The sequence below is a fragment of the Spinacia oleracea genome, chromosome 1 (genome assembly GCF_020520425.1).
Source record: "Spinacia oleracea cultivar Varoflay chromosome 1, BTI_SOV_V1, whole genome shotgun sequence".
NCBI lineage: Eukaryota > Viridiplantae > Streptophyta > Magnoliopsida > Caryophyllales > Amaranthaceae > Spinacia > Spinacia oleracea.
The window spans coordinates 102,417,272-102,471,324 of record NC_079487.1 but is presented as its reverse complement, the minus strand read 5'-3'; the positions used below and the strand labels follow the sequence as shown (position 1 = coordinate 102,471,324).

At 37.0% G+C, this 54,053-nt stretch overlaps 4 protein-coding genes across 4 annotated transcripts; 1 reads left to right on the top strand and 3 right to left on the bottom strand.

The window, feature by feature from the left end:
• Positions 1-18,772: 18,772 nt before the first annotated feature.
• LOC130468122 (serine/threonine-protein phosphatase 7 long form homolog) lies at positions 18,773-24,310 on the bottom strand. The gene is made up of 3 exons (XM_056837882.1): positions 23,957-24,310; positions 19,086-19,517; positions 18,773-18,994 (listed from the first exon to the last, which is right to left on the bottom strand). The coding sequence occupies exons 2-3, from the start codon at positions 19,515-19,517 to the stop codon at positions 18,806-18,808; spliced, it is 621 nt and encodes a 206-aa protein (XP_056693860.1). The 5' UTR covers positions 23,957-24,310; the 3' UTR covers positions 18,773-18,805.
• Positions 20,144-20,839, bottom strand: LOC110794285 (protein MAIN-LIKE 2-like). Its single transcript, XM_056834384.1, has 2 exons — positions 20,454-20,839; positions 20,144-20,342 (listed from the first exon to the last, which is right to left on the bottom strand). The coding sequence occupies exons 1-2, from the start codon at positions 20,837-20,839 to the stop codon at positions 20,144-20,146; spliced, it is 585 nt and encodes a 194-aa protein (XP_056690362.1).
• On the bottom strand, positions 20,951-23,516 carry LOC110794284 (uncharacterized). The gene is made up of 2 exons (XM_056834383.1): positions 22,905-23,516; positions 20,951-22,819 (listed from the first exon to the last, which is right to left on the bottom strand). Exons 1-2 carry the CDS (start codon positions 23,514-23,516, stop codon positions 20,951-20,953), a joined length of 2,481 nt encoding a protein of 826 aa, XP_056690361.1.
• Positions 24,311-25,477: 1,167 nt separating the features above from the next.
• On the top strand, positions 25,478-40,308 carry LOC110794297 (nicastrin). Its single transcript, XM_021999243.2, has 16 exons — positions 25,478-25,764; positions 26,697-26,810; positions 27,070-27,184; positions 28,297-28,376; positions 28,469-28,545; positions 29,510-29,587; positions 30,708-30,779; positions 30,954-31,027; positions 32,396-32,528; positions 32,640-32,711; positions 33,220-33,339; positions 35,208-35,279; positions 36,535-36,675; positions 38,448-38,532; positions 38,632-39,073; positions 39,790-40,308. The coding sequence occupies exons 1-16, from the start codon at positions 25,698-25,700 to the stop codon at positions 40,058-40,060; spliced, it is 2,013 nt and encodes a 670-aa protein (XP_021854935.1). The 5' UTR covers positions 25,478-25,697; the 3' UTR covers positions 40,061-40,308.
• The last annotated feature ends 13,745 nt before the right edge of the window (positions 40,309-54,053 follow it).

Below are 54,053 nucleotides of genomic sequence, written 5' to 3'. Positions count from 1 at the left end.
TGTACAATATTTTTAGAGAGAGAAACGTCTGTTTTTTATTTTTTATTATTTGGTGTGTGGGGGGTTATTTAAATTATTGTCGTTACTTGCTTTTAATCCTAGCCGTTGATTTTCATCTAATCCTACAGATTAGATTCATTCTCATATATACTAGTATACTCACATAGGGACCTATTTACATATATATATATATATAGAGGAAGGCTCTCGTGAGAACACTTACTTACGGTGAGAACACTTCTTTACAGTGAGAACACTTTTTAATAATGGCAATTTCGTAATTATTATGAACAAATATCCCAATATAATTATTTTTTAACCATTTTTTTTTATTATTTCCAGCCCTATTTCTCTCTCTTCGATTCCCCTTTCTCTCTCTCCTTTCGAACGCTTCTCTCACTGCTCAGTTCGCTGCTTGCCGCCGCCGATCGCTGCCGCTGCTCGCCGGTCACTGCTCGTCGTTCGCCGGACGCCGATCGCCGCTCGCCTGTCACCGCTCGTATCTCGCGGTTGTAGCTGCGGTTGTTCTCTCTCTTCTATTCCTCTCTCTCTTCTCTTTTCGAACACCACCACATTCGGCCACCGCTCGTAGCCACCATCAACATCCGGCTCTCCGATCTCCGCTCGCCGCCACTCGCTGCTTGCTGCAAATATAATCGCCGGTGGCAGCGGTGTTTCTGGTGGCCGCGAAATCGAACCAGAACACCACCACCATCAGCCGCTGCTCACCTTCCGCAGCTGCAGTAATTTAAATCGCCGGTGGTTATGGTCGTGGTTCATGAATCATGAATCGTTTCAATCGCTGGTGTTCGAAATCGAAATCGATTTCAATGAGCGATTTCGGTAAGTTTGTTCAATCCTCCTCCTTTCTCCTCCAATTCGAAATCAATTTCAATCAGCACTTCTCAATTCGAAATCAATTGCAATCGGAAATATTCAATCGAATCGCTGCTCGCGGTGGAAATTTTAATCGATTGTTCGAAATCGATTTTTCGTCGGCATTCTCAATTGATTGTTCGAATTTTTTGTGATTTTGTGGCTGAACTAGTCTGAGGTTACGAGATTCAGTTTTCGTGGCTAAATGGAAGGACTAGGTTTGCTGGTTGTTTGCGGTTAAGAGACATTTCCGGAAAATGTATTCGGATCTTGAAAAATGTAAATATTCGAACATGCTTGGATATATTTAGAACATGCTTGAATAAATTTAGAACATGCTTGAATAAATTTAGAACATGAGCTTACAATTTTAGAACATGATTGAATAATTTTAGAACATGAGCTTACAAATTTAGAACATGGTTGAACAAATTTAGAACATGGTTGAACAAATTTAGAACATCGTTAAATAAATTTAGAACATGCTTGAATAAATTTAGAACATGCTTGAATAAATTTAGAACATGAGCTTACAAATTTAGAACATGGTTGAACAAATTTAGAACATGGCATGAACAAATTTAGAACATCGTTGAATAAATTTAGAACATGCTTGAATAAATTTAGAACATGAGCTTACAAATTTAGAACATGGTTGAATAATTTTAGAACATGCTTGAATTAATCTGGAACATGAGGTTAAAAATTTAGAACATGAGTTTGAAAATTTAGAACATGGTTGAATAAATTTAGAACATGGTTAAATAAGTTTAGAACATGGTTGAATAAGTTTAGAACATGGTTGAATAAATTTAGAACATGCTTGAATAAATTTAGAACATGAGCTTACAAATTTAGAACATGGTTGAATAATTTTAAAACATGCTTGAATTAATCTAGAACATGAGGTTAAAAATTTAGAACATGGTTGAATAATTTTAGAACATGCTTGAATTAATCTAGAACATCGTTGAATAAATTTAGAACATGAGTTTGAAAATTTAGAACATTGTTGAATAAATATAGAACATAGAGAGTGTAAAAGTGTTCTCACCATAAGAAGTGTTCTTACATAAGGAGGTGTTCTCACCGGATCCCTCCCCTATATATATATATATATATATATATATATATATATATATATATATATATATATATAATGTATATTTAATTTTATTTAAATATATTCTAAGCATTTTAATTATTTATGCAAATCAAATACTACCCCCGTTCCTAAATGATCTTTACGGTTACTATTTGCACGGTAATTAAGGAATTTTTGTGAACATGTGATGGTGGGGTAACAAATGGAAAATGAGTGGCTATAAATTGTCCAACAATGTGAGTGTGTGGAAACTAATATTAAAGTATTGTGAGTGGGTAAGTTATGGTGGGCCAAATAAGAGTAAAAATGGAATAAAGTAGGAGCGTAAAGAACTTTCAGGAACGGACTAAAATGGAAAGCGTAAAGAACTTTTAGGAACGGAGGTAGTAATTATTAGAATCATGCTTTGAAAAGAATTTGGAAAAAAAATAGAAATACTTTTGGAAAATACTCTCAAATTGGAAAAGAAATTCTAATCCTAGCCCAATTATATTTCCTAAGCCCATAAAATACATAAGCCCCAATAAAATCCTTAAACCCCAAAACTTACCCACACAATTATTTCTCTCTCCTCCCTCACTCAAAATCACGTCTCTTATTTTCCTTCCTCTCTTTCTCTTTCACGTACTTTCCTCCCTCCTCCTTTCTTTTCTTCTCATGCAAGTCAACGCCGACGACCGCCAGCACCACCGCCACCGACCACTGCAGCTTCCTCCGCCGCCGCGCGCACCTGCTACCTCCGCCGGCTCCCTCTTCTCTCCCCTTTTGGTTATTTCTTCAACCTTAAACTATTTGATTTTTTAATTATGTTTTAGTAATTAATATATGTTTTATTGAATTAAATTTATAGTTTTTATGTTTTAAATATAGAATTCAGAATATATATATTTACATGATAAAGTTATTAATTTTCATATTCTATAATGTCGTTCAAATAAGGGTTTTAAATTATTAAAGCATGAATTTTTAGGCTTTTAATAGTTATAAAATCATAGTAGGATGATTATAAATTATAAAAGTTGTTATTTTTATGATTTTATGCATGTTAGATATGTTTTGAAAAAGTTTTAGATTATTTTATATTGCTAGAAGTTTTAAAAGGGAAGTTTTATTAGAGTTTATGATGATTTATGACTATTAGTGTAGTAAGTATTATGTTAGGAAGTTTAGTAATTAAGTTTTAATATTGGAGAATGTTTTAAATATGTTTAAAATGGGTTTGAAGTACTCTAATGTTGCTGTAAATTCATGAAGGTTTGATATGAATTTATATTGGTTGTTTTTAGGTGGAGAATTATCTGTAGGCGACTTTGGAGATTGTTAATGTGGTCTCTCAATTTGTTTACACAAGGTACGTACATACCTGTGTGTGATGGATGTGGTACGATGAATAGAAACCATGTTGAATTTATTTATGAGTTTGATTATGTTGGAATTTGCATGTTTGACGCCGTTGTATAAACATGTTGAGCATAGAATTATATAATGAGATTTATATCATTTTGGCATGAATAATTGATGCGAGCATGTTGATTGGGAACTTTATATTATGTATATTGGCATGGATCATGATTGACAATTGTTCATTTTTAGTATTTCACTACTTTACGAGGACTGTTGGCCTTGTTAGTAAGTTGATATTTTACACCTATGAAAGGTAGTTGATCATTGGTTAAGGAAAGATTAAATTAAAGTTTGAATTAATTCTAGATTGAAAGTTGTGTGATCATTTAGTTAATTCCAAGATAAAAAGAAGTCGTGATTATTTGTTGATTTATACTATTTATGTTGTTGGTGAGTCATAAATATAATAATTGGTAAATCATGTAAAGTGAAATCGGATAGCAATAGCTTTAGACTGGTGCACGTTGAAGTGTTGGACAATTAGGAGTTGGAGTTCATGGTGATAGCCCATGGCTTTTTCTGGGACCGGATTGATCACCGTGTTCTATTTTAATTAAAAGGTTCCTCGATATCGTAGGTCATAGGAATACGGAATCGCGCCTGTATTCTGTATTCCTTTTAGCTATTTCAATTAGACAACTCAGTCAATTGACTAATCCATTTAAATGAACTGTTATTTAAAAAAGTTAGTCTAGTAAAAAGTTGTATGTGAATTATTATATTGTTACTTATTATTTGTTCACTAATTAGTATCATGTTAGGATTGTTCATTTATTAGTATCGTGTTAGCATTGTTTATTTATTTAATATGTAGTACTCAGTTTTGTTGGTTACGTGCTTTTGTTTGTGTATGTTGATCATGGATATACCTTATTGATCCTGTGATGACCCATTTTGATGAGCAATATCTAAGGATCAATAGCGCATTGTCCATCTACAGGTTTGAAGATGATGCGTCATTGAGTTCGGGATTGGAGAGCTTGTGTAGTTACTTATAATATTCTAAGTTGACTTTGTTTTGTTTTAAGTGGACTTTGACTTAGATAGTTTAGTTATGTTGACCTTGTTTTCGTTAGTTGGTTTTGGAGTTAATTTGTAGTTGACTATTTTCAAACTTTAAGTTATTTATTATGTTTTCCACTGCAAAATTCTGAATAATCCAATACGTTTTCACACGGGCGGTAATGCCTTGATAATTCTTTATGTTTTATATTAAAAAGGTAACTTAGAAAAGAGAGAATTTTTGGGGTGTTACACTTGGTGAATGGATGATGTACGTGGCATAAACAGGAGAGTTTTACGTGGCATAAAAACGTTGTTCGCAACGCCTTTGAATATGTACTAGTACTTTATGCACGCGATGCGTGCGTGGATTTTAGAATGCATGTAAACCAAAATTAATAAATCAATATTTATTTTCGTAAAATGACTACTCGGTGCCTCTTTAATTATTTTTCTTCAGAAAGTATTTTAACAAATGGTTTAATACTATTAAAATTTCATCACAAATTCATGGTCGAAAAGTTTTTAAAAAAATGTTAAAAATACCTATACAATCTAATGTGTACGTGTTTTTTTGTTGTCAAATAAAAGTTATACATGTTATTCATCACGATTTTGATTTAATAAATAAATAAATAATGTTTTTTGAAAAGCGTAATTTCTTTGGTCATATACTTTTTCTGGTTTTATAGACGATAGATTGTCACAATCAACGAAAAAAATGACAGATCATCAATATATATCCTTTTAAAGGTGTTTTTTGTAGTAATAAGTCATAAACAATTTAATACTATGAAGTACATGATTTTTTTAACAATTTCATGCATTATGATGGATGAGAATGATAGAATCTCCGTTGCATCAGTGCTTTAACAATAACATATGATTAAAAAATATGTAGTAGAAATGTCGATTATAATGTGAAAAATGTTATACAGACCAGAGAAGCAAATGACATATGAACATCATTTTCATCTATTCTTTAGTCTCTACAAAAAATTTGTGACAAAAAAATAAAGAACTTGATCAGTTATTACGGGAGTAATAAACAATTTGAAAATATTAAGTAATAGGGTTAGGTTGAAAATTTTAAAATGAAATGATAGATTGAGATCCACCGAGTGTGTGATAAATGTAAGATTGTAACTATAAAAGAAAGTGATATTGTATTTGTATAATTAGTAGCTAGTCAACTAGAACCAATAATAATGCTCTAACATAGTCATATATTAGAGATCACATAAAGGGAGAGCGAAACATATATTGTGTTTTGAGTGATTAGGATGGGGAGGGGGTTACTTTTATATGGTAAACAAATGCTACTTATTTTTTGTTCTTGAGAGGTGATTGACATGAATTATGGGTTAATTGTTGTTATCCCCAAATCTAGCTTAATCATAAATTATAATTGCAATAATCATAAAGATGATTGAATTTATTTAATTTATTTCCAACTAGGCAATTATGATATAACTATTCTTGATTTAATTTAAGGCAAGATTGTTATTAATTCATTTGTGAGCGAGAATATAATAGACTACTCTATAGGGGATACCAAAAGTGCAATTACTAAATTGACATCTGTAGTTTCCTTATAGAATAGAGATAGATGGTAGTATACCATTTAATGGTCAAATGGTACTAAAAGTAAACCAATGAAATAGTGAAATGAGCCAATGGTATCAAATATGCTCTCCACTGTCTCAAATATATTGTTAATGATATTCGCTTGTTTTTTTTATATTTTCCTAATGTCCAATGGTACTAAGACGTACTCCCTCTGTCTTTTATTAAATGACACAATTTCTTAAAGCGGTTGTATTTTATTAAATGATACACTTTTCATTTTTGGATGCTTTTATATTTTAATAATATATATCTCTCCTCTCATGGTACTTATTCTCACTTATTATTTTTTATTACAATTGTTCATTTTCCACTTATCCCACTAGTATACTATTTTAATAGAATCAACCCACTCTTCTTAAACTTTATACTGGTCAAAATGCACCATTTAATAAAATATATGGAGAGAGTAAGGCAATAGTATCATGAAATGAGTAAATGGTACTCCGTATTGAATGTATGCAAATGGTATAAAATACTTTGTATATGTTGCTAATGGTATTCGATTTTTTTACCACGCTTTATTTTCTTTCTATCGCTCACACCGCTTTATATTTTTCTCTGTCTTCCTTACATTACGTTCGCCCGTTCTCTCTTTTTCAAATTCTCTTTCTTATGCAACTTTTCCATTAATTTTTCCGCCACGGAACCTATGCACCCATTTTACAATTTTTTTTTAATTACGGAGCCGCCTTGACGAGCTTAACCAAATGCTCCCTAAAACACAACAATCGTGAGAAACAAAAATCAGAAAAGTAACACGATTGAACATACCCTAATTTCCTTTTAAAAAAAAAATAAGTCTAAATATAATTCAACTATTCAGATTATTTGTTTGTTGCAAAAGAAGCCTCTTGAAAGTCCAAAAAATATTACCAACCGAGAAGCTGAGGATGAAGAGGCAGCAAACCGTTAAGGAAAATAATTTCCATAACATCGCGTGGGTCCCACAATACAGAAGAAACAGGAAGAAAAAAGGGGCAAAACCAACAAGAGAGGGGGGGGGGAAACAGAAGCAGAAGATTAAAGAGTAGAGAGAGAATGAGAAAACCGAGAGAGAGAGATACTCCGTATAAAAGAAGGAGAGAGAGATAGAAGGAGAAAACGACAAAAAGCACCATTGACCAAAAAAGTCAAATATGTTTGAAAAATGATACGGAGTACTATTGTTTCATTTGTTGGTAGTTTGGTACCAGTGGCGGACCCAGGAATCACGGGATGGTAGGGAACTACTGACCCGTGTGGCCATATACTAAGAAAACATACTTGTACGTACAAACAATAAAAATCATTAATATTAACTTGAAATATCCCTATATGGTACAAACTCATTTCTATTAACACCATCAACACTAGTTACCAAACAGACCGATGGTACTATTTTAAAACTTTCCTTTTATAGAATTATTGATTTGTATGCAAAGTAGTTTTTAAAAAATATCAAATGTAACAACCATCAAGGAAATAACGACGATAGTTGGTTATTTATTTATTCACTATTGTTTTGGTTGGGTAACGGTAACAATGAAATATGGTGGTAAAATTAAGTGAAGTAAATGCATGCATTCGTTTTGACAGAAAAACAGAGTACTTAAGTGTGAGTTAGTAAGACAAAAACAGAGGAGAGATAAAGAACTTTTTGACAAAGGAGGGAGAAAAACTTTTTGACAAAATCAATGACTTTGTTTCGGATTTTTATGATGGAAAGTGACAAGCAGTCTGGCAATAGTGGCAACTGGCAAGTCATCAATGGACAATGGTAGGGCATGCTTCATTTGATCTAATTAAACTTGTTTTTTTAATGAACTATTCAATTTTTTTTAAAAAAAAATGGTGGGGCACGTACCCCCACCATGCCCTACACTGGGTCCGCCTATGTTTGGTATCATTGTTTCATTTTAGGTCATCATGCCTCATTCTTTATAGCATTGACTTGTTTTTTGTACCATTTAAATATATCAAAAAACCATCAACCTTCTGTATAATTTAATTACTCAATGGTATCCAAAAAATCGTGTAAAAAATAATCATATTTTTTAAAAAAAAAAAACATTTAAAAGTTCTAAGGTGTTTACAAAATTAACATGTTATACGGAGTACTCACTTGTATTTTTTTTCTTCAGGGGTTACTATTTATGGCCGTGTTTGGATTTATAAGAAAGTTTACGTGACTCATTGCGTTCTTTTATGGATATTTCGCTCCATGTAATTTTCATATACATTAAACAAAAAAAATATCAAACATGATTTGCGTAAAGTTTGAATTTCCCGACCTTAAATTTTAACAATAAGTATTTACCACTAATCTATGGAACAATTTCCCTAGAAATAGCTAAATCGAAAACTAATTCCCAATTTTCATTGGTTCAAAAACTAATTCCCATGGTACCGTCCACGTAGGATCGGGTAAGAGCTTCGTATATTTTTATAAAAAAATTCAACATAAAACCGCTAACGGTATTAGCGGTTTATATATTAGAACCGCTAACGGTATTAGCGGTTCTTTATGTTAAGCCCCTAGTCCTGTTAGCGGTTCATATTATTATGTCTGGACATTAGGCGCCAGTAGTTCAAACTCTTCTGAACTTTCTGTTGATGTAAGTAACTGTTATCAACTATGCTCCAGCTCCTGTGATGGGCCTAGTTGTGGATGATACACTATCATCAACCTCGATCCAGCTAAGGCTAGCTGATGGGACTCGCATGGTCTCACGTTTCAACTATCATCACACAGTACGAGATATCCATGCCTTCATTGATGCATCAAGGCCGGCTAGGACAGGAGCTTATACACTACAGATGATGGGTTTTCCTCCCAGGAAACTAAATGATGTTGACCAGACAATAGAACAGCCTGGTCTTGCCAACTCCGTTGTGATCCAGAAATTCTAGCTGAGTGTTTCTTTGATACTGGATTTGTTGTCTTCACTTCGTCATTTGCTGCTACATTGGCGACAAGGCCTGAATTCTACTTGTTTAGCAATATTTAGCAAATGGTTGCCATAAAGTTTGGTGGTTGAATTTTTCATGCAGCACATTGCAGCACAATACTTAGGATTTTAAGCAAGTGAGTACGTTTACATCATTTTACAACACTAGAGGCAAAATTATGTTGAATTGCGTGAATAACTTTTGTGGTTTAATCATGTAGTTTTTGCTTTCTTACAGGTTTACACCTAAACAGTAAACTTGGGTTGTGTATAATAGTATGCGTTGGAAAGACATAATAATCTGAACCGCTAACAGTGGTAGCGGTTGAACATAAAGAACCGCTTAGCGGTTATAATATATGAACCGCTAATACCGTTAACGGTTTTATGTTGAACTTTTTTTTTAAAAAAAATATACGAAGCTCTTACCCGATCATACGTGGACGGTACCGTGGGAATTAGTTTTTAAAACAATGCAAATTGGGAATTAGTTTCCGATTTAGCTATTTCTAGGGAAATTGTTCCTAATCTATAGATGATTTTACAATAGCTACAATAAAATTGTAGCCACGTTAATAGATTGAATCTAAACCGTAAAATATATAAGACTAATCTTGTACATCCATTTTATTGACTTTAAACATATCAAACGATAGTTAATAACTAAAAAAAAAATAAGGTTTAAAATAAAATTAATTAATAAAAAATCATGCACTTCAATCGCACGATATGTAGATGTCTGGCACTCCATATTTCTATCTTTCTCACCCCTAAAGGCTTAAACTCCATTCTTTATCTCTAATGTTAAATATCTAATTTGGAAAACAATTTAGTGTTCTTTGAATTAGGAGTGTTAAGGTTGGGTTCTTCAAATTACAAAACTGTGAACTAGAATATACTCAACAATTACAATTCAAAAGGATCATCAACTCCAGAACAATTAATTCTGTTCAAATACTATAGTATATATAGTTTTGGCTCCTACTTCTATTTTCATGTATAAATATCCATTACGGAGTATTGTTTAAGTTGATTCCGTTTAAATCTTAAAACTCCCTTGTAATTTGTTAATACATGTATTCAATAACTCTATTCAATATAATAAAGTAAATGAGAGAGAAAAAGAAAAAAAAGATTCCTAAGAATTCTAGAGAGAGAAAAAACCTAAACACTAGCTCATGCCTTGTTTCCTCCGCCTCCCTTCGTCTTCCTAGTCTACTGATATGTCTACCATGGCCTCCTAAGCTTAGAACTACTTTTTCTAGACTTTTATTATTGCCTATTACCTATGGTAATCATGGATTGAAAGCCCTTTGCAACTCGCCACTTTCCAAGAAGAAGTTCTGGGGTTTGGTTGAGATTCCCTCTCAACTTCTTCTGCCTCGTTTTTTCTTCTCTAAAGGAGATCTCCTTTCTCTCATCGAAAGCATAAAAGGTAATTATGTTAATTTTTCTTCTAATGTCACTTTAATTATCTGTGAGGATCTTTTGCTCCTATTGCTAACCAATCGATTTTTTGAGAATGCTTTGGAAATTGGTGTTAATTACTGCGATTTTGGGGTCTCTACAAACCCGTCGGATTTAATCACAGGGAAGTGCCTAATCTTTTTTCTGATTGGGTATTGTATTGGTTTAATTGCTTTACTTACTCATTCTTGGGTTGCATGCTTACCTTTACTTGCTGTGTTGATTGATCTTCCTTATCGTGATGAATACGCTTCTATTTCTGCAATTAGGGATAGTGTTTGCATTTTTCTTCTGGTGTTTTCCAACTTATATTTTGCCTACTCTGTCGATTTTACCCCCCAATGTTCGTACTATAAAAGGAGCCTTTACTGTTCTGATTTTCTTCACAACTCCTTCACTCCTCTTCCCTTTAGTACTAGTACTACCTTCTCTGTCAAAATCCTCAATCGTTCACTAACTCTGTTCTTCATGTCTGATATCCCCCCAAAACAAAACTATGCCTCAGTTCTTAAGTCGAACCCTTCTCCGTTTCCCCCTAAGCCTTCATCTCCCAATTTATGTGATTCTCCAACTACAACCATGCAACAATGTAACTCTAACCCACCAGTGGGAAGCCACAATTGTTTTATTGCTCCCACTTCCCCACTTGAGAGCTCTGCACACTGTCCTACTACAGAGGTTCCTAGTTCTAATTCCGCCACTATAACTGTGGATGCTCCTGGGTTGGTTGATGCTGAGGTGAAGGCTATGGAGGAGTGTTGTCTCCATGGCAAGGCTTGGGGGGAGCAGGTGCCTCAGGCTGCGATTCTTGCTAGGTTAAAGAAAGACTGGCAGCACATTAAGGGTGAGGTGTCTTTCAGGTATTTGGGTTCTGGTTGGTTTTTAATTCAATTCTCTAATCTTGTTGATAAGCTGGAAATCTGGAACAATAGACCTTGGTTTGTCCAGGGTCTGAATTTTGTTCTCCTACCTTGGCAAACTAATTTTAGAGCCCAGTTGCATCAAATTACCCATGTTGACCAATGGATCAAAATTCCATTTCTTCCTACTGAGTACTGGTCTTGGAGGTATCTAACTCATATTGTAAGTGGGGTAGGCAATCCTATTAGGTTGGATAGGTACACTACGGAAAACGCTGAGAAAGGCTTGTTTGCTCGAGTTTGTGTGAACCTCAATATTTCTAAACCTGTTCCTCGCTCTATTGCTCTCAATTTTGGTCATGACATCCAAATTTACCACATCTCCTATGAAGGTGTGTGGGAGGTATGCCCGGTGTGTGGGGATGCTTCTCATACCATGACCATGTGCCCCAAAAAACCTGATCCCTGTCTTGAGCTAGTGGTGGCTAAGTTGGATGCAGCTTCTCTAACTGCTCCCACCTCCAGTGATACTTCCCCTGCAGCTGATTGGTGCACAGTTCTCCCTAAAAGGAGAACCAAACCTTGCATTATTGTTAAAGGTAATCGATCTAGACTCCACCCTCATTCCCTTGCCAAGGCTACTGTTGCCCCTAGCCCCCCAACCAATGTCAAACCTCTGGTTGTTGCTGGTTCGTCTGTCAATTCAGTCCCAATTGCTAATCCTTTTCAAGCATTGGCTGAATTCAGAGTCTCTACTGGTGGGAGTGTTTCTCTCCAAACTCCTAATTATAACACTGATTATGATGACATTCTTCCGGATTTTGACCCGGCTGATCTTAATCCTGCTCTGCTTGATGATCTTACTGAAAGACATGACCCTCAATTTAGTGAATTTGGGGATGAAATGGATGATATTGAGGCGAACTCTGACATTTTTCCAGCTGCTCCTACTTTTGAAGTCCCTAAGCGTAGGAAGAGAGAGGATGATAGCCTCTTCTTCCCTACCTCCCCTGCTAACTGATGTTTTTTAAGTCCATGGTGTGCTCCTTTTGTAGGTCTGCTGGCCTAAAGTTGTTTCTGGTTGTTTTTATTTCTCTCTTTTGGATGGATGCCTTCGGATTGGGTAGTGTTTCTGTTTTCTTTTCCTGGTTATGGATTAGAATCATATTATTAAGGCATCTTTTTGTTTTTGTAGCTTTTGATCATGGGTCTCCTATGCCTAGACACAATATCGTTTACTTTTGTATTATGAGGTCTCATGCTTTCAGTTCCATTAATGATAATTGGTGCGCTTTAATTTATGTGACTCGTGTCCCTTCGTATTTTTCTATGATTATTACTATTGAGAGCTCCATTCAATCTTCTGCACTTCCTTGTCAATCTTCTGCACATATTGCTACTTATTGGCCCAATTATAAGTATATTAATGCGAACTTGCTGGTTGTCCGTGTGTGTTGGTACCTATATGGATCAGTTCTTCAAATTTTGCTCCCTTGCTCTTTTAGGAACCCTCTACAAGGGAAGCTAAGAGTAAGGTTGCAGCGAAATGTTGTTAGACAGTCCATTATAGTGCCCCCCCCCCCTATGATGAACGCAATTGGAGATCTACTCTATTGCCTGAGGGGTTGTTTTTGTTTTTGTTCTTGCCCCACCTCCACTCTTTTGTCGAAGACTTTACTTCGTGCCTAAGTTATCTCAACCCCAGTTGTATATCTCTTATGCCTTCATCTAACTTGTCAAATCATGTACAGATTTACCAAAGATCAATTATGATACAATGCTATGGTCTGGGCCTGAAGACAGAGGCTCATTGGTTACCTTATGCCTACTACGAATTTTTACATATAATGTCTTTCCATTTTAACCGCAATGTAATAAACCTAGTTTTATTTGAATTGCCTAAGGATAACTATCCTTATCGGAATCGGGTTTATAAGCCCGCTAAGACCATTGAGTTAATTAAGAAAGATAGTGGATTGGTGTTTTTTGCTCTTTTTCCATTATTATGCATCATACCTTTGTATCCCAACACCGTTCCAAGAAATGGTAGGTCATCTGCATCCTCATTTCATAACAAGATTTATGTCAAACTTACGAAACTAAAGGTAGCACTTTGGCTCCAATTATCAACACTATATTAATATATGAAAGTTATCTCATGGAATATTCAGGGCGGTAAAAGACAACAAGCAATTGCGGAACTTATTCACATGAAAAATAAGTTTCAACCGGACATTCTCTTTGTCTTGGAAACAATGACTAATATCAATAACAGTACCAACATCACGAAAGCATTGCGTTTCTAAAAAAAACTCATTATCAACCCATCCAACCACTCAGGTGGTCTTTGGATCTGTTGGAATGAGGAAAAAATAAAGGTAATCGATCATCACCTTACAACCCGTTGTGCCCATCTTACGGTACTTCATCTAAGTAGTAATACTACCTTCTTAGTCACTGGGGCTTACTTTCCTGCACAAGAAGCCCAGAAAGACATATTCTGGGACGACATTATCACTTATTATCAAGAAGTTAATATTCCGTGGCTTTTAATTGGAGATTTCAATGAACTTTTACAACCGTCTGATAAACTAGGTGGGAATCCAATTTCGAACTCCCAATGTCAACGGCTCCCAAATTTGTTATCCTCTCTAAATGCTATAGATATTCCTTGTCTCCAACAAGGATTTTCCTGGAAATCAAATACTAATGACCTAATTCTCCAGAGACTAGATAGAGTGATAGCAAGTCAGGACTTCTTAACCCTGTTCCCCAACTCCGTCACAAGTTACGGAACTTTCACAGTTTCAGATCACGCCTTAGTACTTCTACACACGAAATCACACCGGAAACGAAAAACCGGATTTTCAGATTTCAAAATACCTGGACTTTAGATGATCAATCCCATTCCATTGTTAAAAAAGAATGGATGGCCAGAATTTTTGGCTCTAGATTTTTTCGAATACGCACAAAGCTTAGTAATATCAAAAAGGCTATAAAACCATGGGCTTCTACTAAATATGGCCACTTAAGAAATAGACTCATTAAGAACCTAGAAACTATTGAAGATCTACAGAGAAAAATCATTGCACAACCTCTCAATCCAATCTACCAGAAACACTTGTTCAGAATGCAAAAACAACGAGAGAAATTATTACTTTTTGGCCAACACTCCTGGAAAAGTTTCTACAAGAAACAATGGTTAACACAAGGTGATAGAAATTCTAGTTTTTTTCACCATCGGCTAAAACACCAAATTTCAAGGAACCATATTTACAGACTGAAAAACGATCTCAACATGTGGGAGGACTCGCCAGAGAGCATTAAAGATATTCTTATTAATTCCTTTAAGAAGAGATTTGCCTCTTCTCATAATGCATACCGTCAGTTGGACCTTTCGTTCCTTCCAAAAATAATTAGTGAAAATCAAATTCAAGATTTATTAGTCCCTTATTCCGACGAAGAGATCAAATGCGCTTTTTTTGAATTAAATCCCCTAAAATCCCCTGGGTCCGATGGCTTTGGTGCAAAGTTCTTCCAAGCCTATTGGCCAATTGTTGGCACAGAATTAACAACAGCGGTTAAAAGCTTTTTTGATCATGGTCAAATCCCGCCGACCCTTAATCATACTATCATAGCCCTGATCCCGAAAATCGAGGCATCTGAAAATCCAAATCATTTTCGACTGATTAGTCTTTGCAACACCATTTATAAGGCCATCTCCAAATTATTAGTTAATCGACTACGACCAATTCTTCAAAAAGTCATCAGCCCCTTTTAAAATGCCTTCACTCCGGAAAGATCTATTCATGACAACCTACTTATAGTTCAAGAAATCTTAAATACGTTCCAAAAATCAAAATCTAAAACTGGCTGGTGCGCTCTGAAACTAGATATGGAAAAAGCCTATGATAGAATTGAATGGGATTTTTTATGGCAGACCCTCATAGCCTTTGGATTTCCTTCAAATTGGGTAGCATGGGTAAGATCATGTGTTACGACAGTTTCTTATTCCCTAAAGATAAACGGAGCCACAACGGAGCATTTCTCTCCTACCAGAGGTATTAGACAAGGCGACCCTCTTTCACCGTATCTTTTCCTACTTTGTATGGAGGTTTTCATTTTAATGCTCTCGATTAAGGGTAACGACAAAAAACTAGGCCTTGGCTTCTCCTTAGCACCACGCACAAAAAAAATCCCGTGTCTCATGTTCGCAGACGATAGTTTATTATTCTGTAGAGGTACTAACTTTGCTTGTACTGCCCTGAAAACAATCATCAATGAGTTCTGCTCTCTCTCAGGTCAACTGGTGAACTTTCACAAATCCTCTATAGTGTTCTCTAAAATTATCAACAACACCAGACGTGGAAACCTATCTGGAGTTTTTAACATGAGTTCTTCTATTTCTCTAGGAAGATACCTTGGTGCCAGATTTTCGACTTTTAAACTCACTAAAAATGACTATCAATTCATTATGGAAAAAAATGTAAACATAATTAATAACTGGCATATGAACTACCTTTCCAAAGCAGGGCGTTTTACGCTAATTCAAAGTAATCTGGAGGCCCTTCCGGCTTATGTCTGTTCGTCCTTTCTCCTACCTCAAAAGACTTGTAACAACCTCGATTCAATCCATAGAAATTTCTTCTGGAAACAAACAGCTACTCAAGCGACTACCCCTCTCATTGCGTGGAAAACAATCTGCCAACCCAAATCAATGGGTGGCCTAGGTTTACGCCGAACCCGACCTCTTAACAACGCTTTCATAGCAAAACTAGGTTGGAAGATTCTTACAGATCATCAAAATCTTTGGGTCAATCTAATTAAATAGAAGTATCTAAAGGACAACTCGTAAAGGCATTCGATGGAAAATAGGAAACGGAAAACTAATAAATTTCTGGCATGACAATTGGCTTACTCAAAATAGCCTAATTAACATTCTAAACAAAGATCCTAACTCTGTAATCCAGACACTTACAATAGCACAATTTATTCTTCCCACTAAGCAATGGGATACTCAGCTTCTTGGAGCAACCCTTCCACAAGAAATCGTCGCTAAAATAAAAGGAATCCCAATTCCTGTCTTAGAAATGGAGGATCAGCCCATCTGGGGGTTGACGACTTCGGGAGTTTTCTCGGTCAAGTCAGCAACATGGCTGGCTCATAACCTTCCAAATAATCAGCCAAAATGGCCATACCGTTGGATTTGGAAGCTAGACGTCCCTCCAAAAATAAAGATTTTTCTATGGCAAGCCTGTCATAATAGTATGCCTGTTCGAGATACGCTGCACCAACGTCATATTTTACCTTTTAATAATTGCCCCCTATGTGACTCATTTGCGGAAAATATTGATCATTTATTCATACATTGCTCTGTCACTAAAACCCTCTGGGATCTACCCGCGACCCACACTTGGTTAGACTATTTCTATCCCTCTACCAAGTTAACAGACCTGCTGTCCTATCTTCGAAAATTCCCTACTTCCCATGAGAAAACTGTTTTTCTCTGCTGGGAATTATGGAAAGAAAGGAATAATTGCGTCTTCAACAATGCCCTTTTCAACCCCTATGCTGTCTACAAGAGAGCTCTCGCCCATCATTCAGAGTGGCAATTGCGTAACCTCGTAGACTCACATCTCACATCGGGCACCCCTCTTAATAATCCCATCCCCTCCCCCTCTCCCCAGCCACCTCCCAACCCCATTCTAGTCAACTGGTCCCCTCCACCTCCGGGAAAAGTCAAACTAAATTTTGATGGATCTTCTAAATCAACAACAGCAGCAGCCGAGATCATTCTTCGAGACTCTAACGATACTTTGATGTCGGCATGCACTTTCCACCTAGGGAATACTCAATCTTTCATGGCAGAAGCCTTAAGCCTTCGAAAAGGAATCCAAGAAGCTATCAGACTTAATGTCCAGAACATCCTGATCGAAGGTGACAACCTACTTGTCATCAACTGTATCAAGAAGAAGTGGATCACACCCTGGAAGCTCCACAATATCGTCAATGATATTCTTTCTCTGCTGTCCAACTTTGAAACATGGAAAATCAAGCACATATACAGACAAGCGAATAGAGCCGCAGACTGGATCGCTAATGTAGGACATTTAGTTAATGAATATATGTATATTGATCCCTGTAATAGTCCTCAATTAACTTCCATCCTTCATAGTGACATCTTAGGAGTTCCCCTAAGATTATTTTTCTTACCTTTAAAAAAAAAAAAAAAAAAAAATTGTTAATACATGTATATCCAACATCCATTTTTTTTTATATATTGCCAATGTCCAAAAGATCGTGAAGGAAGTGGGTAAATTCATTATGTTTTATTGTAATTTTTTTATTTAACTGATTTCTTATATATTCATAGTCAACGAAATGAATGAATGAGATTAGTCAACTATAATAAAGGGCTGAGATTTAATAAGTTATAGTGGCTACCATTTTGTTGTAGCCATTGAAAAATCTTTCCTAATCTATTACAGAGTACATGTTTTATGTTACGGCCTTAAGGGGTATCAATTTATCATTGCAAAATAAAATAAAAAATAGAAGTAAATGTGGAAATTATTGAGCGATTTCCGTCAATATTGCACAAAGATAAGTTAATTCCCAAAACACGTTACTTTTCTTGTTAATTCCCACCATACCGTCCACGTCAGCAAGGGAGAGAGAAAACTAATTTATTTTTCCGGTTCAACACTAAACCGCTATCTGAGATAGCGGTTTGATTTAGAACTAAACCGCTATCTCAGAATGAGGTTTATACTACTTAACCGCATTCTGAGATAGCGGTTTAGTTCAAAACCAAACCGCTATCTCAGATAGCGGTTCATAATGCCCCCTGCATCCAAGCTTGCAGTTTCCAGTGTTCAGCCAGAAAATGGGCTGAGATCTTCCTGCCAAATAGTCCAACTACAACAACCTGTAAACAAATCCAAGATCTCCAACAACGTCTATAATCCAACTCCAACGTCTATAATCCAACTCCAACAACCTCCACAAATCATACCAACCAACCAAACCATAACACTTATGCAACAAAATAGAAGAGTGCAAACAAAAATTTTCCAAAAGTTCAATCGTTCCAATAATGACACATGAGTTTCTAAAAGTTCTAAAAGTTCCAATACTAGCAAAAAGAACAAAAGATTACACAAAATTTCTAATGTAGCTCAAATCTAAGTTCTACGTTGTTTCTTTGAATGCTCGGACGATGAAAATGAGGACTCATCCTCCTCGGCAATTGGCTCGGGACGTTGACTAGGAGAGCAACCCTTTTGTCGCTGGTAAGTGAGAAGCTGCAAAGGAGGAGATGAAATAACTTGTGATGCTGGCGGAGATGCAGGAGGAGTAAGAGGTGGAGGGCGTGGAGAAGGTGGTGGTGGAGGGCGTGGAGAAGGTGGTGGTGGAGGGCGTGGAGAAGTAAGTGCCGGAGGGCGTAGAGGAGGAGTAAGTGGTGGAGGGCGTGCACGTGGTGGTCGAAAACCACGCCCTCGAGAAACATGTGAGGTGGAGGTGTCGGGTGTACACTAAGACGAGGCTAAATCATATTGTTGGAGGATATGTTCTTGCCCCACTCTTGATAAGGTCTCAATGCAAGAGGAACTCAAATTGCGTAACGTATCAAGAGTGAGAGGAAGGGCCAAACTGGGAGGTAACTCTAACGCAGAATCCACAGCTCGAGTGCATCTTGAGGCAAGATCAGCCAATGCATGTGACTACAAAAAAGAATGTGAAACAATAATTAGAATTCAACATTAGTTATGAATATAAACATTATACATGAAAATGGAACAAGGATTAATTTACCAAAATAATATCAGAGGAAGACGGCTGATAATGAGTGGTGGGGGGTGATCGTGTAACAGGAGTAATGAGGAGTCTCGTGATGCTACAATACCAATCCATATACTCCTTCATCCTCTCACTATGACCGGCAAAAGGAGTGCCTTGAACAATCCGACTCTCACGATCACGCCACTCCTCCACATATTTGCGATGCATCTCTTCAAACTTCTTGGTTTTATGCCGTCGATCCACATTATGAAGATCAACACTCGTGTCACACGCAACGGGAACTGACTGTTCCAATCCAAACTGACGCATCACTCGATTTGGGTAGTGGTACTCAACAATGTCAAAGCAAATCAATGGTACAACTGAGCGCCATATATCTCTATCACATCTACAAATCTCGGGTAGTAAACCAAGTACCGTCTCTGAATATGGCTGCCAAGTCATCTACAATAAGTAAAAAGTGAGTATTTAGGAAATTTTAGGTGAAATTAAGCAATTTTAGGCTATTTTGGACAATTCTAGGTGAATTTAAGCCTTTTTAAACTACATTATGTGATTTTAAGCTATTTTAGGTGAACTTAAGCGTTTTTAGGCTATATTAGGTGAATTGAAACTATTATAGACTATGTTAGGTGAACTTAAGCGTGTTTAGGTGTATTTAGGCTATATTTGGTGGATTTAGGCTAATTAAGGTGAATTGAAGCTATTTTATGCGATTTTAGGCCATTATTTGCCATTTAAGGTGAATTTAAGCTATTTTAGGTGAACTTAAACGTTTTTAGGCTACATTAGGTGAATTAACTATTTAAGGCTATTTTAAGTGAATGTAGGCCATTTTAGGATATTTTAGGTGAAATTAGGCAATTTTAGGATATTTTAGGTGAATTCAAGCTATTGTAGACTATTTTAGGTGAATTTAAGCTAGTTTAGGTGTATTTAGGCTATATTTGGTGGATTTAGGCTAATTTAGGTGAATTGAAGCTATTTAAGGCGATTTTAGGTGAATTAGGCCATTATTTGCCATTTAAGGTGAATTTAAGCTATTTAAGGCTAATTAAGGTGGATTGAAGCTATTTAAGGCTAATTAAGGTCGCACTCCCCCAGTTGTATGTCCCAGCTCTACGCAAGTCGCGAATCAATGGCAAGTAGACGAGCTGCACGGCATCACCGCTCTTATCAGCAAACAAAATGGACCCCATAAGTGCAAGAATATATGCTCGGCTAAACCTCTCATAAACAATATCAGCAGCGTCATCAGGGGGGCCCTGACTGAAGTGTCGCCTCAACCAAGTCATCCTCAATGATGAACCCTGGAAAACAGGTTTTCCATCATCACCAGGCTCTGGTCGTATCCCTAACAACTCCTCGACTAAAGCTTACCACACCCCAGTACCATCCCCTGTGACAGGAGCCCCATGAACTCTGAGCCCCAACAAAACAGCGACATCCTGCAGAGTAATAGTAGCCTCACCAACAGCCAAATGAAAAGTGTGCGTCTCCTGTCTCCATCTCTCAAACAATGCTGTGATCAAAGACCTATCTAAGGCTAATCCACCACCAACCAATCTATGTACACCATAGAACCCTGCTAATCTAACAAACTCCAAGACTCGATCATGTATCACCCACTCTCCTAAACCAAGCACGTGCTCCCGACACGTCAAAAGCCTGTCCATACCCCCTCCCCAAACATCCTCACTCCTATGCTCCGCCTGCAACGTCAAAACCGAAGTATCACGTGGGCTGGGATGGACCGTCGGCTCCATGAGACCTGAAAAAGAAGTTTATTAGAAATCGTAAAATCACACGTCAAAAGAAATATATGCACAAAAATTAAACTTAGAATCACACATCAAGAGAAACATAAACTGAGTTTATTACCCCGATGATCCAACACCACCCCTAGCTGCACAAGTTTTCTTATTATGCCCTTGACGTCGACAAATGCTACATGATTTTACATTGACACTGCGTCGAGCACTCGAATCCATCTCATTAGGGTATAGAGACGACTTTGGGCGTCCCACACCACGCCGTTTACTAGCATCAGCAACTATTCTCACCCCAGTATAAGGAGGCCAATAGGGAACATCAGGAAGTGGATGAAAACTCTTCAAGTATGTTTGCCTATACTCGACAGTGGTAAAGAAAGGATCAACGAAAGCAGCATAAGATAAGCTGCGAGAACGACAAACCGCAAGCACATGGGAGCATGGCAACTTGTAGATTTTTAATTTCTCACAAGTGCAAGTTTTGGCTACAAGGTTAACAGTGTGTACGTTACCACCTTTACCTGAAGCTCTGCCTCCTCGTCTAGTTGTAACCTCAAATAGCCCCATCTCATGATCAAAGGCTTGGACCTCGTGAGCACCAGATTTTGCCATGTTCATTTCAATTGTTGTTGTGGCCTTCTCAACGAAATCGTGGCCTTCTTCAATTCTCCTTTTACCCCAACCTCGTCTTGTAACAAAGTAGGAGTTCACTCGGTAAAACGTCATCCGAACAAGGGCGGTTATCGGCAAACAACGAGCACCTTTCATCACCCCATTAAAAGCTTCGGACATGTTTGTGGTTTTCACGCCATATCTAAAACCACCATCATGGTGGATCGACCACCGATGAGAAGAAATATCCATCAAGTACTTATGAGCTTCAACATTCAATTCACCAATTCTTCCCAAGTAGTAATCAAACTTCTTTCTTTGACGAGCATCTGCGGCTTTTCCGAAAAGGTTCTTCACATAAGCATTCTTGAACTGAGTGTTGACATTAGAGGCAAGGTGACGAGTACAAAATCGATGGTGGGCACGCGGCTCCTCCCACCCACTATTGACCTCATTCATTGTTTGCAAAATCCCTGCATGTCTATCAGAAATGACACATAAACCTTCCCTCTGAGTAACTAAATGCCGAATGCATTTCATGAACCATTTCCAACTCTCACCATTTTCACTTTCAACAATAGCAAAAGCAAGAGGGAACAATTGAGAATTCGCATCTGTACCCATGGCTATGAGTAACGTGCCCTTGTACTTACCATACAAATGAGTTCCATCTATGGTGATTAGGGGTCGACAGTGCTTAAAACCATCGATGGAAGTCTTGAATGCCCAAAACACTCTCAAAAAAATGTGAACAGAAGGATCTTCATTAGAAGCCAAGGTACACCATTCCACGACGGTTCCTGGATTAGATTCTTTCAATGCTTGCATGTACCTAGGCAACTCTTCGTAAGATTGCTCCCAATCACCAAAAATGCTTGCAATAGCCTTTTGTTTCGCTGACCAAGCTCTCTTGTAAGTGATGGTATACTTAAACTTGACTTTCACCGCTTGCACAATAACACGGATTTTCAAAGAAGGATCGGCACGAATAAGATCTTTTATCTCATTGCATACAAAATCAGAGGAGAGAAGAGGATGATCGATTGAGTTTATGTCACCCAAACAATTACTTGCATGGGGGCCATTATACCTCACAATTCTGAATGAAGCAAGACAAGGATCCTTGATTGCACGTAACCTCCATGAGCATTTGCATGAACTCTTTCTTTTACACTCAACTACGTATTTTGTGGGCTCACTCTCCAACACCTTAAATGAATGATTTTTAGCTATGGAATAACCTTTGACTATGTCTTTCAATTGCGTCAAAGAATCAAACTCTTGCCCAATAGCAACTTCACCATCGAAAAGAGTGGTTGTTGGACCAAGTCCTCCAAGAATCAAGCAAAATCGGATCCAACTCTGCAACATTGTTGAAAATTTGAGATGGAGCGCTTTCTCTTATAGCTTTGTCATTAGCATCTTGTGTATCTTCATCTTCATCAACATCACTATCCACCCCAACCGCTTCATCTCCAAAAAAATCAACACATATTTGATCTAGAGAATCGAAAAGTATCATAGATGGATCACCATTTGTAGCTTCTACATGTGGTGTTTGAGTTGGAGAAGTGAGCTCTGAAATGTGTTCACTAGCATATTGTTCATCCGTAAGCATTCTTGTGAATGAACCCGTTAACCCACTTTGATTTGTCAAGGGCAAGTAGGGAAATGGACTCGCCCATGAATCCATTTCATGAAAGGATTCCAAGTGGGATTGAGTTTCGGGTTGCTTTGGAAGTTGCTCGATGAACAATTGCATTGTGGTTGATTGTGTTTGAGACATAGCAATCAACATTGCTTTTAAAGAATTGTCATCATCCAACGGAATGGCTTCATATGAACCGGACATCATTGGATACCTCATTAGTAGCTTCAACTCCACATATCTCGAGTCACATCTCATAAGATCATAAACCTTACTCAAAACCTCATCATAACTCATTTGACAATTGACAAACCCAAATTTTCGCTCTCCTCCTTTATATGTAACATCACCGCTACTTTGCAAAATTTCCCCTCCCCAATGACAATAAATAGGATAGTCTGGCAACTCCATATTCTAAACAAAAAACAATATGATTAATAATATGAATCCCTAATTTGGGCCATCATAATCTGATTTCAATTCAATTGAACTTGAAAAATTGAAGACTAAAATTCCAAATTGAAAAACTCAAGAGCTTAAAACGAATCAAAGATCAGAGTTTTAAGAGCACTTTTAAGCGATAAACAATTCAAAAAAATAAAAATCACAGCATAATCACTTTAAAATAATATAATTCATAACATCGCTATCTCAAATAGCGGTTAGATATACGTTAACAATAAAAAAAAATTACAATTAATTCAGGGTAATCATATCATAAACTCATCAATCAAACATAAGCATGATCTTCCTAATAACATCATCAAACAAACCTAAACATAGCAACGATTATTACTGAATTAATAATTAGCTTCAAATATATTAATTCAAAAAAAATAATTAGGGCTTACCTGATTTCGAACCACCGACGACCGGTGGTGGGTGAGAAAGAAGCTCGACGGCTTTGGTGGCTGATGAGGAGGCTCGACGGCTGGTGGTGGTGAGGAAGAGGTCCGACAGCCGGCAAGGGCTGAGGAACAATTTCGAAACGGAGGAACGATGGAGAAGGGTGAGAAAGAGACTCGAGAATCCGTTGTGGGTGAGGAGGCTCGACGCGACGGCCGGAGGTAGGGCGAGGAATGAGGTCGGCTAACGGCGAGCCGACCGGTGGAGAGAGAAACAGGGACGACGGCGGGTTAACCGCAGGACGACGGAGACAGAGAGAGAGACGCAGAACAAAGCGGGGTTTTTTTTGTGCTTTTGATTTTTTGAATTTGCTTCATGGAGGTAAGTGATAAGGGGTAAACCGCCATCTGAGATGGCGGTTCATTAAACAGGAACCGCTATCTCAGATAGCGGTTAACCCCCATGAACCGCTATCTCAGATAGCGGTTTTGCGCTGCTTATTTTTTTTAAAAAAAGACCGGTTCACTATGCTGACGTGGACGGTATGGTGGGAATTAACAAAAAAAGTAACGTATTTTGGGAATTAACTTATCTTTGTGCATTATTGACGGAAATCGCTCGAAATTATTAATGAAGTTTCCATAAAATAAATAAAAAAATAAAATCTATACTAATATATTAAAAGGCGTTCTTAAGCATGTATACGTGTCACGTATACCTATCCTCATTACGCCACGTCACCACTAATTAGCATCATGACATGTCATTACAACCAAAAACATGTAACAAGGATCGAACACTAGACCTCTTTGTTAAAAATGTTACACTTCCTACCATCTTAGCCAACCACAACTTATGTTACATCTTTCTACATAAACATATATATTATTTTGACGTTAAATAACACATTAAATAAAAGTGAATGAAAAAAAGGGAAAAAAAGGAAATGATTACTTAATTTATAAATGTTCCGTTATTACTTTTCTAGCTTAAGCCTCAAAAGCAAAAAAAAAAAAAACAAAAGGTCTTGCGCGCACAAGGTGTACAATAAATTTATTGTACACCATGATAACTTTAACCCTTTTTTTTGTAACTTTAACCTAGTTTTGATTAACTTTTATATTAGTAAAAAAAATTGGTAAATAAATATTTTAAAGGATTAAATGATTGATTTTATACATTATTAGTGATTTTGAAGAAATAAGTTATACTAAAATGAAAAAATTTATCACTTAAAAATAGATAACTTTTACATATATAAGCTTAACTTTTAAGCATTTTGAGTTAACTTTTACTCCGGTGTACAATATTTATTGTACAACAGTAAATAAGAATTTGTGGAAAAAAAAAAACTGTGTAATAAATCAACTAATTATGAAGAAAAGTATCCAACTTTGTTTTGATTTTCGAATGTAGGGTTTCATATTTGGGAAAGTTGTTGATCGATCACTAATCTTGTGTCACCACCATAATTCGATGTCATGATGTCGACGAAGACTCCATCTACATGTGCACATATTTACAAAATAAATAAATCCGAATAAAAGTAAGAAACCGGGGCAACGTCCGGGCCACAAACGAGTTTTTCCGATTAATCACTGATAAATCAGCAACTCTTTCTACATTCATTTTCCAAATTTGATAAGTTGACTACTTTGAGAAAGGGAAGAACAAAGAGATAAATCGTTGCAAATGAAAATGGTGTAGGGTTGAATCCAATAATCTTCGACTAGTTCAATTTCTGCAATGGCGTCCTACAACTGTTCGTTTCTGCTCATATGCTTCCTTGCACAGCTTTCCGTCTCTTTCTCAGGTCAGTCTGCTGCTGAATTTCCTTTAACAAATGCGAATATTATAATCGTAGTTTTGATGAATTGTAATTGGTCAATTCCCCACATTTTTACACATATTAGGTCAAATTTGCTTATTAGTTTGCATTATTAATAGGGTAATGCAATACTGTTTCAAATTTCAATCGGGCGTAACATGGCGGTGGAGAATGAGAAGTTTTGGGATCATGTTATGTTGCTACAGAACTTGGGTTTGTGAAGTGAAATGAACTGTACTATGGGAACTTGTTATTAGTTATGGTGGGTTTAGTTGGAAGCCATGGATTTAAAATGAAATTCATGTTGCCAAATAACTATCAAACAAGCCGCTGCCATTATTTTCTTCTTGAATCCTTTGCAATCATGGAAAACCAGTGTTGCACAAGTTGGAGAGTAAACACTGATTCCAATTACCATTTGAATATGCAAACTTAGCCACACCCATGTATTGAATAAATTCAACTTAGTGAGCTGGATGCTTATGCATCTCCCACTTTTATGATTATCATGGAGAGGGTAGGGAGGAGTAGTTCTATCTTGGCAGCTTCTATGAACTGTGAAATGCCCAATTCCTGTATGTTATGGCAACACAAGTGAGATTGTGCAGGGAAGTTGTTAGGATAAGAAGAATATCTGATTATGTGGATTACCAAAGTACAGGTCTCACTCCTACCAAATAAAATGAAATATAGGTGTTCAATGTACTTAACACTTTGAAGTGAGGATACAGAGCTGAAAACATAAAATCGGAAAGATCTAGTATATAATTTCCGGCTTGGTTTTGAAGATATTGCTGCGATTTATTCCCCTTTTCATATTGCTTACTTTGAGAATGTTGATTAATGAAATTGATTGTGAAAATTCTTTTACACTTCTACTAACATTTGGGACTTCGAATGCAATTCAACAACTTCAGGCAAGATCAACTCATTGAACTCGGTTCCTGATCTTGAGAGGTCAATGTATAAAGTGATTGATGGATTTCCTTGTGTGAGACTTCTGAATCTTTCCGGGGAGATTGGCTGTGCCAGTAAGTTTTCATTGTCCTGTATGGAAGTTTTCATCGCATTTCTCATTTGGTTTATTATCCAAACTTTTCTAAGCGATTTGCACACAAAAATCTTTTCCCACCCCAATGAAAGAGAAAAATGAAAGAAAAAGGACTGAGAAGGAAAGAATAAAAAAATAAAAAGGAAAATAAAATATTTCAAATTCCCTTCACCACATTCTACAGAAATTTAAGTTTTCATTTGTCTTAAATTGAATGGTGTTTAAACTTAATTGTCTAGATCCTGGACGGGAAAAAGTTGTTGCTCCTGTTGTGAGGTATGGTGATGCTGGCATAATAAATCAGCTGTCTACCGTTCTTCTCTCTGTGGATGAAGTTCAAAGCTTCTTCAACCGGTATATGTTTATCTTATGCAGCTTGTTCTTTGAATATGCATTTTATGCTTGGTTTTTTTAACCTCTATTAGTGTCTTACTTCCACTAAAATATCTCTATACACATTTTTTCCCAGTATAGTGCTCAATTGATAAGGAATTAAGGATAATTCATGACATCTATTATTTCTCTTTCTATGATTCTTAATTTAGAAGTAAGCATGATAGTTGGTGATTAAAGTTTGATTAGTTTGAGATTTATGTTACCACTCTGTCCGCAACCTTTTGTAGTTAAAACGTCATGCGAAGTGTAACTTTTAATTACTTTTTGTATTTCTATAGAGGCTTTTTCTTTGTTGCTGTTCTTAAAAATATAGTAATATACTGTATCCTTGATTCCCGTTCTGTATTGTATTTGTTCCCCAATTCTTCTTCTTCTTATCAACATTCTCATCAGCATGACTGCCTTAATTTTTTTTTTTTGGAATTTAACTATTTTGAACTCAATCTCGATCATAATATAAAAAATGTAAATAAGGCTTTTGGCTGGACTCCTATGATTCTCTTTAGAGATCTGTCTGTATGTCAGCGATATTTAACTATCTAGTGCCCTTCTAATCTGATCTCCCTGGACCAACATTCTTTTAAAAAACCTTGATCATTACAAACCTTTATAATTTTTTATTGACTCGTTGCAAATGTGTCTTTGGAACTTCTTCTCATGCCTGATAATGTGTTTAATGGAAGATAAAAGGCAAGTAATTTTTTTTTTCAATGCTGGCTGCATTAGAACTTCTAAAATGATTCAATAGAAAATTAAGGGACACAAAGGGAGCTAGATCCTACCAAAAGAAGGGAGCTAGTTCACAAACAATAGAATCTATAGTCATCAACTCATCAATTTAGAAATGCGGGATTCTATTCTTTTTCTAGCTTTGCATGATGCATAAAGCTTGGTATGTTCGTCTTCATTGAATGGTACACTCTGTGATACTAACAGCTTGTAGTTGATGAAAAACTCCTACTTTGTGTCTTTCTGTCTTATTAAATCTGCAGTAATTCAAAAAAAAAAAAAAAACTGGCAACTGTTAATTAGCTGACATTTGTATAACTGGATATGTTTCTTGCTCTCAGAGTAGCAACAGATGCTGATTTTGAAAGGAACATTGGCGGTGTTTTAATTGAGGCCGAAACCAATAAAGAGAAGTTGAAAGGTTTGCATTGTCATGATTTTCTGGACATTTACTATATCAGATATTATAACTTTTTTGTATAGCAAATCTCCTAGCAATTTTCTTTCTTGCAGGATTTTCTCCAGATGAAAAATTTCCTCAATCCAAATTCTCCCCATACGAGAATCTCACATATGAATGGAATCCTAATGTATGTTGTATTCTATTATCTCATGTTTTGCCTTTTCATTGCGATTCTTCAGAATTATGTGAAACACTAACAGTAACATGTGTAGAATGCGTTTTAATGTTTTATGTGCATATTAAACATAGTGGACAAAAGAATTTTAACGACAGGAAAAGAGAATGGACTGTGTAAAAGCTAGCTAGGTTTGAATATATAGAAACTCTCCGAAATAACATTAAATTGGTAGACATCAATCTGAATAAGTTTACAGTGTACTTTTTGACTGTAAAATTTCCAGCCCCCCTGTTTTTCAGTTTCCCCAGTTTTACTGTAGCCCAAAAAGATTAAATAAGGAGAGACCCCAACAGGTGAGGGGATTGAAACAAATTGTTCTTAAATCACAATTGTTACGGCTAATGTTCCCATTCTCTTTGATATTTTCATCTTGCCTTCACCGTCCTTGTAGTTATATTTTTCACACAAAGTTAAAGTTTGAAAGACACCTTGCCCCAGTTAAATGTAAAAAACTTAATAACATACAACTATACAAGATAATTCATAAGTTGTGGGATAACGAGATCCGTGTTGGGTTATCATTAAGTGTTTAAGAGACAATGCTTAATTGATTGATAAAGGGTAAGCAAACCTGAACCCAAATATCATTAGATGGTCGCTGAAAAAGATAGACATTTTTTGAATTTTTTAAAATAGCACGGGTGAATAGCTAGAGGAATATTAAATAACTTTGGTGGTATTCAACAAAATTAAGGTAAGTGGCCGGAGAACAACTTAAAAGGTGATTCCAACGCCCCCCCTTCCCCCGATATATGCAAATATAGCAGAGGGCCCATGCTTATTCTCACTATAAAACTGACACTTAACAGTGCTGCCTGTAAAGGCGTAAACTGATTCTGCATAATAAGCATTCCCTGTTTCTCATTCATCTTTTTTGTCCAAGAGTGTTACACTATACTGCTCGCTGTTTCAGGGATCAGGCATCATGTGGCACAGCTACAATTTCCCTGTATTTTTGCTGTCTGAGAACAATACGTCTGTCTTGAAGGAGGTCATTTACTTTCCTATACTTTTGCATCTATCATTGTGCTAATAGTAGGCTCTGAAACTTGTACTGATTGATTGCTAATTGGAAGTTCTACTTTGGTATCTTTGAGCAGCAAAAATGTTTATATATGCGCATGTATGTAATGAAGTTAATGTAGCATAATGGATATTTTAAATCCCATGTGAAGCGTAATATTTTGACATTATTTTCCTGGAGGTAATTATGTATGACATCTGTTCTTTTTTTGCTGGGTTACATTTAAACTATACAAGAATTTAGGAGAGTAGGAGAGAGAAGAAAGTTAGTGGGGTTTGTGTAAGAAAAGTAGGAAACAAAGTGAAACAAGTGGGGTTTGTTTAATAAAAAAAATAGGAGAGTGTCGCAAGTGGGGGTTGTATGGGGCATTAAGGGGTAAGGTTGAAATGAAAGTTTGCCAATTAGGAATAAATTAGAGCTGTAGAAGTGTAACCAATAAAGAAGTGGATGGAAATGGGAAATGTAATGAACACAATAGAACGGAGGACTTAAAGTAGCATCTTATGGCATAGGTACATGCTCACTGAGTTGGTTGCCTTTTCCACATTTTTCTGTTTCAGATACGATGCATAAAGATGATTATTGGACTTTAAGGCCTGTTCTCATCAACTTAAGCAGTTTTATGCAAATCAGTTTTGATCAGTCGAAATCAATTTTAACTAGAAAATATCATTTTTTATCAATAAATATCACTTCTGAGTTTTGATCCATAAAAGTCAGTTTTAGTCGGATCAGTTTTAGTCAACTGTATATCTGAAAATCAACCGAGAGTCATCAAATGTTACTTAACATCAGTTTAATCAGTAATTTTCAGGAAAATTTGCAAATTACTACCTAGGTCTTTAGTGACTTTGTGAATTACTACCTAAATTGTTTAAAGTTGCCAATTACTAAGTAGGTGTTTAGTTATTGTTGTCAATTGCTACCTTAGCCCATATTCTGGCCAATTAGTCAATAATCATATCATAATCAACCGTTAATCATACTTTAATTAATTTAGTGAATTAATAAAATTTAAATTAAAAAAAATAAAAAAAATTCCAAAATTGATGTTGCTGGGACTGAGGTTTCAAATTGGTATATGCAGGTTGCTAGAAAAAATGAAAAGAATAATAGGTCATACAGTCAGGATGTTGCTGAGTTTCAGCTTGTTATGCAGGTGAAATACTTTGTTCTTATTCCTTTCTTTTGTTGCATATAGCCTCTGTCACTAAATCAATCTTTAAAGAATCATAATTGGTCATTGATCAAATTAAAAATCAAAATTTGGTCATTGATAACATGCAAGTTTTATGTATCAGTAACACTTTGTCTTTCTTTTTGTTTTGTTTAGACAACAAAGTCCGATACTCGTGATTCAGATTCTTGTCTAAAAGCAAGCACATGCCTCCCCTTAGGTGGGCACAGGTGAGAGTTCTTCACCTCTTCAGTCTGCAAGCATTGTTAACTATAGTCTATCTTTTATTTATTAGAATGAGCTGGAGTTCTGATATCTCTAATTTGATGATGTATAGAGTTCAAATGACGTTCTTATCAGGATATAAGTGGTGGATGTTGCTGATGTCTTCAAATATTGCTGTGCACATTTATTGTAAAATAATTGATCTGGTCCCCCCCCCCCCCCCCCCCATTCTGAAATTCTGTCTCCCTTTTTATTCTGGCATGCCAAATTTTCTCCTCTCCCCAAAACAACTTGTTATGTATAATTTTCTGAGGCAAGGTTCTGAGTATTCCACATGGAAACAGAAGGAAACAGAATATGAATAGTTTCCCCAATCGAAATATGAAGTGTAATATAACAATTGAAGTAGAATAAGATGATGAGATTACAACGTTAAAGAACCATGAAATAACTAACTAAATTAGTGAATCACTATGAGTTACGGAATGTAACTTAAAGAACAAATGAAAATTTTAATCTAAAACTAATAAAAGACTGTTGGTTCACATAAGGGTAAGGGAAAAGCAAAGGAATAAATGAGCAGAAATAAGAGGAAGGTAGTAGTAAGAAAAGAAATTTCTTTTTTTATTTGGTGTAACATAGGAATAATAAGAAGGAACGTGGACTAATGTACTCTCTATCTTCTCACCATATGGAGCACAAACTAATATATTCTCTCTATCCTCTCAACATATGAAACACCCTTTTTCATTCCCACTATCCGTACTCCCCTTCTCTACACCGGTAGTCATCAAGAACAAAATAGTTATAATCTAAAACTATAAAAGGCTGTTTGGTTCTCAGGGAAGTTTTTTCAAATTTCTGATATTTTGTTGCTTGATTTCCTAAGAAAAGAGAACTCGACCGTTTAAGGAGGGGTGGGGAATTATAAAGAAAGGCTTTGGGATTTTGAAAACTCCAAAGCAGGGAAAAAGAATCACAAAATAGTGCAATCAAACAACCCCAACTGGAATCAAGGATGATCATTTTTTTCCCTTTATTCATTCCTGAAAATTAAACAGCCCCTAATTTTCAGTATGATGTGAACTCATGTAAATGTATCATTTCCCCCTTTATTTTCCATGATTGCAAAAATATTAGGGAAAAGGGAAAAGGCAATCTTCTGATACCTTGTTATTTCGTTTTGAATATTTTTCAGTTCTTTCTTTACTTGCTTGAGAAAATGGATGGTCTATTGTTCTCTTCCAGTCTTTCCTCTAAGCTTTGGGCTTCTTAATCTTAACCTCATGTTTGTTATTGTCCTCTTTCATTGTATTTCCTCTAATATTTTTTCTTGTTAATCTTATGTTCCTGTTTGTTGATATGAAGGGCAGTGTTTGGTCGTCTCTTCCTCCCATCATTGAGTCATCTTCAGATATAGCCAAGCCTACTATACTGGCAATGGCAACTATGGATTCCGCTTCTTTTTTCCGTGACAAAGGTCTTGGTGCAGATTCACCTTTATCTGTAAGCTCAAGCTTAATGATAGGTTTGGTGATAGTATGGAAATTCTTCAAGTGCCGCATTGTTTCTTGGCTGAGTTGATGCTTATATTATATTTCTTCTCAATATTTTTAGGGATTGATTGCTCTGCTGGCAGCTGCTGATGCTCTTTCTCATTCAGATTATTTGAAGAGCTTTAAGAAGCAGGTGACTAGATATTCTAGTAATTAGGAGCCAGATATGATTGTGATAGAATTTTTCATTTGGAGTTTATTCGCCGCTTAAAGTTCTTTTGTGGGGTTCTTTTATTTCCTAACGAGGGCTATATCCTGGGACTTTGAAAGATCTCGTGTTGCAGCTGTTCTGTGAAGAGTAAGAAGATTAGGAGATTGTATTACAGTTCCATGTGGCATAACAAGGACTGTTTCTTTGGGGATTTAGTTTTTTTACTTCTGTTTGTTTAGCTTCAATGAAGCTAATACAATTAGGAAAAGTATCTAGCACAATTTTTTTTCACCCCTTGATATATTGTGTGTTTAGCTACTCTCTTTTATTATTAAATTTTACCTGAATAAATGGATTGGGCCCTTCCCTAGATCTTTTAAACTTTTTCGAGAATGGGGAAAAAGATTTTCAAAGTAGTATTAATATGAAAATGTTTCTGTAAAATTTTCAGTTTCTTGCCATTTGTCCTATTAACTCACTTGTATCGCAGCTTGTTTTTCTGGTTCTTACCGGAGAAGCCTGGGGTTACCTTGGTAGCCGAAGATTCTTACATGAACTTGACTTGCAGTCAGAAGCTGTTGCAGGTCTAAACAGCACATTGATCGAAACGGTAATATATTGCGTGTGGCATTATTTCACCTTGATTTCTTAAACATTTCTTTCATTTCTGTTTGGATTGCAGTAATTTATTCATTTTGAAGTGTACTGTGGACTTACATTGATTATAAGAACATCTTTCTTGCAAACTGACTATCCTAATCGATTTGTTACGGATTCTTGAACTAAACACTTAGAAAGTTAATGAGAAATTCAACCAATTATGAATAGAGAAAAAGAATTTCTGCCATGATCTAGATGAGGGAAACGGTCATGAATTCATGATGTCATGGATGTCACAGGTGTTCTGAAACATTATTTTAGACTATTTGAAAAATTATACTATTAGCACCATTTCTTGATAATTAGAGGTTCTAAAGAGTTGTAGTCATAACTCTTAACAGTAGGACACAATTTTCTTATACGTAGATATCAATAATATCAATGTGCATTGCTGTTTTAATCAAGATAAACAATACATCCAGCAGCATAACAGTCCATGAAAAATTTCGACATTTGCGGGGTGAGGTTAATACATGCCAGTATGCAACAAATGGGTGGCTTTGTGAAAGGACCCATAGATGATAGAACGACCTTAATTGAATTCCATGCAGTTGTATATTGGTTTGGTGTGTTAAAATTGGCCACACTTGTGATTTCAATGGAACAAATAGTGCTGTTTGACACAGCAATATCTTTATTATCCTAACGACTTCAAAGAGGCTTTCATCTTAGATGGGTAAGTGGTGAGATACATGTACTCTACAACGAGAATGAGGCTATTTCGGTGGTGATCTAAATTGCAACCACTATCTACTACGCAGTATTTCAAATTTAATTAGAAATTGGGATAATTTAACGACTTAAGTAATGAGCCACATTGATTAGGTCCAGTTAGTAAAAGCCAAATAATAGTGAACCGTTCGGATTCAGTATCACAGAGTGTGTTCAGTAGTCAATATCATTGTCATATCATATTGGTGTCAATTGCTTTAGTGTACATTCTGTACAATCACGTTTGATGACTACTTCTCTCGATATTCCTTTATTTCTAATGCTATTGGAGCCCCAAAGCATGAAATCTTATCAGTATACGTTCATTCATTATGGGGACATAGACATCATTCCAGGCATTCCATACTTCTATATGAAGACCTCCATCTGACTGCATGAGCATATGCATATAAAAAAGTGGCCTTGACCTTAAAAAAAACAAGACAGAAGTTGAGATTGGTGAGACCATTGTAGATTTTGGTTTTGGTGACAATAGAGGGCACTATTCTGGTAAAGATAGTTTAAGTATTTCATGGATGAGGATGAAGGATACGCAGATTGGAAGACAAGAATCTGAAGTAGTGCATGTCATGTTGAAATTGATTTTTCCAAGTGTTATGGATACGTTACTACCTAATCATATTCACATGGATGAAAACTTTATTTCTTAAAGGGAATTAGTGAAATAAAAGGTGCTTGTGAATACAAATTTTGGTGGAAAAGTGGGGATATTTTGGGGTAATCTTTAAAAATTGAGGATAAATTTAATTGAAGTGATATAATAAGAAAGATTACAAACAGAATTTTTTGAAACACCCAATTAGGAAACATGAAGATCCAATAAGAAACTGAGGGAGTACAAAAAGTCCAAAAATTTAGCCCCAATGTTGTTTGTTGTGGTTCCCGTTCATATACATGCTGAAAACTTTTAAGTGATATTCTTCGGGTTTTTTACATGCATATTGATTATAAAATGCTTCATTTTCCAGAAGATGTGGTAGACTTGTATGTTCCACTTTCTGTTGCAGTTTATTTTATCTGACCAAATCTTGCTCCATTTATTACAAAGCTTTGCTGATTGGTTGACTTCCTATGTATTTTGTTCAGGTTCTGGAGATTGGGTCGATAGGAAAGGGATTTGATGGTGGGGTGAAGAATTTTTTCGTCCATTCACACAGTGTAAGAACTCAGCTTTTCTCAATATTACAACAACAACAACAAAGCCTTAGTCCCAACATGATTTGGGGTCGGCTAACATGAATCGTCGTAGGAGATCGTCGTAGGAACTCAGCTTTTCCCAATATTATCATGATAAAATATTTTCGTTTTTCTTTTATATGCTTTGTCTTGTGATACTTATATAAATATATAGGCTACAAATTGAAAATATAAATATTTGATAACTAGTCCTGCCTATACTTCAAAAGGATATATGATCTGAAATTGCTAATTAAGACCTTTCTCTGCGTATGATATAAATGAATGGGAGGTTAGTCTTCTTTCTGTCTGTCTTTTCATTACCAAACACTTCGAAGCATGGGAACAAAGAATAAAATGAACTGGATATTGTTAAACACCAATGTTACTGAAGCATCAGGCTTTTAACCTCTTGTTCTTTTTGGATACACAGATGACCAGAACAAGTTAATTTCAGGTATTTAAAATCCAGTGTATCTTAGGGTGTCCTTTTCCACTTATTTTGGCTTGTATCATAATCTGAACTAGATCCAAATTTACCAAAAAATTAAAATAAGCTAATTGGATTATGTGTTACATACTTCCTCCGCTAGTAGTTGCCACCATTTTGACTTTTACGTTTGCCAATGCACAACTTTAACCGTTAATATCGTTAATTATCTATTAATAAAAATAATATTTTTTGATATTTTAAAAATAGACATTGAGACTAATCCAACAATGTTTTATATGATAACATTTATTTTTTATATATTTTGTAAAAAGAGAGTTAAAGTTAATAAAAGAATAGTGCACAAAGTCAAAATGGTGCAACTATTTCTAAATGGAGGAAGTATCATGCAACAGAGTGATTTCTATTAGGCTACTTCTACTTTCAAGTTGATACTTTTTCAGTATGTGTGTTGGTTGGGCAACAAGATAACAAAAACAAGCAGACATCGCGCTCTTATCCTTATACAGTCATACCTGCCAGCTGCCTTACTACTCCCCTGGATCCTGGTCATGCCAATACTCGCCTACACTGGATTACTGTGATGCAATCTCCACTTTTACTGTGCTGTCTGCAGGAAAGCATGATTTTGGTTTTTCTCTCAAGGCATTTTATACATCAGTTTTGTTTTTGGATATCCGGTGTTAAAAGTCTTGAATTTGCTTATAGGATTAGCTTTGTGGTTCCTGTTTCCACTCCCCTGTTTGTCCAATATGCTTGTTCAATAATGGTTTGCATCGATTGTAGGGGACAAAGGTGGCAAATGAGACATTCAATGCTTTGCAAAGTGCACAAGTTTCACTAAAATCAGATAACATCAAGATTTCCGCAGCAAATATTTTAAATCCTGGAATCCCTCCTTCTTCATTGATGTCATTTCTGAACAAGGTTAGAAATGTTGCACAAGTAGTTATTTAATCTTTCAATTTATTGTAGCTATATCTGGTGTGTAGCGAAATCTTGGCAATCAGGCAGCGGTTTGAGATTCAAAAGACTAGCCTTTGTAATTGTGGCCACAGATACATAACATTGACCCAATGCCGCTATAAGGGAACCTGACTAGGGAATGATAAGGGGTGTCAATGTATATTTGCAATATATACTTTGCAAGTGGGTCTTTTAGCTTTATCTATCCTTATATTTACATGGAACGTTTCCGACTTCCGAGAAACCCATGTTTAAAGTGTAATTCACTATTCTTATTACACTCCTGATGATAATTAAAAGATGGTTTAGTGCGACTTGCTTCAGGGCATTGTATTTTGATGTTAAAATGTTGCTCTGTATTTCAAGCTTCAACTGTGTTGAAAATCGATTGGTTGGTATCTGTTATTCTGTCAATTAAATCAAGCTCTATGTTACATTAATTAGAGTAAATCTGGAACAGAAATGAAGCACCAAACCATTGCGTTGACAAGGCCTTAGTTTTAAAAGGCGTAAAAGTACCTGGGCGCAAGGCGCACAATTTTTCTAATTTTTTGTGGTATTTATTTTCTGAAAATAATAATCAAAATAGTATTATTTGTTTCACAAAGGGGTAAAATAGTAATTACATTAAGACCAAAAGCCTTTATGAGGAAAAAGCTAGACAAAAGAGGGACTAGGAAGGCTAACATTTTAGTCACTGGCTATTCAAACAGTTACTTTAAAATAGAAAAAAGAAGAGTATGCATGACCTGTTGCTGAAAGAGACAAGGAAAAAATGGAAAAGTTTAGGGTTTTCTCTCTCCTCTTTTCAATAGAGTAAATTTTAACTGTTAGGAAGCCATTAAAGTCACGTGGTTTTGGCCTTTTTTCAAAAAAAATATATTGCTTGTCAACAATCGGAGCCTTATACCATAAAGCGCGCAAGGCACTGCACCTTGAGCCTGGGAAAAAGGCGCAAAGGCGTGCGCCTTTTGGAGGGTGCCTGAGCCTGTCATGGCTAGGCGCCAGGACCTGCACCTTGAGCCTAGGCACAACCAATGCGCGCTTTTTAGAACTAAGGACAAGGCCCCATAAGTGAATGCTGTGGCCTGTGGCAACTTAGTCAAGTACCTTGTTTAAAATCCATTGGGTTTGAAGTATATTCCTGGTTAGCTTCATTCTTTATTCCAGATTTTTGAAAGTATCTTAGAAAATTTGCAATACTCTGGGCCTAAGGGCATATCCCATTAAAAATGAATTAGTTAAAGAGCTTATCATACCTATCACCTTGCTAAAAATAATGGAAGAAAATGAAAGTAGAATGACAGATTGCTTATATACTGATCAGCTTTAGTATAATCATAGTGGATGTGTTTAACCTCTCATCTTTCTTAGAAGTCATCCGCGAGCAATTTCATCGACTCAGCTTTTCCTCAACTAGATGCTTTGTACTTGAAAGGGTTGGAAGGGAGATTAGCAGATGATACTTTTTATGCATATGATTTCAAAATCTCTATAGGAAACGATTTGATATGGAACCTCTGCCGAAAAGTTGTATTTTGTGAATATGTAACTTGATGGGTTAGCGATCAGAAGTTGTTAACCTTTCTGTTAATCTGTGTTAATTTTTCCCCAGGTCACCATATCTTGACTTTGAAAGCTAATATTGAAACTTGCAATTGCGTTTGCTCATTGGCTTGAGAGTTATGACAGACTGGCATCAGTATTCTAAATAAGTTTTTTCGTCTTTGCAGAATTCTCAAATATCCGGTGTCATTTTAGAAGATTTTGATGCCATGTTTGCAAATGAATTCTATCATAGTCACCTTGATGATATTTGTGAGTTAATATCAATTCCCGGAGTTTGCTTTGTGTTAATGAGATAGGAAGTATAAACCAAAATGTTGGTTCATAAGTGCTGTTTTCATTTTATTGCAGCAAACATCAACTCCAAATCCATTGTTGCTGCTGCTTCTCTTGTTGCCCGTTCTATCTACATACTTGCCACTGACCTGAAGAACTCCACTAACTTGGATCTGGATGCTATCCGTGTTAATGCCTCTTTGGTAGAAGAACTTTTGGGTTGTCTGTTAAAATGTGATCCTGGTTTGTCTTGTGGGCTGGTGAAAAAGTATATTTCGCCTACGGATTCCTGCCCTAGCAGCTATGTTGGAGTTATTGTTACTGATCCTTCATCTACTCCACAACCTGGGTCTTCTAGCGATATATCCAGATTTGTTTGGAACTTTTTAGCCGATAAGACAGCAACAAAGATGGAGAATACTAGTTTGAACTGTCAAAAAGGTTGTAGCAGTCAAGGTGAATTGTGTATAAAAGCAGAGACTGATAAAAAGGGTGTCTGTGTTAGATCCACTACCAGGTAACAACAATACCGCTACTTTTACCCTCTTAGTTTAGTAGTATTTTGGTTGAAGGGAAAGAATTTAATTTTGAGCGATGACTGACAAATGATCAGAAGTGTGCCCTATTCCGTATAGGCTCAGTTTCAGCTACCCAGTTTTTGGTTGTCTTGTGATAAAAAATTAAAAATAAACTTTTGAAAAAGTACCCTGGTTAGCTGTCTGTAAATGGCTTCAAATTGATGGAATGTTAACATGCATTTGACTCTCTCCAATAGTGTGTTTTTCTGTTTGCTTCACTTGCTGCTTCTGTTTCAGGGACTGCTGATTTTAGCTTGTCTGAAGAGTGATATTTTGTTTCATTCAATTTTATGCTCCAATTGTCTAGAAAAATAATTGCCATGACTCTATCACAGAAAAATAATATGTACTCATGATGACTTAATAGTGCATCTATTTCGGGATTTTAATCCCTCCCAGAAAGAAAAAACAAGGGGGTTACACTTACATTACATGTCGGAAAGACGGAAATAGTTTTTGAATTATGCTTGGATTTCTCATAATTGTTTGCTTGGAACGATGGAGAAATCTCAGGACATAACTATCACAAAAGGGATATTAATGTGACAAAATTATTTCCATGTGATGGGTTTGTAAACTGTAATGGGGTTATAGTATTCATCAATCGGTTTTATTTCTTTCCATATTGATTGATGCGTTTTCAATTCTTTTTCAGATACGTCCCTGCATTTTCAACCCGTCTTCAGTACAAGTCTGAGACTGGATCCTGGAAATTACTGTCTCCAAATTCATCAGACCCTATGAGCATGGCGGACCCTGTTTGGACCGAGAGCAATTGGGATGTCATTGGACTTCGAGTATATACCCTTCAAGATACAGCTTATGACCGTCTTATCCTGCTGGTAGGTCTAGGTATTACTGGCTTCTCTTATCTTGCCATAGAAATTTTCAAAGCAATCGTGACTAAAACTTTGAAGAGAGATTAGGTTAAAGGTGGAGAAATATGGTTATAAACTAGTTCAAACTAAAATGAAGTACAGATTCATAGATTCAAGCTGCTCCAACAGGAACTTGGCATTTCTTAAGATGTCCTAACTATACATAGGTAGTGGATATGTTGTGATATCTGAACTTAAAACAGTTGTTTTACTGCAATCAAATCTTTGTACTGAATATAATTGTATTTGTATACTTTTACTGCAATATATTGAGACAGCAAGCCTGCATCAATATCTATTCGGAGTGTAACACTTAGGCTCCGTTTGTTAGGGTGCAAAACGTTTTCACGGAAAACGGTTTTCCCCCTTCCAATCATTTTACGTTGTTTGGTTTGGCAAGGAATGAAAAACAATTTCCCATAACTCCTTTAAAGGTGGAATACCTTTTCCATTTGAAAGGGAGTAACCACTTTTCCATCTTTCCTCCTTACCTCACTCTCCCTTCTTCCCCCTCAATCTTCACCATCTTCTCCCAATTTCCTTAAAGAAACCAAACAAAGGGAAACTAGTTTGGAATTGTGTTTTCCCTTGAAAAATATTTTCCATGGAAAATCATTTTACATTGAAAATGTTTTATATCATACCAGAGGGAGCTTACTCCCTGCAAACAAGGCATACAATCATTGCTTTGAACTCATAAATGAGGTTATCTAATTTCACTCGGCAAGTATTTTATTTGAACTCATAAATGACGTTATCTAGTTTTGACATGAACTAACATTTGAGACTGACCTTATTAATCTCCTTGATTAACACAAGGAGGATATCAGGTGAGCATTATGAGATACTAATTAAATACGGTTCCAGTTTAATTTGGTTTTGAAAAATCAATATGATTGCTATATATATTACTATTTTTAGTTCATGATTCAATACAAATCATACGACTTTCAAAATCATAAAACCAAACTCTAAGAAACTTAGATTATCTTGAACGGGCTAAAGTACTCAATTGCAACATTGATACATAAAATTTGTGAAATTGTTTAAAAAAATGTTAAATTGACATTAGTTACATGTGTGAATAACCTTGTTTAGTGAAATTATAAAAAACTGACAATCTAAAAAGTTAAAACATAAAAAAGAGTGACACTTATATTGAGTGGAATACATCAATCTAGCTTTTCCGCAAGCAAAGTCAGTGTATATGCTGACCCCCTTATCCACCATTAGTAAAAAGCTAAGTACGAAGTTTTAAATTTCAAGGAAGGAAACTTTTCCATCTCATGTGAGCTCCCTTTGCATTGCGAATTGCGATCCCACTTCACGTTTTAGCATAAAGTTGGTTTCTGCATAAGCATAGACTTACAAAATAATTTATTTATTTTTAAGGTAAGAAGAATAAATTTTAGGAGTTCCTCCGCTCAAAGAGATACTCCTAAGTAGTTATCATGAACAATAGAAATTAATTGCACTCTGTTATAAGGGTCAATATACATACTATCACTAACTAGATTCCCTACATATGCAATCCAATTTGTTGTTCTGTTAGCTTCTATGTAAATATGCTTGATACCCCAATGATCAAAATACTGAAGAATAGACTTGATGTCCGTGAGGATATTATGTAACTTCCAAGGTGTAGGCCAGATGCCTTTAGTTGTGTTGATGAGGAAATTATCGCCTTCGATGAGAATATTTTCGATATTAAGGTTTCTAGCTTCCTGATGACCTTTGTGAAGAGCACAGGCTTCTGTCATGAATACTTTAGAGTTGCCTAGATTTTTGGTGCAGGGGGAGATGGATTTTCCTTTTGAATCTCTAATGATAATTCCAACTGCTGCGGAGGAGAGTTTACAAGAGTCGTCGAAGTTGATCTTGAAAGTACCTGTTGGGGGGGGGGGGGGGGGTACCACGAACATGTATTGGATCAGTGACAGGAGGTTGAGTGGGGGTGTTGTAATACCTCGTATTTTTCGGAATTTATAAATATATTTTAATGTATTATAAAGTACTTTTACGAATTTTAGAAATTAAATTGCATTCAATAATGATTTAAATGTATTTTTATTTAAATAAAATAATTATTATTTTTATTAAACCCGAAATGAATTTATTATTTTAATTCGGAAATTTATTGGGCCGTATTTTAAATAGTTAAATTAATTCCAAGCCCGATTCATTCAGTTGGTGAACCCAACAGAGATTTTAAGCTTTAAATTCCAAACCAAACCCAATTGTGCAAAGGCCAATGTCAAACCCTTAAACCCAAGCCCACTAGGGATTAGGAACCTATAAATACAATTCACCTCATTAATGATCCCCACTTATTCCACAATTTTCTCTCTCCTCCCTTGTCTTACTCTCTTCTCTCGTGCTCTTTCCTTTACTCGCCCGCCCCCTCTGCCCGACCAACACAGCCGAGCATCGCTGCTCGTTGTGCTCTCGTGCCCTCGTGCACGCTCGCCTCGCCTCCCCTCTCTTTGTCCTTGTGTGCTGCTCGTGCCTCTCGCACAACGCACCGCTCGCACACCCACACTCTTGCTCGCTCTCTCTCGCGCCTCTCTCGCACAGCAACGCGCTCGCGTGTTGTTGCTCGCTGCTATTGGTGATGTCGTTGTTGCTTGCCCGTCGCCCAACCACACTCACACTCACACTCGCACTCTCTTTCTCTCGCTCGTTCACGCGAGCCCTGTTGCCCCCTTGCTGCTCGTTGCTTGCACAACACGCACACACATGCACAACCATGTGTGTTGTGTGTTATACTCCGTACATTTTTAATCCTTTTGCACCCAATCACATTTAAATCGTGATTGTACCGTGCTATTGGCGGGTTTGGTATAATTCTCTACTTCCTTGCCTATTCTATTTCAATTCCGTATTTTAAAATTATATTATTATTGATTTTGGATTATTAAACTGCTGGGAACGGTTATGAACACCGTATTGTGATGTTTAATGTGTCTGGATTCATGAGGAATGTTTTAAGTTAAAGAATCATAATTTTCAGATTTAATAAATTAATAAGGTGTTGATTTTTAATGTTTTAAAGTGATTTCTATGATTAATTAAGGTTAGGGTTTTTAATCCCAATTTAACGGTCAATTGATTTACATAATTTAACGTTAGTTTCAATTATGGAAATCATATATAATTTTCAGATTTAATTCAAAGCCTAAAAGTGTTGTTTTAATGATTTTAAAGGCGAAATATTAATATTTTCATACTAGGACTTTAATTTTTCAATTGAGACTATTATTTTAATTATGGGCAACCTATTTATAATTAACTCAAAGGTTTTAGAATTTATAAAAGTTGCTGGAAATTTAGTAAGCATGGATAATAACTAAATTTTTTATTTTAATTATAGGAGGTGATTTCTAGCCTTGAGTCGTGATTCGCAAAGTGGCCCCCGTACTAGTACTTAGATATTAGAGGTACGTACAAGCTTAGGGTGACCACCATTTACATGAGGACTATGTGATGTTGTTATTTGTGACATGTGACTTGAATTATTTATTGGATTCATGTTTGATGTTGAGAACAAGCATGTTATTGAATATTGTTGAATTGTGAATCCTATGTGAACAATCATTTTGTGATTATGGATAATCGTTGAATTATGTCAAGCATGTAGTTCAAAGTTATATGCATGTATGGGTGTTTCACATGCAAGGATTTTGTTTATGCTATTGTACTTAATGTCTAACATACTTTGAGCAAAGTATTCGTGCCTTGTTGCACTATTTATACTGCCCCGTCTGTAGGGTATGTTTGGAAAGTCTATTTGAATTGAACTAAGGACTATTCGTTCCTTGTGCACACCCCGCTTATTAACTGGCAATGTCGGGTTATCTCAATAGTATATTGAGAAGGAATAATTGGAGTAATATCACTTGAGTCCTGTGTTTGATCACAAGTCCTAAAGGATTAAAATGAAGTGTCATTAATTGTTTGGTTGCTTGTATTTTATGTCTTGTTGTTGTGTCTTGAGTTCACCTTGTACATAAAATATTAATTAACGTAAAGTGCAACCAGAACGAGCTTCAAAACTCTTGGAGCATATATACCTCGAGTATGAAACTATGAACAATGGGGGGAGTCTTTCAGGAAAACTTGTACTCCTTGAATGACACAAGACGTTGTTTCATTCTTTCTTTTAAGCGCGGGAATTTTGTCGGTATGACCCGACATTTATTTATTATTTTAGTGTTTGGTGGGATCCAAACACCCTTCCTTTTATGGTTACTTTCTTTTACCCGTTTGAAGCTAATTCTTAATTAATCTATGAGTCAAGAGTCGTGTCAAGTGTCAAGTCTTGTCTCCATGATTATTTGTTTATTAAATGGCTTTTGCATGTGGATTATTATATTGTTTGAGTGAAGCATGTTAGACTAAGATTTCATTCTAGCTTATTCGTACTCAGCTTTCGAGCTTTCGCTGACTTCGTGCTTCATATTTCCTTTGGTCATGGCCTTTGCCTTAATAACCCTATGATGATCCATCATTGCATTTGCGTTGTTGATGAGTAGATTTTTAATAACATGTTTGTAGAGATAACTTGCGGGAGAAGTTATCAAGCATGGGTTTGAGTTTGATAGATGTTTTCTCTTCCGCATCCATAAACTCTATTATTTTTATAGTCAGGACTACATAAACTATTTATTCGTTAGTTAATGATTTTTAAATGTTTTGGTTTTGGCCGTAATGCTTCCGATTTGTATGGAGGCCATTAACTATTTAATTTACATGCTTTGAAAGTTAGCTAAATTTCCCTGCGTAATTCTGGTAAATAGCCTTTACCGTTATCACGGTGGCGGTAATATTTTAGTAATTCCTTTATTTTAAGTTGGAAAATGGTTTTATAAAAGCAAGGAATTATTAGGGTGTTACAGGTGTGTGAGGTGAGATGGGTACCCTCAAGTTGGTGAGAATCAATAAGCAATTTATAATGCCATTCATGGAAGGCTGAAGAGGTTTTGTGAAAAATTCTAAAAGGATAAAAATTTGCATGGTTGAACGTTTCTTTCCTTCTATAAGGCCCATAATTAAAAAATAAACTTGCATAGTGAAGAAAGATATTTTTAAGGGATGCAATTATTCAAAGACATCATGATTGGTTAATGGAAAGTCTAACCACTTTTTGTGATTTGAAGATACCACATTTTTCGCGAAGTAGGACATTGAATAAACAGAATATTGAGAGTTTCTACATAGGTGTCGCATAAAGGGAAGACACCAAAGGGAATATGAAGGAAATGTGTCCTTCACCCAAGGTTCATTAAGTCTAATACCAAGGTTCAGATTAATTACGAACAATTAATTCAGTAAGATCAAGTGATCGGAACAGCTAGCTGGAGCAATGCTTCCGATCAGTGAGTTCTAATCTATATTAGGCTCACAGCTTACTCTTGACTGAACCTATAAGGTCACACCAATGGCATGTAATAGATCACCGGATTAAATGAATCGGAAATTCATTTAATAGCTTTACGGGAATTAGTTCGGAAAAACATAATATACGATACGACCTTGCATCGGAATCGTATATTGTATCGCGAATATTTGTAAAGCTGGGCGAAACGAATAATCGGATCGTACGACGGTGATTCGTCGTGTACGATACGATAAATAATAGTCTTAAGGCGTTCGTCACGAATACGAGCCGCAACAGAGCTTCCGGCCCGTCGAGCCAAGCGCGAATGCGCGCAAGGCCCAAAGAGCCAGCGAGCTCGCGCAGCAAGCAAGCTAGCCCGCGACACAAGTGTGCGCGCACAATGGGGAAGCAGCAAGCAGCGAGCAAGCAAGCGAGGCCAGCGGCCCATCGCTGATGCTCGCGCGCTGTGGGCTTCGGCCTGTAGTGGGCTTGCGCGTGTGTGGCTTCGATGTGTGTCTGTGTGTGGCCGGTCAAGGCCTTGTGTCTTGGTCGGTTACAAAAATATAACCTTTGGGTTATATTCCACACACTAATCAGTTTTTCCACAACCCTAAACCTAGTTCTGAAATTACGTTGTTTCAATTTTGCTCTCTACTCAAAACTGTTCTTCCCGAAAAAGCAAACACTCTTGAATGTTGTCTAAGCTACGATTATCAAGACGGGTCTTAACGTGTCGGTGAACCAAATGGAGGAACGACAATTGGAGTTCTTTGTTCGTGTTCGTTGATACTAAACTCGGGAAAACACGCTTCGAATGTAAGTATGCTCAATCTGTGCTTTATACATTTTTCCTGGCTTTGGGGATGCTCCGCACATGTTATATGTTTTAACTGTATTCCCCTACAGAATAATGTTTCTTCTATAGAGAATATCTTTGACTAGCAGACTTTTATGACAAATTTGCCATAAAAAGATCAATAATTTTGGGGGAACATCCCGTTTTCAAATCCAATGATATTCCCATTTAGCGTTGTTGGAAGGAATGTCGTGAGCCAGCCAGGATGCTCACTTGACCATGAATTCGCCTGATGAGGTAATGCCTCAAATTTGACTATCATCCATATTGTTTAGTGGGATTGAGATTCCTTGGATTTTTTTGTACCATGAGGGGAGGAAGGTGTTCCCTGAGCTTAGAGATATTCCATTATTTTGAAGGCAAGATAAAGTACGCAACTATAAGATCTGTTTCTATTGTGTTATAGGCAATATTACAAATATTTAAGAGGTTGTCCAGAACAACCCAATTTCTAGGCCAGAAATTAATGGAGTTACCGTTAACTAATTTCAATTGTATTCCTTTTCGAAGTATTTCTCTTTGTCTAAGAATGTTGTGCGAGATTTGGGAGTCTTTTTGTTTGGGTTTTGATGAATCATATTTATATAGGGTATTCTAGGCTCATTTAGGTTGCATTTCTAGGCATTCGTCTCATTTTAGTTGCATTTAGAGTCATAATTGCATAAGTCGTCGTTATTGTACTCTATTACGCTCCGTTTGTGTTTTCTTTGATATTTCAGGTGATTTTACAATCATTTGGGTGCTTTCGGAGTGTTTGGAGGTGGAACGAATGATCACCGGATGGTTTGAGTCGGAGACGAAGTGTTTGATCGGAGAATTGAGTTTTCCGGGGATGATTAACTCGATATATCGCTTGTGCATAGCTCGCAAGACCCCTCGTTGGCTCGCAAGACATCTATCGTAGGCTCGCTACATTTATCGTTGGCTCGCAAGATCCCTCGTTGGCTCGCAAGATCCCTCGTTGGCTCGCAAGACATTTATCGTAGGCTCGCTACATTTATCGTTGGCTCGCTACATCCATCGTCGTGCCTCATCGCTTCATGGTTGCTTGCTTCACTAGGCCAGCGAGGGATGGCTCGCTAGCTCCCTCGCTGCCTCGTTGCTCGTCGCCTTGGCCTGCTATGCATCTCACTAGGCCAGCGAGGGATGGCTCGCTAGCTCCCTCGCTGCCTCGTTGCTCGTCGTCTTGTCTTGCTGCACTTCACTAGGCCAGCGAGGGATGGCTCGCTAGCTCCCTCGCTGCCTATAGCTTCGTCGTCTTGTCTTGCTGCACTTCACTAGGCCAGCGAGGGATGGCTCGCTAGCTCCCTCGCTGCCTATAGCTTCGTCGCTTGGCTTGCTACACACACGCGCAGGGCAGCGAGGGATGGCTCGCTAGCTCCCTCGCTGCTCTACCTTCTTGCTAGTCGCTCATCATGATGCCAGCGAGGGATGGTGCGCGAGATCCCTCGCTGCCCATGCCTCGCCATCTATCTTCCCGTGTGCGCGGCTCGTGCTCGGGTTTGGCTGCCACATCATCGCTCCATCGACCAATCATCGACGACTTTTATTTTTATTTTCATATTTATTTAATTTTTTTTATTTTAGAAAATAGGAGCATATAAATACTCAAGGGAACTAATTAATTTCCCTCATGTTATTATTTTCCTAGAATTCTTTTAAACGTTCAGTTTTATTTTTCTCTCTACACATTATTGAGCCCTAGTTCATTCCATTCAATTATTCAATATAGAGGTATTTTCATAATTCTTCTTGCTTCTCTTGCTTTGAATTATCGTTTCTTATTATTGTTCATTATGAAATTCATTGTTAATTCATATTTCTTGCTTTGAATTATCGTTTCTTATTATTTTTCATTATGAAATTCATTGTTAATTCATATTTCATGCTTGTTAATTCAATTATGAGCGAGTAGTTTTATTCTAGGGCTAAGTAAGGGAAGCCATGTTTATACCATGATTGATATGCATTAAAGTTCGTTAATTTATAAATTATGATTGAGTAATTCCAATTGATTTGTTCTTAATCGTTGATTCATGTTATCGGCCAATTTCATGGATTAATTATCTAGCTAATAGGAATTAGAATCGAAAGATCGTGTTTTTAGAGGCTTTGTACAATTGGCAATTCTGATTATGTTAGCGACCGTACTGCATATGTTGAATTGAAAGTGTTAAGACCCGACCGTAGGATTAGCATGTACTTTAATTACTCGGCCTAGTTTATTCGTTGTCGAATTGAATTGTGTTATTGGATTGGTATAAGCATGGTGAACCGAACAGACGCCCTAGACCTTTAATTCATTGATAAATTACGCATTTTTATTATTGTTTTAGCTTTAGTAGTTAATACTCAAACTCAACTTTCGTTATTGAAATAGTTCGTATAATTGGGCAAAAACTAATAGAACTTGTCTCCCTGTGGGATCGACCCGTATTTGCTAAGTATCTGCTAACAACAGACACCGTGCACTTGCGGTATCACTTTTTAATTCATCAAGTTTTTGGCGCCGTTGCCGGGGACAAGCAACAGTCTAGCTTGGGGGAATTTGATGAGTCATATTTGTATAGGGTATTTTAGGCGCATTTAGGTTGCATTATTAGGCATTTATATCATTTTAGTTGCATTTAGGATCACATTTGCATAAGTTATCGTTGTCGTACTCTATTACGCCCCGTTTGTGTTTTCTTAATGTTTCAGGTGATTTTACGGTCATTTGGATGCTTTCAGAGTGTTATGAGTTGATTTGGATGATGAACGGATGGAATGTTGACTCGAGGATCATTGCATATCTCTAGGGATAATTTTGAGTCAATAACGAAGCTAAACGCTATTTTTCTAAGCATCAAAACGGACAGGCGTTCACTCTTTTGATGATATCTCAAGTTCTACATGTCGGAATGAGGCGATTTTTATTGGTCTAGAAAGTAGACTTCAAGAGCTTTGCAACGACAGGTCACACGTCCTTATAGGCATTGTAGAACAAGAGTTATGACATAAACAAGATGGCTCGACTATCCGATTCGCCCGAAGCCCAAAACGATGGCCCAATCTTCCCCTTGGGCGCGAAAACCAGCGACCTACCAGCGGGCCCGCTGGTTTCTCCGCCCAGCTACTTCCACGCGGGTTCATGCTTTCGTCTTGGTGATCGTCCAATAAAATCATAGCTTATGTAATTGTTATTTTCCTTTTTTGTTTAGAATTTAGGAAACACTAAAATACCTCAAGGGAATGAATGTATTCCCTTATGCTTTTATTTTCTTTTACGTTTTTCAATTGGGAGAACACTGGAACGCCAGTTTTTGGTTTTCAAAAAAAAAAAAAAAAAAAAAAAAAAAAAAAAAGAAAAATCAAAGAAAAATCAAAAATACGTTTTTCGTTTTTGTATATAGTTTGAAGGCAGGGAAAGGGGATTGAACAAAGATCATTGACATTATATTATGTTTTTCCCCTTGGTCATATATAACTTGGTTGATTGTTCGGGTTTCATGGTTCGACGGAGTTGGATTTTCAGCATTATCACGCCGACGCATATAGTTCACATTTGCTCCCCAAGTTGGACCTTACTCTCACTTTTTCCCAAATTATATCCTACCCTTCCTTTCTACCTAGCCCCGTTACAAGCTTACTATAAAGACCTCTTGATCGGCATGTTTGTTTTGTGAATAAGCGAAAATTGTTTCTTGCTATTGTCATCTTACCCCGCGTTGCATCATATATTCATATTCTACAAAGTATGCGGCGAAGACTAGCTTGATTGAGAACGGTTTGTGGCTAAGCTTGGTTGTTTCAATTGTGGATCATGATGCTTTGTGGTTCTATTTGTATCCGAGCTAAATTTCTGTCTTAATAACTTTGTTTGATTGTTTGCCCGAGAGTTGAGTAGGTTTGTTCAAGTTCAATGAAAGTCATGTGCGTCTCATTTCTCTGTTTTTGGTCTAGTGTTGCTTGGGGACAAGCAACAGTTTAGCTTGGGGGAATTTGATGAATCATATTTATATAGGGTATTCTAGGCTCATTTAGGTTGCATTTCTAGGCATTCGTCTCATTTTAGTTGCATTTAGAGTCATAATTGCATAAGTCGTCGTTATTGTACTCTATTACGCTCCGTTTGTGTTTTCTTTGATATTTCAGGTGATTTTACAATCATTTGGGTGCTTTCGGAGTGTTTGGAGGTGGAACGAATGATCACCGGATGGTTTGAGTCGGAGACGAAGTGTTTGATCGGAGAATTGAGTTTTCCGGGGATGATTAACTCGATATATCGCTTGTGCATAGCTCGCAAGACCCCTCGTTGGCTCGCAAGACATCTATCGTAGGCTCGCTACATTTATCGTTGGCTCGCAAGATCCCTCGTTGGCTCGCAAGATCCCTCGTTGGCTCGCAAGACATTTATCGTAGGCTCGCTACATTTATCGTTGGCTCGCTACATCCATCGTCGTGCCTCATCGCTTCATGGTTGCTTGCTTCACTAGGCCAGCGAGGGATGGCTCGCTAGCTCCCTCGCTGCCTCGTTGCTCGTCGCCTTGGCCTGCTATGCATCTCACTAGGCCAGCGAGGGATGGCTCGCTAGCTCCCTCGCTGCCTCGTTGCTCGTCGTCTTGTCTTGCTGCACTTCACTAGGCCAGCGAGGGATGGCTCGCTAGCTCCCTCGCTGCCTATAGCTTCGTCGTCTTGTCTTGCTGCACTTCACTAGGCCAGCGAGGGATGGCTCGCTAGCTCCCTCGCTGCCTATAGCTTCGTCGCTTGGCTTGCTACACACACGCGCAGGGCAGCGAGGGATGGCTCGCTAGCTCCCTCGCTGCTCTACCTTCTTGCTAGTCGCTCATCATGATGCCAGCGAGGGATGGTGCGCGAGATCCCTCGCTGCCCATGCCTCGCCATCTATCTTCCCGTGTGCGCGGCTCGTGCTCGGGTTTGGCTGCCACATCATCGCTCCATCGACCAATCATCGACGACTTTTATTTTTATTTTCATATTTATTTAATTTTTTTTATTTTAGAAAATAGGAGCATATAAATACTCAAGGGAACTAATTAATTTCCCTCATGTTATTATTTTCCTAGAATTCTTTTAAACGTTCAGTTTTATTTTTCTCTCTACACATTATTGAGCCCTAGTTCATTCCATTCAATTATTCAATATAGAGGTATTTTCATAATTCTTCTTGCTTCTCTTGCTTTGAATTATCGTTTCTTATTATTGTTCATTATGAAATTCATTGTTAATTCATATTTCTTGCTTTGAATTATCGTTTCTTATTATTGTTCATTATGAAATTCATTGTTAATTCATATTTCATGCTTGTTAATTCAATTATGAGCGAGTAGTTTTATTCTAGGGCTAAGTAAGGGAAGCCATGTTTATACCATGATTGATATGCATTAAAGTTCGTTAATTTATAAATTATGATTGAGTAATTCCAATTGATTTGTTCTTAATCGTTGATTCATGTTATCGGCCAATTTCATGGATTAATTATCTAGCTAATAGGAATTAGAATCGAAAGATCGTGTTTTTAGAGGCTTTGTACAATTGGCAATTCTGATTATGTTAGCGACCGTACTGCATATGTTGAATTGAAAGTGTTAAGACCCGACCGTAGGATTAGCATGTACTTTAATTACTCGGCCTAGTTTATTCGTTGTCGAATTGAATTGTGTTATTGGATTGGTATAAGCATGGTGAACCGAACAGACGCCCTAGACCTTTAATTCATTGATAAATTACGCATTTTTATTATTGTTTTAGCTTTAGTAGTTAATACTCAAACTCAACTTTCGTTATTGAAATAGTTCGTATAATTGGGCAAAAACTAATAGAACTTGTCTCCCTGTGGGATCGACCCGTATTTGCTAAGTATCTGCTAACAACAGACACCGTGCACTTGCGGTATCACTTTTTAACTCATCAAGTTTTTGGCGCCGTTGCCGGGGAGACGGCTAGATTCTATTAGTTTTAGTTTGATTATTTGAACTGTTTCCATCGTCTCATTGGAACTTTTAGTTCCAATTGAGGCAAATTTCACTGCGTTTTCTTGTCTGTTGTTTATGCCCAGGTCTGCTAGAACGGGTACCTTAGTTCCATCCGATCCCGATCTTGGTAAGACTCTTCGACAACTCAAAAAGAAACAACAAAACAAGAAGCAGTCAGGGGTTCAAGACTCACAAACTCCACCGAGTCACACGATGTCTAAATCCTTGAAATCATATGGGGTTCCTTCCTCGAGCAGTGTTCCGACTGGGCTCACAATGCCAACTATTGAGGCAATCAACTTTGAGATCAAGCCCGCTCTAATCTCTATGGTCTCACAAAATCAATATGGTGGCCATCCATCTGAGGAACCCACCAACCATCTGCAGAGGTTCAACCAACTATGTGGCACTATCAAGCATCAAGGGGTCACTCAAGACCAATTGAAAGTAATGTTGTTTGGTTTTAGCCTTCGTGACAAGGCACAAATATGGTTGAACGATGTCAAGGAGACAGAGTGGAGTGCAATTTCACAAGCCTTTCTCGAAGAATTCTTTCCACCCACCAAGACGGCTGAAATAAGGCACAAGTTGACTACATTTACGCAAGAACCGGGAGAGTCACTTAGAGAAGCCTGGGATAGATTCAAGGCTTTGCAGCGGTCGTGCCCGCATCATAATATTGAAAAATGGTTCTTGGTTCAGATTTTCTACCATGGTTTGCAAGATGAAACAAAGAACACGGTTGATTCTGCTTCTGGAGGTGTTTTTCTTGACAAAGAAGTGGATGCAGGTTATGATTTCCTTGCCAATCTTGCCGCTAATCATTACAGCACCACCAGAACTACATCTAAGAAGGGCAAGATTGATGTCGATGCTTATGCCCTATTGTCATCACAAGTGGCAGCCTTGAACCTAAAGATCGATGCTTTGAAGTCCCCTCAGTCTGGTACTCCCCCAATGAGTATCAATGCTATGTCCAGTGTAGCTCCGGTAACAACTTCTTACTGCGAAGTATGTGGAATCCAAGGTCACTTTGGTCATGAGTGCTCTTATAGTCTGCAGGATACCACGCGAATGGAGCAAGTGAATGCTTTTCAACAGAGGCAACCCGATGACCCATATTCCAACTCGTACAATCCAGGTTGGAGGAATCATCCAAATTTCTCATATCGAAGCAACAATGCTCAAAATCCTCAACCCCAGCAACAATGGTCACAACCACAGTTCCATCCACCTCAGGCACATGTTGCTAGGCCTCCATTTCCACAAGGAGCCTCACATAATGCTCCCCCAGGGTTTAATAGACCCCCGCACCAAGGCTATCAGCAACAACCTCCGCAGAGCAATGCCACTCCAGAGCCTAACATGAGTGATCTGTATAAACTCATAGCGAATATGCAGAAGACCTCAGAGATTGCTCAAAAGAACCACGATGAGAGCATAAAGGAGTTGAAGAATCAAAATAGAATGTTGGAAAACCAAGTTGCTCAACTCGCTGATACTTTGTCAAAAAGGCAACCGGGAAAACTTCCAGGGCAATCTACTTCATCTCAAGATCACACTAGAGAGAGTGCTTGTGCCATAGTTCTTCGCAGTGGTACTACATATGATGCCCCCTTGGTACCTACTGATTTTATAGATATTGAAAAGGGGAGAGATGAGGCTAGAAGGACTAAGGAAAGAGTCAAGGAGAAGGTTATTGATGATTCTCGCCCTTTTGTTCCTCGATTGCCATTTCCACATCGACAATATAAGTCAAAGGGTGATCATCAGTCTGGTGAAGAGGCATATGTCAAAATTAAGACTGTGGATGTAGGGATTGAAACCCCGGGT

What these genes read in the sequence shown, in the direction of transcription:
- LOC130468122 (XM_056837882.1), bottom strand. Translation starts at nt 19,517, where the DNA reads ATGACTTGGCAGCCATATTCAGAGACGGTACTTGGTTTACTACCCGAG. An exon ending in CTTCCTCTGATATTATTTTG is followed by an intron (nt 18,995 to 19,085) that starts GTAAATTAATCC and finishes TCTTTTTTGTAG; the next exon opens with TCACATGCATTGGCTGATCT.
- LOC110794285 (XM_056834384.1), bottom strand. Translation starts at nt 20,839, where the DNA reads ATGGAGCCGACGGTCCATCCCAGCCCACGTGATACTTCGGTTTTGACG. An exon ending in GGGGATGGTACTGGGGTGTG is followed by an intron (nt 20,343 to 20,453) that starts GTAAGCTTTAGT and finishes GCGACACTTCAG; the next exon opens with TCAGGGCCCCCCTGATGACG.
- LOC110794284 (XM_056834383.1), bottom strand. Translation starts at nt 23,516, where the DNA reads ATGGAGTTGCCAGACTATCCTATTTATTGTCATTGGGGAGGGGAAATT. An exon ending in CGGTTGGGGTGGATAGTGAT is followed by an intron (nt 22,820 to 22,904) that starts GTTGATGAAGAT and finishes ACAATGTTGCAG; the next exon opens with AGTTGGATCCGATTTTGCTT.
- LOC110794297 (XM_021999243.2), top strand. Translation starts at nt 25,698, where the DNA reads ATGGCGTCCTACAACTGTTCGTTTCTGCTCATATGCTTCCTTGCACAG. An exon ending in CATATGAATGGAATCCTAAT is followed by an intron (nt 28,546 to 29,509) that starts GTATGTTGTATT and finishes TCGCTGTTTCAG; the next exon opens with GGATCAGGCATCATGTGGCA. An exon ending in CTCCCCTTAGGTGGGCACAG is followed by an intron (nt 31,028 to 32,395) that starts GTGAGAGTTCTT and finishes TATGAAGGGCAG; the next exon opens with TGTTTGGTCGTCTCTTCCTC.